Here is a 72,089-nt window from a genome sequence, read left to right on the forward strand (position 1 = left end):
AGAGACAATCTCACCTAGAGAGCTCGATGCATCTTCTTTATTTTGTAGGTTTTTTTTTGCAATGTTTGTACATATGGTTGATTTCATCAAGAGATCTATTGCCTTTTTCAAAAGAAAACTTGTACTATTTATCATGGTATCTTTATTTTTCATAAACTCAAGTTTAATCTGAAACTATAAGGATTAGGCGTGTTTTGTTGTGCCACTAGTGTTGTTGGATTTTCATATTTTTTTACTCCATCTGTTTCAAAATATAATGTGTATTGCACACGTACCCCTTCAACGTTGTGCTCTAGCGGACTCAAGGCGATTAAGGTTACTCGCCTCCTGCCGGCGTCACCTCAAATCTACCCCATCTCATGTGGCCTTATGCCATGGAGACGCGGTGGATCTTGGCCCTTGCCGGCAACAGGCCCTAGCTTCACTTTTAGGTGTCCTTTTGTGTCTGTTTAGGGTATGTGTTCTGTTCAGGAAGGCGAGGCGGCGGCAACTCCCTGAGTATGGATTAATATTCTCCGCGCCTAACCCTCGTCCCGATGCTGCGTGTAGCCTCGTCGGAGGTTGTGTAGAGGTGTGTCTCCGACAGATCTCGTGGGATTTGGTCAGTGTTTGGATGCGGTCTTCGTTCGACTGCGTGTGTGTGTTTACAAGTTGGATCCTTCCCATCTATCATTCTCTTCATCGCATGCGGGTGTTGTTCTGGTGCATTGTCCTATGCGGTTTTACTATGATGACTTCCCGTTTGTATACTAGAAAAAGGTCTGCCCAGCTCCGATAATGGAGGGGCAACGACGGTGGCGTACCTTTAGCTCGCTCTAGTGACTATAGTCATCGATAGGTGATCTATGAACCTGGATGTAATTCTTACTTCGAGTGTTCTTCGTACTATCTTTACATACAGTTGATGAATAGATTGAAAGTTTTATTGCAAAATAAAACAAAACATATAAGGTGTGTTAGTGTTTTGGAAAGTCAAACCTATTTAAGTTTGAACAAATTTGTAGAATATCCATAATATCAAATTGGCATCGTTAGATTCATCAAGAAATGAATTTTCATGTTTTATTTATTTAGTATTGTGGATGTCGATAGTTTTGACTCTGAACTTGATCAAAGTTAAAGAAATTTGACTTTTTTAAAAATGTTGGACTGTGTTTTTCTTTTTATTTATAACACGGTGTTTTGGCGGGTCTTTCGCGGTGTGATTCTGTGTTATCTGCTGATCAACCCATACTTATGTGAAAAATATGATGGGCCGGTGTCTGCATGTACTATTTTTTGTGCTAAAATATCACATGTTGACACTTCTTTTTTCTAGGTGGTAACAGGGTGCACGGTGTTGATATGTTTTATAGGCCAGTTGATGCCACTTGATTTGAAAAAATGTTTTCCCAGTAAAGATCATGAACCTAATCCAAAATTGAATACCTCAATCGAATGGACAAGCTTCAAAATTTATAAGCATTGTGAATTAGAAGAGTCAAATGAGAGAGCCCCTTGATAAATTATTGACCCGGTCAAAATCTGATGGCCCAATTCTAAATTGGAGATCTCAGTTGATTGCGACTAGTTCTCAAAAAAAAGTTAATTGCGACTTTACGAGGACTTAAAATCATAATCCCTTCGTTGGTGCACCAACCAAGGAGGAGGAATCCTCCTCCAACTAGTTTCGCCCCCTAGCTTGTTAGGGTTGCCACATCTTTATTGGTCCCAACATGCCCATTAACCTTTCCCTATGAGGACTTTAGCAATTTCCATCAGCCCATACCCACTAAATAAATTCTAGGGGATCCTGGTAATTACTGGCGCCCTCTCATATTTATATTAGCTTTCCGTAAACTATTTCCGCCTATGCAGTACTACCCGGTATTCTCCGGAACCCTTCCCATAACCCCGAAACGCTTCCAATTTCTCTCGAAACTATTTTTTTTTCAAAACTTTTCTGACAGTAATTTCTCATATTCCTAACTCCTATAGAATTCAACAGATCATAGTCCCTTAAGCATATGTGTCGGGGTTGAGAACGACACCTATGGGATCACAAGAATCCCTACTACGGTTGCCGGGGCGCAGGGTTGCGAGGAGAGCAGGGCTAGTAGACAGCACAAGGATCGTTTACCTAGGTTCGGGCCGCAAGGATGCGTAAAACCCTAGTCCTGCTTTGGTGGGTGTATTTCCGAGAGTTCTTGAGCTCTCGAACTAGCTGTAGTCAGCGTGTGGTTCCAAAGAGCCGAATCCCTCCCCTGGTCGCCTTGGGCCTCCTTTTATAGGAAAAAGGGTTGCCACAGTGGCACACAGGAGGTGGAAAGGTCTACAGTGGAACGAGGTTATCCCTCGTATTACAGGACAAGGTGCATTTAATGCATCACTTAGGTGTCCTCTTGCTTTATCGGGGACGGAGGTGAGGCCCGTCCCGTCCGTCGCCGCTCCTCCTCGCTTCGACACGCGCCTCGACCAGGGATGCATGCGGTGCCATGTAGGCAGGCAGGCAGTTGTGTTGGCGCGGTGGTGGAGCCTCCATGAAGATCTGCATGCTGCCACTCATGCGCTTGATGAGTTGACCTGGGAGCTGCATGTTGCCACGCAGGTGCCCGCCCAGCTGGTTGGACTGGCAGCTACATGTGAACGGTGGTGGAAGCTTGGTTGACGTGGGCTTGGCGGTGGCCTTGCCGACGTCTTTGGCGAGGGCCTTGCCGGGTGGCCCGGCAAGGGCCTCTCCGTGGCTTGTTGTCGTCCCCGACAAGGATCTTGCCGGGGGTCTAGTGGCCTTCCTTGGCAAGGATCTTGCAGAGGACCATCGTCTTCTAATCTGATCTTGAATATGTCCTCACAAAGATCCGCATGCCACCACAGGGGTGCCTTCCCGAGCCCTGGCCCCATGCTGAAGATGGTACTGGGGGCCGTGGGCTCAAGGGTGGCTCGCTCTGTTAGTGCGGGGCAAGCTGCCCCGACAAGAGTCTTGTCGGGGCTGCCGAGGCCACCCGGCAAGGGTCTTGCCGGGGGAATCTGCTTCGTCCCTCTGCTCTTTGTGGTCTTGGCCTTGGCGTCGCTTTGACTGTCTTGGACTTCAATCTTACCTTGGCTCACCCCCCTCGTTCTGCTTGGTGTGGCCGCGGGCGCGGCTCTGACTGCCCGTGCACAGGAAAAGGGGTACAAAGATGCACCCCTATTTTTTTACACCTACAGGAGCCCTCGGACCTGGGCCACACATAAGCGCAATACGTTGTTGGGCCAGGCCCAAAATGGTGCGCGGGTAGGTGGGGCGGTTTTTACTGTGGTAAGATTCTTCGCGCGCTTCGCCTCCCACGACCCGCACGTGTGGCGCGGCATGGGGGGTGCGCGTGACGTGGGTGGCATGCATGGGACGGTTTCCACATGCATGCGTCACGTTGCAGTAAAGAGGCGACTCACGCCTTCCCCGTAAAAAGAGGGAGGCGTGGAGGCGCGGCTCATTTACTGAGCGGGGTCGGGGTGTGGTCTTCAAGGCGTCCACTCCCCACGATCATGGGGAGTGGAGAGGTCACTCACCCATCCCTTCAGTTCTGCACGTCTGCCACGCGTCCCTGTGGTGGCAAACGGTGGAGGCGAGAAATCGGGCCGCCGCTGGTTGGGCGACGGGTCGGTCCTAATCCCCCGCGCCTCCGGTGTCTGGATTGGCCGAGTAGGGCGGCCGAGCCTCAACCCCGTCCCTTTATAAAGAGGAGGGACGGTAAACGGCACCCCGCATTCTTCCATCTTCCCTCTCTTCTCTGCTTCTGCTCCTCCCTCTCACCTGCCATGGAGAAAGGGAATCCTGGCCCTTCGACGGTGGCGGCGAGGGTCACCGCTCGACAGCGCGTCCCTCCTCCTCCTGAACCCGTGGTGGCGGAACCGACCGCGAGGGGAAGGGGGAGGGGGCGAGGCAGAGGCCGTAGCGCTCGGGGAAGAGGAGGACGGGGCGGCGCGCCGGCCCTGCCCCTGCCAATGATGCCCTTCCTGATGGAGGTCCACGTTGAAGACCAACTTTACGAGTTCTTCATCAGGCTCCGTCGGCCCCCGCGTCGTCTTCTTCGTCTCCCCACTCCGTTCGCTCTGGTGATGGAGCGTGCCCCGCCCCATACCCTCAGGTTGCACATGAGGGCTGCGGGAACGGGGGCACGCGGGTCGACGTCGACTTCCCGGCTCCTCGGGTCATGTATCTCCGCCGTGGATGGAAGATGTTTGCCCACATCCACAGCCTGACGGCGGGGCTCGTCCTCTACTTCAAGTTAATGGAGGACGGCCTACTCTCCGTCAAGGTCTTCAGAGATCTTGGAACTCGTATGAAATGTTGCGTGGAGAGCTCCTCTGATGAAGATTCTGACGATGGGAGCTCGTCCTCGAGTGAGAGCGACGAGGAGGACAGCGGGGCAGACAGCGGGGATGAGTCCGACTAGGCGTCGGACGCCCCGCGCCTGGGCGGGTGCAGCAGCAGCAGCATCTGCACCTAGCCGCTCCTCTAGCAGAAGCCGGCCGGGGGCAGGGCCAGCTCCTTGAACCTTGCGGGGCTGTCTCCTTGGGCGGCTGGCATTGGGAGGCCGCGAAAGAGGAAGAGGGTGGGCGGCAAGGCCGTCAACTCGAAGTACGCCGACACCAACGCCTTCATTGCGTATTGCCGGTCCTGCCGCCTCGTCTTCTAGCTCCTTTCCCGGCACCGTTATCACCGGCCCGCCCGTGGGTGGTCACCGAGAGGTCCTCTTGGTGCTTTCTGCTGCTCGTAGCTCGCCTAAGCGCCCCTTTTGCCCTTTCGCCTCCTTGACCTGCCTCCTGAGGAGAGGGACAAGAAAGGGATTATGGGCATCTTATCTCTTTTTTAGTTTGTAAGCATGCAAGCCTTTATTAAATTCGAAACTTGTAATCCTCTTGTTCATGTTTTTCATCTCGCACGAACTGTACCTGTATGGGATGTTTTTAATGAAAAAGGGATGCTTGTCGGGTTTTTCGTTCGCGGGTAAATCCTGCGACAAGGAGCGAATCCTTGTTATTGTTTTAAGATAAACGTTTTTCGTCCGGCAACAGGCCTTGTTGTCCCCCCACTCCACTCGACCCTTCTCGCGCTCTTGGAGGAGGCAGGGATGAAGTGGGCTTTAGTCTCCTCGTCCCACCTCCTTGCCGCCGCGGCTACGACCAAATCCGAACCTAGGAAATAATCCCTAGGTATAGGAAAAAGGGGAGCACAACAACCTAGAGATAAAAACGAGGTTTCACATGCCCCAGTTCGGTTCCGAAATACATGACAGAGGATAAAAGATTTATCTGGATCCGCAGCCATTGGCAATCTCATCTTGCCGCGGTTGGATCCTTGTGCTTGCAGCCCCCGGCAACCCTGGCTTGCCGGGGTCGGGGCGCCGGTCCGTTTCCTTCTTTCCGAGTAGCTCAGCAGAAGTGCTCATGTGCCCTGCGAACCAAAGGAGGACAGAAAAGGAACAGACAAACACGCACTCGACCTCTAGGCTAGGGGTTAGTCGCCGCTAAGCACTATCAACCCTAACCAAGGAAGAGACTGGACCTAGCATGCATGCTATAACTTAGGCGCCAGCGCTTCATTTATTTATGCTCAGGGTCTGCGCCTGGCTTTGTACGAAGGGTCACATGCCTTGTCGGCAAAGCTTGTACAAAAAGTGGCTTGCCGGGAGGCCCGGCAAGCCGCGCCTTACGGGTAAAACTTGCGAAGATGCTCGATGTTCCAGGAGTTGCTCACTGGGACGGCATCTTCGGTTTCCAGGTGGACTGCGCCAGGCCTGGTGACTCGTATTACCCGATAAGGGCCTTCCCACTTCGGCGTCAACTTGTTGGAATTCTTGGCCGACTGAACGCGCCGAAGAACAAGGTCGCCTTCCTCAAGGCTTCGGGCATGAATCTTGCGGCTATGATAGCGGCGCAAGGCTTGCTGGTAGCGTGCCGCTCTCACAGCCGCCCGAAGACGATCTTCCTCAAGGAGCGTCGCGTCATCTTGGCGCAACGGCTGTTGCTCAAGCTCATCATAAGCGAGCACTCGAGGTGACCCGTATATGAGTTCTGTGGGGAGAACTGTTTCTGCCCCGTATACCAGGGCAAAAGGTGTCTGGCCGGTGGCTCGATTTGGCGTCGTTCTGATCGACCAAAGAACCGCCGGCAACTCATCAATCCAGCGCCTTCCACTCTTGTGCAGCTTGTCAAAGGTCTTCGTTCTCAAGCCTCAAAACACTTCAGCATTCGCCCTCTTCGCTTGGTCATTGCTCCATGGATGTGCCACGGAAGCAAAACAGACCATGCTGCCGAGGTCTTGGATGTACTGCATGAAGGTGTGGCTTGTGAACTGCGTGCCGTTATCGGTGATGACTCTGTTTGGCACACCAAAACGGCAGACCAGTCCTTTGAAGAACTTGGCGGCTGACTGAGCAGTCACCTTCCTCACTGCTTCCACTTCCGGCCACTTTGTGAACTTGTCGATTGCAACGTACAAGTACTCAAAGCCCCCGACGACGTGGGGGAAAGGGCCCAGTATATCGAGCCCCCAGACCGAGAATGGCCAGGAGAGAGGGATTGTTTGAAGGGCTTGAGCCGGCTGATGAAGCTTCTTTGAATGGAACTAGCACGCTTCACACTTGGTTACTAGTGCCGTCGCATCCTGGAGGGCGGTGAGCCAGAAGAAACCTTGCCGGAACGCCTTCCCGGCAAGGGCCCTTGACCCTATGTGGGAGCCACATATGCCTCCATGTATCTTCGCCAACAGCTCTAGTCCTTCCTCCTGGGGAATGCACTTGAGTTTCACACCGTTTGGCCTCCTCCGGTACAGGACGTCATCGACGAACTAGTACAGGGTGGACCGGCGGGCTACTTTCTCTGCTTCTTCCTGCTCCTCAGGAAGCTCCCTTGTTTGGAGGAAGTGGACGGTAGGCTGCGCCCATGCCAGAGCCTGGGGCTCGACGGCAAGGACCAAAGGCATTTCTTCCGCCATGAGAGCGGCTGTCGGAGCCAGTCGCTCTTGGGCAGGCTCAGCGTCCGCGGCAGCACCCTTGCCGGCGGCCCCAGGGGGCTCGGTAGGAAAGTACTTAACGGGACCTGATTTCCTCCGCTTGTTCTACCCCGCTGATGGTTTGACATATGGTTGAGTTAACCGGAGCAAAAAGGGACCTGGTTCCACAGGTAGCTTGAATGCGGCACACTATGACAGGTAATCAGCGATGTCGTTCTTCGCTCGGGGGACGTGCTCCGCCTGGATACCGTCAAAGCGTTTCTCCAGCTTCCTCACCTCATCTACGTAGGCTTTCATCAATGGGCTTTGATAATCCTTGTTGATCTACCTGACAACGAGCTGCGAGTCGCCCCTGACGATGAGCTTCTTAACCCCGATGTCTGCCGCGATCCTGAGACCGGCAAGCAATCCCTCGTACTCAGCAGTGTTGTTGGTGGACATCTCCCTGGGGAAGTGCATCTGGATCACGTACTTGAGGTGTTCTCCGGTGGGTGCGACGAGTAGCACACCAGCACCGGTGCCTTGCAGCAAGAAAGCTCCATCAAAGTACATGATCTAGTCGCGATCTGCTTCCTTGCCGGGGAGAGTGGTCTCCTGGATTTCTTCGTCAGGCATCGAGGTCCATTCTGCGATGAATTCCGCCAAGACTCTGCTCTGAATTGTTGAGGTACTTTCAAACTTTAAACCAAAAATCGACAGCTCCAAGTCCCATTCCACAATCCTTCCGGTTGCGTCCGGGTTGTGCAGTATCCATTGCAACAAGAGGCGGGTGACGACGGTGATCTCGTGGGCCTGGAAGTAGTGACGCAGCTTCCTCGAGGCCATAAGGAGGCCGAAGAGCAATTTTTGCACGTCGGAATACCTCGACCTAGTCCCCTGCAAGAGGGAGCTGACAAAGTAAACTGGGTGCTGCATCATCTTCTTCTTTGGCACCACTTCACTTGACTGCGCGGGCATTGCCTTGGCGGAACCAGACTCCATCGGAGGCCGCGCCTTGCCGGCACCAGGCCCTGTAGGGGGAATCTTTGGATTGCCATCCGCTGGTTCTGCCGCCACTGCCGCCCCCTCGTCGACCTCCCTCTGTGCCACCAGTGCGGCGCTGACCACTTGATTCATCGCTGCCAGATACAGCAGCAACGGCTCTTGTGGTTTAGGCGCAACCAGTATCGACGTGGAGGAAAGGTATTTCTGTTGGGGAACGTAGTAATTTCAAAAAAATTCCTACGCACACGCAAGATCATGGTGATGCATAGCAACGAGAGGAGGAGAGTGTGATCTACGTACCCTTGTAGATCGACAACGGAAGCGTTGACTTTGGTTGATGTAGTCGTACGTCTCCATGGCCCGACCGATCAAGCACCGAAACTACGACACCTCCGAGTTTTAGCACACGTTCAGCTCGATGACGATCCCCGGACTCCGATCCAGCAAAGTGTCGGGAAAGAGTTCCGTCAGCACGACGGCGTGGTGACGATCTTGATGTACTATCGTCGCAGGGCTTCGCCTAAGCGCCGCTACAATGTTATCGAGGATTATGGTGGAAGGGGGCACCGCACACGGCTAAGAATATGATCACGTGGATCAACTTGTGTGTCTAGGGGTGCCCCTTGCCTCCGTATATAAAGGATCCAAGGGGGGGGGTGCAGCCGGCCCTAGTAGGAGGCGCGCAGGAGGAGTCCTACTCCTACCGGGAGTAGGACTCCCCTCCCTTTCCTTGTCCAAGTAGGAGAGGGGGAAGGAGAGAAGGAAAAGGGGGGGCGCCGCCCCTCCCTCCTTGTCCAATTCGGAATAGGGGGAGAGGGGGCGCGCGGCCTGCCCTGGCAGCCCCTCCTCTTCTCCACTTTAGGCCCATGAGGCCCATTAACCCCCCGGGGGGTTCCGGTAACCCCCCGGTGCTCCGGTTTTATCCGAAACTTCCCCGGAACACTTCCGGTGTCCGAATATAGCCGTCCAATATATCAATATTTATGTCTCGACCATTTCGAGACTCCTCGTCATGTCCGTGATCACATCCGGGACTCCGAACTAACTTCGGTACATCAAAACTCATAAACTCATAATATAACTGTCATCGAAACCTTAAGCGTGCGGACCCTACGGGTTCGAGAACAATGTTGACATGACCGAGACACGTCTCCGGTCAATAACCAATAGCGGAACCTGGATGCTCATATTGGCTCCTACATATTCTATGAAGATCTTTATCGGTCAGACCGCATAACAACATACGTTGTTCCCTTTGTCATCGGTATGTTACTTGCCCAAGATTCGATCGTCGGTATCTCAATACCTAGTTCAATCTTGTTACCGGCAAGTCTCTTTACTCGTTTCATAATACATCATCTTGCAACTAACTCATTAGTTGTAATTCTTGCAAGGCTTATGTGATGTGCATTACCGAGAGGGCCCAGAGATACCTCTCCGACATTCGAAGTGACAAATCCTAATCTCGAAATACGCCAACCCAACATGTACTTTTGGAGACACCTGTAGGGCACCTTTATAATCACCCATTTACGTTGTGACGTTTGGTAGCACACAAAGTGTTCCTCCGGCAAACGGGAGTTGCATAATCTCATAGTCATAGGAACATGTATAAGTCATGAAGAAAGCAATAGCAACATACTAAACGATCGGGTGCTAAGCTAATGGAATGGGTCATGTCAATCAGATCATTCACCTAATGATGTGATCCCATTAATCAAATAACAACTCTTTGTCCATGGTTAGGAAACATAACCATCTTTGATTAACGATCTAGTCAAGTAGAGGCATACTAGTGACACTCTGTTTGTCTATGTATTCACACATGTATTATGTTTCCGGTTAATACAATTCTAGCATGAATAATAAACATTTATCATGATATAAGGAAATAAATAATAACTTTATTATTGCCTCTAGGGCATATTTCCTTCAGTCTCCCACTTGCACTAGAGTCAATAATCTAGATTACACAGTAATGATTCTAACACCCATGGAGCCTTGGTGCTGATCATGTTTTGCTCGTGGAAGAGGCTTAGTCAATGGGTCTGCAACATTCAGATCCGTATGTATCTTGCAAATCTCTATGTCTCCCACCTGGACTAGATCCCGGATGGAATTGAAGCGTCTCTTGATGTGCTTGGTTCTCTTGTGAAATCTGGATTCCTTTGCCAAGGCAATTGCACCAGTATTGTCACAAAAGATTTTCATTGGACCCGATGCACTAGGTATGACACCTAGATCGGATATAAACTCCTTCATCCAGACTCCTTCATTTGCTGCTTCCGAAGCAGCTATGTACTCCGCTTCACATGTAGATCCCGCTACAATGCTTTGTTTAGAACTGCACCAACTGACAGCTCCACCGTTTAATGTAAACACGTATCCGGTTTGCGATTTAGAATCGTCCGGATCAGTGTCAAAGCTTGCATCAACGTAACCTTTTACGATGAGCTCTTTGTCACCTCCATATATGAGAAACATATCCTTAGTCCTTTTCAGGTATTTCAGGATGTTCTTGACCGCTGTCCAATGATCCACTCCTGGATCACTTTGGTACCTCCCTGCTAGAATTATAGCAAGGCACACATCAGGTCTGGTACACAGCATTGCATACATGATAGAGCCTATGGCTGAAGCATAGGGAACATCTTTCATTTTTTTCTCTATCTTCTGCAGTGGTCGGGCATTGAGTCTTACTCAACTTCACACCTTGTAACACAGGCAAGAACCCTTTCTTTGCTTGATCCATTTTGAACTTCTTCAAAACTTTGTCAAGGTATGTGCTTTGTGAAAGTCCAATTAAGCGTCTTGCTCTATCTCTATAGATCTTAATGCCTAATATGTAAGCAGCTTCACCGATGTCTTTCATTGAAAAACTCTTATTCAAGTATCCCTTTATGCTATCCAGAAATTCTATATCATTTCCAATTAGTAATATGTCATCCACATATAATATCAGAAATGCTACAGAGCTCCCACTCACTTTCTTGTAAATACAGGCTTCTCCAAAAGTCTGTATAAAACCACATGCTTTGATCACACTATCAAAGCGTTTATTCCAACTCCGAGAGGCTTGCACCAGTCCATAAATGGATCGCTGGAGCTTGCACACTTTGTTAGCTCCCTTTGGATCGACAAAACCTTCTGGTTGCATCATATACAATTCTTCTTCCAGAAATCCATTCAGGAATGCAGTTTTGACATCCATCTGCCAAATTTCATAATCATAAAATGCGGCAATTGCTAACATGATTCGGACAGACTTAAGCATCGCTACGGGTGAGAAGGTCTCATCGTAGTCAATCCCTTGAACTTGCCGAAAACCTTTTGCGACAAGTCGAGCTTTGTAAACAATAATATTACCGTCAGCGTCAGTATTCTTCTTGAAGATCCATTTATTCTCAATTGCTTGCCGATCATCGGGCAAGTCAACCAAAGTCCATACTTTGTTCTCATACATGGATCCCATCTCAGATTTCATGGCTTCAAGCCATTTTGCGGAATCTGGGCTCACCATCGCTTCTTCATATTTCGTAGTTTCATCATGATCTAGTAGCATGACTTCCAGAACAGGATTACCGTACCACTCTGGCGTGGATCTCACTCTGGTTGATCTACGAGGTTCAGTAGTATCTTGTTCTGAAGTTTCATGATCATCATCTTTAGCTTCCTCACTAACTGGTGTAGGTGTCACAGAAACAGGTTTCTGTGATGTACTACTTTCCAATAAGGGAGTAGGTACAGTTACCTCGTCAAGTTCTACTTTCCTCCCACTCACTTCTTTCGAGAGAAACTCCTTCTCCAGAATGTTTCCGAATTTAGCAACAAAAGTATTGCCTTCGGATCTGTGATAGAAGGTGTATCCAATAGTCTCATTTGGATATCCTATGAAGACACATTTCTCCGATTTGGGTTCGAGCTTATCAGGTTGAAGCTTTTTCACGTAAGCATCGCAGCCCCAAACTTTCAGAAATGACAACTTTGGTTTCTTGCCAAACCATAGTTCATAAGGCGTCGTCTCAACGGATTTTAATGGTGCCCTATTTAACGTGAATGCGGCCGTCTCCAAAGCATAACCCCAAAACGATAGCGGTAAATCAGTAAGAGACATCATAGATCGCACCATATCTAGTAAAGTACGATTACAACGTTTGGACACACCATTACGCTGTGGTGTTCCGGGTGGCGTGAGTTGCGAAACTATTCCGCATTGTTTCAAATGTACACCAAACTCGTAACTCAAATATTCTCCTCCACGATTAGATCGTAGAAACTTTATTTTCTTGTTACGATGATTTTCAACTTCACTCTGAAATTCTTTGAACTTTTCAAATGTTTCAGACTTATGTTTCATTAAGTAGATATACCCATATCTGCTTAAGTCATCTGTGAAGGTGAGAAAATAACGATATCCGCCACGAGCCTCAATATTCATCGGACCACATACATCTGTATGTATGATTTCCAACAAATCTGTTGCTCTCTCCATAGTACCGGAGAACGGTGTTTTAGTCATATTGCCCATGAGGCATGGTTCGCAAGTACCAAGTGATTCATAATCAAGTGGTTCCAAAAGTCCATTAGTATGGAGTTTCTTCATGTGCTTTACACCGATATGACCTAAACGGCAGTGCCACAAATAAGTTGCACTATCATTATCAACTCTGTATCTTTTGGCTTCAACACTATGAATATGTGTGTCACTACTATCGAGATTCAATAAAAATAGACCGCTCTTTAAGGGTGCATGACCATAAAAGATATTACTCATATAAATAGAACAACCATTATTCTCAGATTTAAATGAATAACCGTCTCGCATCAAACAAGATCCAGATATAATGTTCATGCTTAACGCTGGCACCAAATAACAATTATTTAGGTCTAATATTAATCCCGAAGGTAGATGTAGAGGTAGCGTGCCGACTGCGATCACATCGACTTTGGAACCGTTTCCCACGCGCATCGTCACCTCGTCCTTAGCCAATCTTCGCTTAATCCGTAGTCCCTGTTTCGAGTTGCAAATATTAGCAACAGAACCAGTATCAAATACCCAGGTGCTACTGCGAGCATTAGTAAGGTACACATCAATAACATGTATATCACATATACCTTTGTTCACCTTGCCATCCTTCTTATCCGCCAAATACTTGGGGCAGTTCCGCTTCCAGTGACCAGTCTGCTTGCAGTAGAAGCACTCAGTTTCAGGCTTAGGTCCGGGTTTGGGTTTCTTCTCTTGAGTAGCAACTTGCTTGCTGTTCTTTTTGAAGTTCCCCTTCTTCTTCCCTTTGCCCTTTTTCTTGAAACTAGTGGTCTTGTTGACCATCAACACTTGATGCTCTTTCTTGATTTCTACCTCCGCAGCTTTCAGCATTGCGAAGAGCTCGGGAATAGTCTTATTCATCCCTTGCATATTATAGTTCATCACGAAGCTCTTGTAGCTTGGTGGCAGTGATTGGAGAATTCTGTCAATGACGCAATCATCTGGAAGATTAACTCCCAATTGAATCAAGTGATTATTATACCCAGACATTTTGAGTATATGCTCACTGACAGAACTGTTCTCCTCCATCTTGCAGCTATAGAACTTATTGGAGACTTCATATCTCTCAATCCGGGCATTTGCTTGAAATATTAACTTCAACTCCTGGAACATCTCATATGCTCCATGACATTCAAAACGTCGTTGAAGTCCCGATTCTAAGCCGTAAAGCATGGCACACTGAACTATCGAGTAGTCATCAGCTTTGCTCTGCCAGACGTTCATAACATCTGGTGTTGCTCCAGCAGCAGGCCTGGCACCCAGCGGTGCTTCCAAGACGTAATTCTTCTGTGTAGCAATGAGGATAATCCTCAAGTTACGGACCCAGTCCGTGTAATTGCTACCATCATCTTTCAACTTTGCTTTCTCAAGGAATGCATTAAAATTCAACAGAACAACAACACGAGCCATCTATCTACAAGCATAAACAAGCAAGATACTATCAGGTACTAAGTTTCATGATAAATTTAGGTTCAATTAGTTTACTTAAAGAACTCCCACTTAGATAGACATCCCTCTAATCCTCTAAGTGATTACGTGATCCAAATCAACTAAACCATGTCCGATCATCACGTGAGATGGAGTAGTTTCATTGGTGAACATCACTATGTTGATCATATCTACTATATGATTCACGCTCGACCTTTCGGTCTCCGTGTTCCGAGGCCATATCTGTATATGCTTGGCTCGTCAAGTATAACCTGAGTATTACGCGTGTGCAACTGTTTTGCACCCGTTGTATTTGAACATAGAGCCTATCACACCCGATCATCATGTGGTGTCTCAGCACGAAGAACTTTCGCAACGGTGCATACTCAGGGAGAACACTTCTTGATAATTAGTGAGAGATCATCTTATAATGCTACCGTCAATCAAAGCAAGATAAGATGCATAAAAGATAAACATCACATGCAATCAGTATAAGTGATATGATATGGCCATCATCATCTTGTGCTTGTGATCTCCATCTTCGAAGCACCGTCGTGATCACCATCGTCACCGGCGCGACACCTTGATCTCCATCGTAGCATCGTTGTCGTCTCGCCAATCTTATGCTTCCACGACTATCGCTGCCGCTTAGTGATAAAGTAAAGCATTACAGCGCGATTGCATTGCATACAATAAAGCGACAACCATATGGCTCCTGCCAGTTGCCGATAACTCGGTTACAAAACATGATCATCTCATACAATAAAATTTAGCATCATGTCTTGACCATATCACATCACAACATGCCCTGCAAAAACAAGTTAGACGTCCTCTACTTTGTTTGTTGCAAGTTTTACGTGGCTGCTACGGGCTTAAGCAAGAACCAATCTTACCTACGCATCAAAACCACAACGATAGTTTGTCAAGTTGGTGCTGTTTTAACCTTCGCAAGGACCGGGCGTAGCCACACTCGGTTCAACTAAAGTTGGAGAAACTGTCACCCGCAAGCCACCTATGTGCAAAGCACGTCAGGAGAACCGGTCTCGCGTAAGCGTACGCGTAATGTCAGTCCGGGCCGCTTCGTCCAACAATACTGCCGAACCAAAGTATGACATGCTGGTAAGCAGTATGACTTATATCGCCCACAACTCACTTGTGTTCTACTCGTGCATATAACATCAACATATAAAACCTAGGCTCGGATGCCACTGTTGGGGAACGTAGTAATTTCAAAAAAATTCCTACGCACACGCAAGATCATGGTGATGCATAGCAATGAGAGGAGGAGAGTGTGATCTACGTACCCTTGTAGATCGACAACGGAAGCGTTGACTTCGGTTGATGTAGTCATACGTCTCCACGGCCCGACCGATCAAGCACCGAGACTACGGCACCTCCGAGTTTTAGCACACGTTCAGCTCGATGACGATCCCCGGACTCCGATCCAGCAAAGTGTCGGGGAAGAGTTCCGTCAGCACGACAGCGTGGTGACGATCTTGATGTACTATCGTCGCAGGGCTTCGCCTAAGCACCGCTACAATGTTATCGAGGATTATGGTGGAAGGGGGCACCGCACACGGCTAAGAATATGATCACGTGGATCAACTTGTGTGTCTAGGGGTGCCCCTTGCCTCTGTATATAAAGGATCCAAGGGGGGTGCGGCCGGCCCTAGTAGGAGGCGCGCAGGAGGAGTCCTACTCCTACCGGGAGTAGGACTCCCCTCCCTTTCCTTGTCCAAGTAGGAGAGGGGGAAGGAGAGAAGGAAAAGGGGGGGGCGCCGCCCCTCCCTCCTTGTCCAATTCGGACTAGGGGGAGAGGGGGCGCGCGGCCTGCCCTGGCAGCCCCTCCTCTTCTCCACTTTAGGCCCATGAGGCCCATTAACCCCCCAGGGGGTTCCGGTAACCCCCCGGTGCTCCGGTTTTATCCGAAACTTCCCCGGAACACTTTTGGTGTCCGAATATAGCCGTCCAATATATCAATCTTTATGTCTCGACCATTTTGAGACTCCTCGTCATGTCCGTGATCACATCCGGAACTCCGAACTAACTTCGGTACATCAAAACTCATAAACTCATAATATAACTGTCATCGAAACCTTAAGCGTGCGGACCCTACGGGTTCGAGAACAATGTAGACATGACCGAGACACGTCTCCGGTCAATAACCAATAGCGGAACCTGGATGCTCATATTGGCTCCTACATATTCTACGAAGATCTTTATCGGTCAGACCGCATAACAACATACGTTGTTCCCTTTGTCATCGGTATGTTACTTGCCCGAGATTCGATCGTCGGTATCTCAATACCTAGTTCAATCTCGTTACCGGCAAGTCTCTTTACTCGTTTCGTAATACATCATCTTGCAACTAACTCATTAGTTGTAATGCTTGCAAGGCTTATGTGATGTGCATTACCGAGAGGGCCCAGAGATACCTCTCCGACATTCGGAGTGACAAACCCTAATCTCGAAGTACGCCAACCCAACATGTACTTTTGGAGACACCTGTAGAGCACCTTTATAATCACCCATTTACGTTGTGACGTTTGGTAGCACACAAAGTGTTCCTCCGGCAAACGGGAGTTGCATAATCTCATAGTCATAGGAACATGTATAAGTCATGAAGAAAGCAATAGCAACATACTAAACGGTCGGGTGCTAAGCTAATGGAATGGGTCATGTCAATCAGATCATTCACCTAATGATGTGATCCCGTTAATCAAATAACAACTCTTTGTCCATGGTTAGGAAACATAACCATCTTTGATTAACGAGCTAGTCAAGTAGAGGCATACTAGTGACACTCTGTTTGTCTATGTATTCACACATGTATTATGTTTCCGGTTAATACAATTCTAGCATGAATAATAAATATTTATCATGATATAAGGAAATAAATAATAACTTTATTATTGCCTCTAGGGCATATTTCCTTCAAGTTCTTCAGATCCTGAAGTGTTGCCTCGGCTTCTGGTGTCCACTCTATTGGGCCTGCATTCTTCAAGATTTTGAAGAAGGGAAGGGCGCGCTCGGCGAACTTGGAGACGAACCGGCTCATGGCGGCAACGCAGCCGGTGAGCCGACGCACATCCTTGATTCGCTTGGGCGCCTCGATCTGCTCAATAGCCTTGATCTTGTCTGGGTTTGCCTCGATCCCACGCTGCGACACAAAGAATCCGAGAAGCTTGCCAGATGGAATGCCAAAGACGCACTTCTCAGGGTTCAGCTTGAGGTTGATCTTGCGCAGGTTAGCAAATGTCTCTTCCAGATCTTGCACAAGAGTGGGCCCGTCTTTGGTTTTGACCACTATGTCATCCATATAGGCCTCCATATTTCTATAGAGCTGAGGTTCAATACCAATTTGGACTACTCTTGCAAACGTTGAGCCGGCACTCTTCAACCCAAAAGGCATCTATAAAAAGCAATACGTACCACATGGGGTGATGAATGACGTCTTCTCTTCGTCCTCTCTTGTCATGAAGATTTGGTGGTAGCCTGAGTAGGCGTCGAGGAATGATAACAGACCACACCCGGCCGTGGAGTCAACAATCTGGTCGATGCGCGACAAGGGGAAGGGGTCCTTAGGGCAAGCCTTATTAATATCTGTGTAATCAATACACATCCTCCACTTCCCATTCGCCTTGCGCACCACTACTGGATTAGCCAACCACGTCGGGTGGAGCACCCCTCTCACCAAACCTGCCGCTTCCAACTTCCTGATCTCCTCTGTGATGAACTCCTGCCTTTCCAGAGCCTACTTCCTGAGCTTCTGCTTGACGGGCCGCGCGTGGGGACAGACATCTAGGTGGTGCTCAATCACCTCCCTGGGAACACCGGGGATGTCAGACGCTTGTCATGCAAACACGTCGACATTTGCCTGCAAGAAGGTGACGAGCGCGCCTTCCTATTTGCTGTCGAGGGTGGAGCCTATGATGAAGGCCCCTCCTGTGCCATCCTCCCCGAAGGGCACCTTCTTGGTCTGCGGCGGCTCGGCTCTGGATCTCTTGCTCTTGTTAGTAGAGCTCTCTGGCACGTCCTCAACAGTAGCATAACACTCTGAGGAGGTGCGCTTGCCGGAGTGGGTGCGAGAGGTCTTGCCGGGCTCCTTTTTCCCTCTCGGGCCGTCAGCGGCAGGAGCAGGTGCCTTGACGGCAGCTGCTGCAACTGCTGCAACTGCTTCCCGGTAGAGTTGGTTGGCGCATATCAGCGCGTCCTTCTTGTCAGAGAGGACGGAGATGATGGTCAACGGCCCGGGCATCTTCAGCATGTTGTAGGCGTAGTGTGCCGCTGCCATGAACTTGGCCAATGCCGGGCGGCCGAGGATCCCGTTGTAGGGCAAGGGGATATCGGCCACGTCGAAGACGATCCTCTCCGTCCTGTAGTTCAACTCTCCTCCAAATGTCACGTGAAGTGTGACCTTTCCCTTCGGCTGGCTCCTCCCCGGATTGACCCCTTGAAACGTGCCCGTTTCCTCGAGGTCACCATCAGGGATTTGCAACCTTTTGATCATGGCAGTCGAGATCAGGTTCAGGCCGGCCCCGCTGTCAACCAACATCTTGTTCACCCTGAGGTTGCGTATTGTTGGCGAGACCAACAATGTCAAACACCCGACCGCGGTGGTGCGGTCAGGGTGGTCCTCGACGTCAAAGATGAGGAGCGTGCTGGGCCACTTCAGCGGCTTCTGAGCGTCGAACGACGGCTCTGCTGTTGTAACCTCACGCGCCCACTGCTTGAGCCGGCGGTGAGAGGTATGCAGCGAGGCGCCGCCATCGACGCACATGGACTCCGTAGCCTTCTGGAACCCTTGCTCACCAGACTCGTCGTCCTCGTCGTGGTCGTCGTCTTCTTGTTTCTTGTTGTGGCCCCGAGCGGGCTTCTCTTGCTGGTTGTCCTTGCCGGGGCGGCCTCCTTGGCCGCCACGCTTCTTGCCGGATCTCTCAGCACCGTCCTGGCCCTTCTCCTTGTCCCGCCTTTCATACTCAGCCTTTTGCTTCTCAGCAAGCAACTCTACTTGTCGGTAGTTCTGGAGGTCATGGCCCTTGGTGCGGTGGATCTTGCAGTATTGCTTGCCGGAGCTTCCTGGCTTGTCGGTAGCCGCCAGGGCCTGGCAGGCGGCGCACCCGTCAATCTCCTTGCCAGGGGCATCTGCCTTGACCTTTTTGCCGGCACCGATGTTGTCAGATCCCTCAACGGCAAGCATGGCCTTGCCTTTGCGTTTCCTGTTGCGATGCCGGCTCTTCTTCGTTGGAGTGGCGGCGTCTTCATCAGTAGAGTCGGTTTCCACGCCGACGTCTTCGCCGGGGTACTTCCTTCCCTCTTCAGCCCGAGCGCACCTATCGTCTAGAACGTAGAGCTCGGCCACATCCTTAACCTTGGTCATCGCCAGCTCCTCGCTCATCTTGCGATTGCGTACGTTCTGGTGGAACGCGCTAATCACAGCGGCGGGATGAACGTCGGGGATGTTATACTGCACCTGGCTGAATCTTTGGATATACTTGTGCAGGGTCTCCCCTTCCTTCTGTGAAATGATATGCAAATCACTGGCCTGGCCATGAGTTTGGTGGCCTCCTGTGAAGGCGCCAACGAACTCATGGCACAGATCTGACCAGGAAGAAATGGAGTCCGCTGGCAAGTGCATCAACCAAGACATCACATTGGGCTTGAGCGCCAGCGGGAAATAGTTGGGAAGCACCTTGTCGTCACGAGCCCCAGCGGCCTGCATCGCAATGGTGTAGATGCCGAGGAACTCGGACGGATGGGTCTTGCCGGTGTACTTCTCGCCAATGCCGGGCTTGAGTGTGCGGTGGGATGGCCACTGGAACTGCCTCAGCTCACTGGTAAAAGCCGGGCAGCCCACCTCGTAAGGTAGGCCGCCGGGGCCCCCGGTGCCGAGTGGTCCATAGCGGGTCCCGCCCACTTGTCCGACTGGCGGCGCGTTTCGCGCCGACGCTCGACGGTGGTTCGAGCGTCTTCGTGAGCTCGCTCCCGAAGGACCTGGCGCTGGTCGCGGAGGGTCCGCGGGTCAGACGACGCTATGGAGATGTTATCACAAGCGTCGTCGCGACGGGCCGACATTCGCGGCAGCTGGCGAGGAGGAGGAGAGTGCACGGTGGCCGCAGCTCCCCCGGCCCTCCTAGCGCCAGCATGTGGTGGCTCGGTGGAGCGCCGGCCCGAGGGCCCCGTCGGCCGCGGATCGTCTTTGTTTGCGACGGCGACGAGGCTCCGGATGGTGGCCCTCCACTCGTCGAGCTTCTCTGCATCAGGAGGGAAGTCGAGGAGCAGCTATGCGCGTGCCAAAGCTTCCGTTGGCGTGGGCGGCGGCGACAGCTGCGTGGATCGCGGCGCGCTTCGACTTCTAACTACGTTAGAAGGAGCTCCGTCACGACCCGGCGGCTGCGTACCATCTTCGCCAGCGATTTGGCGAGCGTGCTGACCCCCCTCATTTTGTTGATGACGCACATGGCTCTTCCCATGGCGGTGCCCAGGGTCACCATTGTGGTGACGCTGCTCGGCGCGCACACCATGGGAAGAACGAGCGGTGGTCGCTGGTGTAGGTGTCCTGGAGGTCGCCGCGCCACCCGGAGTCGGCACAGCAACGCCCCTAGAGGGCCCCGCGCCGCTTGCGGGGGCCCCAGCTCCGTCCTTGGATCCGGCGATGTGTCGCCGGTCATCTGGCGGGCGAACGACGCCGCTCACCAGGCTCCGACTACCTGGGCGATGCTGGTGCTCGCGGGCCGCGGTCCGGGTCCTGTCTGCGACCGGTCCGCTGCTCGTCCGCACCGGCATGGGTCGCTCGGCTCCCAACGAATCGACCGTCGTGTCCGTCTACTTCCTAGGGGCCATGGCGACGAAGAACTGCTAGGCTAACTACTAGACCAGATTCTCACAATTGCGCCCCCTACGTGGCGCGCCAAGGATGTCGGGGTTGAGAACGACACCTATGGGATCACAAGAATCCCTACTACGGTTGCCGGGGCGCAGGGTTGCGAGGAGAGCAGGGCTAGTAGACAGCACAAGGATTGTTTACCCAGGTCGGGCCGCAAGGATGCGTAAAACCCTAGTCCTGCTTTGGTGGGTGTATTTCTGAGAGTTCTTGAACTCCCGAACTAGTTGTAGTCAGTGTGTGGTTCCAAAGAGCCGAATCCCTCTCCTGGTCGCCTTGGGCCTCCTTTTATAGGAAAAAGGGGTTGCCACAGTGGCACACAGGAGGTGGAAAGGTCTACAGTGGCACAAGGTTATCCCTCGTATTATAGGACAAGGTGCATTTAATGCATCGCTTAGGTGTCCTCTTGCTTTATCGGGGACGGGGGTGAGGCCCGTCCCGTCCGTCGCCGCTCCTCCTCGCTTCGACACGCGCTTCGACCAGGGATGCATGCGGTGCCATGTAGGCAGGCAAGCATCTGTGTTGGCACGGTGGTGGAGCCTTTACGAAGATCTGCATGCCGCCACGCAGGCGCTTGATGAGTTGGCCTGGGAGCTGCATGTTGCCATGCAGGTGCCCGCCCAGCTGGTTGGGCTGGCAGCTGCATGTGAACGGCGGTGGAAGCTTGGTTGACGTGGGCTTGGCGGTGGCCTTGCCGATGCCTTTGGCGAGGGCCTTGCCGGGTGGCCCGGCAAGGGCCTCGCCGTGGCTTGTTGTCGTCCCCGGCAAGGATCTTGCCGGGGGTCTGGTGGCCTTCCTTGGCAAGGATCTTGCCGAGGACCGTCGTCTTCTAATCTGATCTTGAATATGTCCTCACAAAAATCTGCATGCCACCACAGGGGTGCCTTCCCGAGCCCTGGCCCCATGCTGAAGATGGTACTAGGGGCCGTGGGCTCAAGGGTGGCTCGCTCTGTTGGTTCGGGGCGAGCTGCCCCGGCAAGAGTCTTGCCGGGGCTGCCGAGGCCACCCGGCAAGGGTCTTGCCGGGGGAACCTGCTTCGTCCCTCTGCACTTTGTGGTCTTGGCATCGGCGTCGCTTTGACTGTCTTGGACTTCGATCTTACCTTGGCTCACCCCCCTCGTTCTGCTTGATGTGGCCGCAGGCGCGGCTCTGACTGCCCGTGCACAAAAAAGGGGTACAAAGATGCACCCCTATTTTTGTACACCGACAATATTACCCTGCAAGTTTGGTAAAATATAGACATGAACAAGAACACTTTTCGTTCAATGATCAACAATGGAAATGTGGACATCCATGTTGATCCCTATATTTTAATGAATGATATTCGAATGAATCATTGGTTATAACATGTTATTCCTTTTGCTTCATGATATGTTACAAAACCTGAGATGAGTTACATATGTATCCCCGTGAGATCAACACAAGCTCACTATATTGTTCTTCCTCATTACCGATTTTGTTCTCTTTTCTCATTCTTGTATTTCGGCATCTCCATGATCAATTCACGCTGTGTCTAGCCAGACGATGATGGATACCGTCACACCGAGAGGCCCCTAAGAATATCCCTTCATCGCTGGAGGAGTAAATCCCAGTCTCGAGCTATCCAGTCGCTTGTCATACGTTTTCGATGAGACCGTAAGTTCCCGTTATGATCACTCAGTTACGGATGGCGTTGAAACAACCCCAAAGTTGACCATTCGGTATGGAGTGACTTGATACTCTCATGGTCTAATGAATCATATATATGTTAACACCTGTGTTATGGATTATAGACTTCATATGATATAATATTTAACTATAATATACTAATTGGGTCAATTCAAGACGAGTGTTCTTCCAACATCGTGCTCTCAATATTATCGGCATTATTATTGCACTTAACTAAGCCGGTGATTAGGAAAACAACACCATCATGCAATACTTGTCACAAAGGCAAGACCATGAATCATATTTTACCGTTTATAACTCTATACATGCTCATGAGTTTCATCTAAGAATAAATATTAATATCTCTAAGAATAAATAACAGTTAAATATTAATTATCTCTAGGGCATATCTCCAACACACAGTGTATTTATAGATTCATATTATGTCAAGTGCAGTGCTAACAATGATGTTCTAGGTAAACCCAATAACAAATGAACGTGATGCAATGAGCGTGTGATCTGCCTCCCCTTTGCCTACCGCTTTGGTGGTCGGTGGCAGAGAGAAGGAATCCCGGTCCCTTGGCTCCGGCTAGTATTTTAGGTTAGATTTTTTAATCCTCGTGAAAGGTGGCGCTCGGACACGTGGTCATGCTTTTTCTTGGAGTTAGTCTTTTAGCCTTCAATCCTTTTCGTGTTTGTTCATCTAGACGGAATTGAAGAAGCTCCGAAAGATTTATGTGTCTCCTTGTTTGCAACAATGTTGGAGTTTTTCGTCGTGCCTGCCAGATGCCGAGATCTGATGCCCGGCACTTTGAATCAATTTAGGAGCTTAATGGCAACAAGTGTGACTAAAGTGCGCTGGTCCTTACTTAGATGCACGTACACGAAAACTTTCTCGCTATCGTCGACAAGGTCATGTCGGCTTCGCGAAGTGGCAACAATGGCGCCTTTTTATTTACGTTTATTTGTGATGCTTGGTACTTTTATATAAACTTGTATAATGGTAGAAAATGTTCTGCTATACATAGGATGTTTATTTTTGTTGGGGGGTGGAGAGAATGTTGGTAGAATGTACAGCACGTAGACATCGTTGTTGTTGGGCTCGAGACGTCGTGGGTGGCGAGCAGCCGAGCACATGTCTTGTATTGGCAAAGCCTAGCTTGAAGCTTAGTCAACTGGTCCGTACTAGTACTCCAGATTTTCAGCGATAGGGCGTTCCTCCCTTGAAGTCGATGCATTTAGAGCATCTCCAATAAACGCCCAACGCGCCGCGCGCAAAAAACAGATTTAGCGCGCGTCCATTGTCTGGTTTGGCGTGGCGCGCTGCGTTCGCTCCAGCAGCCGCGCTAAAATGCAGCGCGCGCGTCGCTCCAGCAGCACGCAAAAAATACAGCGCGCACATAATATTTTTTTTAATTTTCGAACGCATAGATAAAATAAAAACTAAATAGATTGCATAAATAAAAAACGATACAAAGGTATTTTACATCGGTGCAACTAGATAGATAGTTCGAAAGCATAGATAAACTACGGCGCAACTAGATAGAAACTACTCTAAGTCGCTATCATCATCACCATTATCATCCTCGGCGGTGTCGTCCGAGGTGTCTAGCCAGATGTCCAGCCACCGATCATCGTTCGACGCGAAGAACGACTGCCCACCTGCTGCAACGATGTCGGACTGCGCATTCGCCAACGCCTTCCGCTGACGCCTTTCCAACCGCGTCTCGCGGCGCCTTCGCGTGTCCTCCTCGCGGCGCCTTGCCCAGTAGGCCTGCTCGTAGGCGACGTCCTCCGGGTGGCGCTGGCGCCACTCCGCCATGACCCGCTCGTCCTCCTGGGCGACGAGGAGGCGGCATTGCCGCTTGGCATGCTCCGCACGGTCTTCCGCCGTGTTCAGACAAGGCAGAGGGGCGAGGTTGAGCGCTTGCTGGAGCGTGTACACATCTTGAAAGTTCATCTGGCCGCGCGGCCGGCCTAGGCGCCACGCCGCCGCGTCGTACGCGCGGGCGGCCTCGCGCGCCGTCCCGTACGTGCCGAGGCCGAGCCGGAGTTCGCCGGAGCGTATCTCCGCGGTGTAGCAGCCGTTGGGGCGCAGACAGACGCCGCGGTAGCCGGACGCTCCTCGACGGCGCGGCGGCATGGCGGCGCGTCGGTGGCGGGGCGCTGGAGCGGCGCGTGGCAGAGAGGGAGAGGAAGAGGGGAAGAGGAAGTGTGGAGAAGCGCGTGGCGAAGCGGCGCGCAGCTTTATAGACGCGCGCGAAGCGGCGCGTCAAATCTTGCGCGCGAGCTGGTGCCTTTTCGCGCGCGCGCGCAAACGGTTCGGGCGCGCGCTTGTTTCCCGCGGTCGCTGGAGCGCGGCAAACCGCCCCGCGCACACTAAAAGTTGGGTTTACCGCGCGCGCGTCGTTTGGGGCGTCTGTTAAAAATGCTCTTAGATGCGAATTTCAGGGTTTAACTGGTCGTGGATACACCACAGCAGGAGGTGGACAAGTTGACGGTCTCGCCTGGCGGGTTTAGTCAGAGCAGAGTAGAGTAGATAGTTTACCGCACCTCGCTTTGATTACGAGATGGAAACGGAAAACGCCATCATGTGGATTCACTCGTACCACGTCGTGGAGTAATAAGTCTCTTATAGATAGGACTATAATATAAAGAACCTGTGAGAAGCACGCGTGGATAACGGTGGACGTGTCACGTACGTTGTGAACCGCAGATTCACACGCATAGGTAAGCGTCGGACAAGGCAGCTCGCAGTTGGGAGACAGACAAGACTTTATAACTTGTTGGGAATAATGATACTGATAATTAAAACCCAGAAAAATACCCAAAAAGGGAGCTAAAGTCGGCATGTAGCTGAGGAGAGGAGAGGAGAGGAGGGGTCGGAGTCGGCATGCGCAGCCTGTATGCAATGCAATTGCAATTGCAAAGCAAGCACATTCTGTGAGAAAGCAACGTGTAGCGCGACGCATGCAGCACCTAACGAGGGAAGACCAACACCGGCGCGGGCGGAGCAGGGACGACGACCCGGGCGCACGTCACATGGCACATGGCAGGGCAACCACCGTGGCCCGAAACGGGAAAGGGTGCGAGGTGGAATGGCGCGGAAACCACGCCCGCCCGCGCTAACGCCGTAACGGCACCTTCTTCCCTCCCCCGCCTCCTCCGCCTAAATTTAGGAGCAAACTCTCTCTCTCTCTCTCTCTTCTCCCCCGCCATTCTGCTCTGCTCCGTGGCTCTGTGCTCCCGTGCGCAACGGCTCTTGCCGGAGCGGAAAATAGCATAGCAAAACGGAACCGCGATCGCAGGATCGCAGGAACCGTGGAGCTTCTCTTCCTCTTGTCTCCTTATATTCACCACCGCACACGCGTCCTCCCGCCACCACTGCCCATTCTTAGCCTGCCCCGACCCTTCTCCCCATGGCCTCTTCCCTGGCCGCCATGCCCCACGACTCCGCGCCATGGAGGGACCCCTCCACCTCCACCTCCACCTCCAGGCACAGGCGCTTCTTCAACGTCAACGTCCTCATACCGCCGCCGCGCCACTCCTTCTCCGACGCCGCCGCCACCGCGCCCGCCGAGCCCACGCCCAGGCGCAAGCGGATTATATTGGAGCGCTGGGCGGCCGCCGCTGCCGCCGCCACGGCCTCCGAGCCGCCGCCTCCCGCCGATGCGCGCCGCCGCGACAGGGAGGCCGAGCTGTCCGCGCTCGCCTCGGCCACCCGCCCCGTCGCCGCCCGCGCCGCCGTCTTCCGTGAGCCCTCGCCTGCGCCGTCCGACGCCTCCTCCACGACCACTGCCGGCCCGGACCTGCCGCCGTCGGGCCCGCGGGCGTCCTCGCTCATCCAGCGCTGGCGCGAGATCGAGGCCGTGGGGCCCGTCACGCCCCGCGCCTCGGGCGACGTCACCTCTGAATCCGATGGCTCGCCACGCGGCCGCGTCGGATGCATCGTCAAGAAGCTCAGCGGGGCTGCCTCGCTGCCGGAGGAGGACCTGGAGGCCGCCAATAACGAGCTCGCGCTCTCGCAGTCCGCGCCCCCGTCGCCGACCCAGCTGCGCAACGCAGTCGAGTCGCTCGCCGTTCATATCAAGGGCACTCGGCCGCCCAAGCTGGTGGTCAGGACGGTACGCGGGCGCCGCGCAGTGGAGGAGCTTGTCGCTCGGATGGCACATCGTCGCAGGCGAGAGCTCGCCGCGCTCGCGGAGCGACACGCCGTCTCTCGCTTCGGGCACAAAGGCAGGATCCAGGTAAATTCGTATTCCATCAAAAAAGTTCACGCTGCATAATGCATTATACAGTATATATACTAGCATTAGAGTACAAAATTACCTCCATCAACCATAAATTGATGATCAGTGACGCAATTTTCTTAGTATCGTTTTGGAAACATTATTTAAGACGAGCCAAGAAGTGTGAGTTGTTGGTTTTAGACCCGCAAGGATGGGGCCGGAGAACTGTTTGGTAGATCGGTTTCCCAACTGGCATTGCTGATCAATGGCATGTGCAAACTCCATAATCATGCTTTATTTCGGCTCAACCAAAAATAGACGGGAATGGTCTAAAAACTTGACAGCCCCTTAGTCCTTACATGTTATTATGTGACCATCAAACTAGTTAGTGATCTTATTTGTGACTCTGGTGAATAGTCGCAAAAGCTTGACCAAAAGATCCAATAATCTTGATCGTGGAAACTCTAGTACCCTATAGCCGCTCATGACCTTTGCAGATCTGTTTGTATGTCATTATGAATGAGAAAAGTTAACATACGTAGTAGTACTTTCAATGTCAGTAATATGCAACTAATTTGCTGGTGACAGTGGAGCAACGTTCAGTACAGTTTTTAGAACGGAGGCGCTTGCCGGCCTTAGAATGAGGCCCTTACGTTCAGTACAGTAGGATGGGCGTTTCAATGCCAGACTGATTGAGGTTATGGCTTGGATCCCTGAAAAAGGGGGCTATAGCTTGCACCCCTCAAAAGAAAAAGAAAAAAAGTTGTGGCTTCTCATAGCTGATGGATGAGATGTCACGAGTGAATATCATCTCTGGTTTGTATCATGTGGAGATTGTGATTGCTGCACAGTTGTGGCCAACAAGCCAAACAAACCATACCACATGACTTCACAGGTTACTTGCTATAGCATGTACCAGGGACATAAATATGAGTAATGGCTGGGCAGTTTAGTTGTGCAAAGTACAACGCAAATTTCAATTCTTCTTAATGGCATCGCCTTTTAGGTTGTGTTATTTTTTTTTCTGCCATACCTTCAGTTACTTTTTTTTTGAAAGATCCGGGGTCACCGGCTTCATTGATTTAGAAGAAAGCAGCGAGAAATACATGAGTGATCAAGTGATCGTAGTTTTGGGAGAGCTAAGAGTGGCCAGAGCTAGGCCAGTTACATGACCAGGGTGTTTCATCTCACTACATCCTCCCCGAACGGGGCCTCAATGCATCGCGCTCCTGCGAGCCGCCAGAGCTCCATCGTGTTCTTGATGGCTCGCAGAACGTCCTCCGTCCGAGGCGTTTTTCCTCTGAACACAGACGCATTCCTCTCTTTCCAGAGCTCCCACGTGATCAGCAGCATCATCGTCCTTAGCCCCTTTCTGCAACTTTGAGGCGTTGAAGCAATCAGCCTTTCCCAATGCCTGAGAGAGCTGTGACCTGCTTCCCGCGCTTCATTGAGCAGTGCGCAACCATATCTACGCGACGCTGCCTGCCAGACCGTTCGGGCGAAAGGGCAGTCCCAGAAAAGGTGAATTGAGCTTTCCAGATTTCTGTTGCAGCAAGCGTAGAAATACCCGTTGGGCCACCCTCGCCGTTGTAGGCGATCGTTGCACCAAAGCTTGTCTTGGTGGAGCAGCCAAGCGAAGATCTTCACCGTACCTGGCGCCCAAGCTCTCCAAATCGCAGTTGTTTCACCTGAGGGAGGGATGTCACTGATCTGTAGATCGTAAGCAGCCTTTGCCGAGTAGTTTCCTCCTCCTGTGGTTGCCGCCCAGCTGATCGTGTCCTCGTCGGAGGAAAGAAAGATGCCTGCGCCCTGAATTTTCCTCCACATTTGCAAAAACTGGTGGGCAATCTCTGCTGTGTTGCCATGCCGGAGGTCACGCACCCATGTGTCATTTGCCAGCGCGTCTTGAACTGTCCTGTTTTTCCTTCTGGAATGCTGAAACAAGGCGGGGAACTCGTGTTGCAGCGCCACCGGCCCAATCCATTTGCAAGTCCAGAAAAGCGCTGTTTTTCCGTTGCCCAAGTGCACGTTGGTGGCCGATGCAAACAGCTCCAGGTCCTCCTTGACACATGGGGCCGGGAAGTTCATCCAAGTCCGGCGTGGCTGTTGCCATGAGAGCCACAACCAGCGCAGCCGGAGAGCTGTGCTGAAGCGATGTAGATCTAGCAAACCAAGCCCCCCCTTGTCCACCGGAAGACAAACTTTGCCCCAGGCCACCTTGCATTTGGCGCCGGTGACATTCTCATCATGAGCCCATAAAAACTGCCTCCTTGCTTTGTCCACGTCTTTTAGGATCTTTTTCGGCACTTTGAGGACAGTCATTGCAAACACCGGCAGCACCGTCAGAACGGCACGCACCAGTACTCTTCTTCCTGCCATGTTCATCAGCTTGCCCTTCCACCCAGCCAACCTTGAGCGTATCCGGTCGATGATAAATTGGAAATGCACCAGCCTTAGCTTCCTTGGAGAGATTGGCAGTCCCAGGTATGTGGTTGGGAACGTGGAGTGCAGCCCCCCAAAGTTTTGCAGAACCACATCTAACTGAACATCAGCACAGTTGATTGGGATGACTGCAGATTTAGCCTGGTTTAACCTCAGTCCCGTGGCTTCCCCGAATCTGCTGAGCAAGTGCAGCAGTGCATCCACTTCCTCCTTCACCGGGTTTGCGAAAATGACGGCGTCATCAGCGTATAAGCTGACTCGCATGCTGATGCCCCGGCCTGGCAGCCGAGCGATCATCTCTTCCTCCGCAGCAGCTTGAAGGAGGTGGTGAAGGGGGTCAATCGCCAGGATGAAAAGCAGCGGGGATAGTGGATCACCCTGCCTAAAACCACAGCCATGAGAAATTGATTGGCCCTGCGTTCCGTTGAGCAAGCAGGCGGAGGTGGCAGAGGAGAGTAGCAGAGCTATCCAGTTTCTCCATCTCGGAGGGAAACCCATTTTTTGCTTGAGCTCGAGCAGGTACTCCCATGACACCGAATCAAAAGCCTTTGTTATGTCCAGTTTGAAGAAAAGCGCCTTTTTCTTCGTTCTATGCAACATCCGAACACAACTCTGTACGTACTGATAGCTCTCGTGGATGCATTTGCCTTTCTGAAAAGCAGTCTGTGCCGGTGAGATGATTGTATCTAGAGCCCTTGCCAGCCTTGCAGAGAGCACTTTGGAGATTAGTTTGGCAACTGAGTGGATCAAGCTGATTGGCCGATAATGGTTGACCTCTGAAGCTCCATTTTTCTTTGGCAGCAGTGTAATCAGAGCCGTGTTGATCTCTTGGAAATTTTGCCCAGCCACCTGATGGAATTTGTTAAACACTGCCATGATGTCATCCTGAATGATGTGCCAGCAGGAGCGGAAGAATTGTCCCGTGAACCCGTCAAGGCCAGGAGCTTTTTCCGTTGGGGAGGAGACGATGGCTGGCCAAACCTCGGCCATGGAGAATGGCGAGTCCAAACCTTGCGGATCAATGGTGGGAATGGCCAGTCGTTCCCAGTTTATGGTGGCTTTTCTATCCTCCTGCTTGCCTAGAAATCTGGCGAAGTGATCGTGAATAATCCTCTCCTTTCCGTTGTGATCGAACACCTCCAAGCCATCCTCCCTGAGGGAGTGAATGAAGTTTTTTCTCCTTCTAGCTCTCACTCTTGCATGGAAAAACTTCGTGTTTGCATCTCCTGCCTTTAGCCAGGTAATCCTAGAGGCTTGCCTCCTTCTTGCCCGCTCAATGGCTGCTAAACCAAGCACTTTCATACTTTGTTTTCTTGCGCCACGTCGAACAGACGTATGACCTCATTTGCGATGTGCAGCTGCATTTTTCCTTTACCAAAAGAGGCCTTGCTCCAAATTCTCAGGTCAGCCGCTGTTCTGTCAAGCTTCATCTTGATTCTGACGGAAGGGCAGTCGTGCTGCACTGGCCTTTGCCAGGCATGAGTGACTGTTTGGAAGAAATGAGGAAATTTAGGCCAGAAGTTTTCAAATCTGAACCTAGCACTTCTTCGTGGTGCATCCACAGCAGAGAGAACCAGGGGGCAGTGATCTGAGAAAGAAGTTGACGCAGCAAACAGCATGTGGTCTGGGTGCGATTCTTCCCAGCGCGTGTTGCAGAAAATCTTGTCAATGCTGCACATGGTAGGGCTTTCTCTCTCATTGCTCCAAGTGAAACGCCGGTTTTTGCACTTGACTTCCTTGAGCCCTGCTAAATCAGTGGCCCGACGAAACTTCCCGATCATCCTTCTGTTTATGTTGGAGTTGCTCTTGTCTCGCGCTTGATATATCATGTTGAAGTCATCGTTGATCATCCACGGCTCGTCAGCAGGAGGGGCGGCAGCAGCTATCTCCGATAGGAAGCTTTCTTTTTGTGCATCATCAGTTGGGTCGTAAACCGTGGTCATCCAAAAAACCTTCCCTGAACTCCTTTCGTGCACCCTAGCCATAATGGAGAAACTACCCAGGTAGTGCGAAGCTACGTCGACTACATCCTTGTCCCAGAAAATCGCTGCGCCCCCTCTAGTCCCCGTTGCCGGCAGCACCACACACCCCTGCAATCTGCTACCTCCTATCTCTCTAGCTACCGCAGTCGTCCAGGTGTCGATCTTAGTTTCCTGTAAACAGAGCACTGCTACTCTATGGGAGGAGGCTACGTCGCTGACGACCGTGCGTTTTGCCGGGCAGTTCAGACCTCTAACATTCCAGGTCATGAAGGTTAGATTGCCGTCATCCATCTAAGAAACTGAAATTGCACCGCCAACTGAACCATCTACTTGAAACAGAGACACCATACAGCGAAACCAAGGGCGACGACGGCCACCAATAGCCCCAAAACCCCGTCGTCGTCGAGCCGTCCACAATGCCAGAGAACTAAACATAGAAACTAATCCTAACTCGAACTGGTTTAAGACCAGCCGCTGGCAGAGACTGGCTAACACTAAAACTACCAACATAATCAGCCTTGCATGATCTCCTCCGCGTCGGCGATTCCTGCCATGCCCGCAGCGATCGTCAGAGCACCCTGGTTGAGCCCCGTGAGCTTGGCTATCGCAGCAATGCCGTCGGAGAGTGGTTCCTGGAAGCGCTTCATGATCCGCGCTGCAGCTCTTTCAGTCATCTTGTCCTTCGGGCCAAGCTCTCCCAGCTCCTGAACGAGGCGCAGCACCGCCCTTCGCGCCACGGGGATGGAGGTGCCCGCGGCCGCCTGTCGAGCGCTGCGGCGAGATGGGGCGGAGGTGGCCCTGGACTTGGGCGGGGCGGAGAGGCGAGGACGTGGAGGCTGGCTAGAGAGGATCGGGGGCGGCACCGGGGCGAACAACTCCTCAACCTGCGCCTTCCCGTTGTCGATGCACATGGCGCCCACCTGGTGGGTGATCGCCTCCATCTGGAAACCCACCGTCGCCCATAGCAGGGGAGGCGATGCAGGGCAGCAGGCACGGAAGCATCTCCGGGCTCTCCAGCTCGGGTGGGTTTGCGGCTTGAGGGGGAGGGGAGCGGCCACCGTCTTCGAAGGCAAGCGGGGTGACCAGGGCTTCCTGCATGGCGCTCTCAAGCTCCAATTGCATGCAGTCTGTGCGCGGGGGTGGAGGCAGGGCGCGCCCATTGTCGGAGAAGGAGAAGAACTGGGCCACCGGGTCCGCCTCCGCCGCGGGGGGAGGAGGCGCAGAGCGCAGGGGGAGCGGTGGTGTTGCGCGCAGGACATGAGCACCAGCAGCCTTGCCGCCTGCCTGACGGCCGTGCCGGTCCGTCCCGTGGCGACGCCTGGCAGGGGATCTGCTGCGGCGCCGATGCGCCTCCCTGACGACGTCCTCGTTGCAGCTCCTGTCGTGGCAGCCGCCGCCAAGCAGGCGATCTCTCCAGGAGCGGCTTGCCCCAGCGCCTCCACTTCCGCCGTCCTCCTCGCGGTCACAGGCACCACCTCCGAGCACAGGGCCGCAGGCCGCAGCCCCGACACGCGGCGCCCGGCTGCGGGCCTTGCCCTGCCCATCCTTGACGTGCGCCACCCATGTGCCAGGCTCGTAGCGCGGGAAGGGGCGGTCGTCATCTTCATCCGAGGATGGCAGCCCGCTCTGGCCGGAGTGCGAAGAGCGCGGCGAGAGGGGGGTCCAATCCTCCAACAGGTCGACGTGGATCAGGAGATCATAGCGCCGAACGCCTAGCGGCGGGGGGATGCGGCGATCAGCGGGGGAGATCATAGCGCCGAACGCCTAGCGGCGGGGGGATGCGGCGATCAGCGGGGGCGAGGCCGACGATCTCGTCCGCCCGGCCCGCGCCCCGCTTGAGCACCCAGAGCGCGCGCTTGGTGGGGATGTGGGCAACATCCCACACCCAGAGCCAGAACGCGAACGTCTTGGTGTGCCCTCTCTTCAGGGTGCGCGAGTCGAGCCGGTCGACGCGGCCGACGTCGCCGAGGGCCTCCTCTGCACCCAGCAGCGACCAGAACTTCATGGGCAGGTCTTCAACGACGACGCGAACGTGGTGGTGGAACTTGAGAAGCGCGGCGTGGTCGTCCTCATTCCAAGCCCTGATGAAGTACTTGCAACCCTCCACCTTGATGACGCCCCGGCGCACGGCGTTGTCCCGGTGCGCAGGGAGGTCGAAGTGGACTAGGAAAGCTTCTGGCTGGTGGGCAGTGACGCGAAGCAGGTGCGGAGGGGTGGAGAGCTGCTCGAGGATGACCCTGCCCACCGCGGCGGGGGTGGTGGAGTGCGAGCGGTCCGCAGCGGTGAGGGTGACCGCGTGCTGGCGTAGCACGTGCTCCTCGATCTCCAACGCCGGGGAGGCCACGATGATCTTGCTGCTCTCCCGCGGCCTCCTGGCCGGGTCGCAGAGAGCGAGGCTTGCCATGGGGCAGGGGGGCGGGGTGGGGGTGGCGCTGGCGGAAAGACGACGCGGTCGCGGACCGGAGCTCTTGGTGCAGCCGGGAAGATCAAGCGAGCACGGGCAGCCCCTCCCGGGCCACCGTTTCTTGGGTTTTGAGGGCACTCCTTGCCGAAATGACCCGCCCGCTTGCAGATGATGCAGCGGAGGGGATCCCGGCAATCTACGCGGCGGCGGCGCTTACTGAGGCATCGGAAGCATTTACCTTTGAACTTGCTTAAAAAGGCCTCCCTCCCCGCATCCGCCTTGAATGATCTGCGGCGGTCCGAGCGCAGGGTCGGAGCACGCCCGCCTCTATCCGCCGAGCGGTAGCCGGCCTTCCCCTTCTTTCGGGACTTGACCTCCGTCCATCCACCCCCCCCCCCCCCCACCGAGCTGGCCTGGCCCGAAGAGGAAAGAGAGGCCGGTGAGGAGGGGCGAACCACAACGGATTTAAGGCGCGCCTGGCCCCCAGATCCGGCGGTCCGAGCCGCGCCCCGGCCCCGGATGGCTCGCCGCGCCGCAGGATTCGCGGCGTCGAGGCCGGATCTGACGCAGCTGCCGTCGAGGCCGCAGACCGAGGGGAGGAGAGCTGGGATGGTCCACCGGATCGAAACGCGGCCCCAGCGGGCGGAGAGGGGCTCCGACGGGCCTGCGCGGGGAAGCAGGAGGCGCAGCTGGCAGCCATAACGGCCGGGATTTGGTGGCCGCCGCGGCCCGGAGCGGCCAGCGGCGCGGGCAGAGGAGAGAGGAGAGCTAGCTGTCGCCAGCCGTTTTTTCCCAGAGCTAGCGGCGCGGGCCCCTTCAGTTACTTGAAACATTTTTGTTTTTCCTTTACTCCAACTCCAGCCAATATTGATGTGCATGGTACCTAGGAAAAATGAACTTTTAACTGGACAAGGCAATGACAGCGTGGTTCTGAAGAATTGCCATCCTTGAAAGCAACTGTTCTTGTTTGCAGAAATTTCGAGCATGCATTTCATTGATTAACAGCGTTCCCTCCCTCCACATATTCCTGGCATTAGCAACTAACATAAATAAAATATTCCTTTTTCTTTCATTATTCCTTCCTCCAAGGACAAGATTATTCTTCCCTCTACTGCAAAGTCTGTTACTAAATACCAGACTACTTATCTGCTCGCATGAACTCATTTATTTACTCCCTGGAACATTATTGGCATGGTATTGGTATCTGTATTCTCTGTTCTATTTCTCGAGGCGCTGCTTTTTTATCCCGTCCCTTTGAAGCATGTTTATGCAATAATCACTGCTTCTCATCTTAAAATGTTCTTTGATATGCTGCAGTCCATGCTTCGTCTAAAGCTATTGCGTCATGGAGACGCAATTAACGATGAAGTGTGCAATCTACTAAGACCTGTTAGGCCACACCCACCAAAATGCAGACCTGAGGCATTGAGGTATTAGCACGTTTTTTCTCTCTCTTACATAAGATGGCTTGAGACAATTTTGGTGGATAAAAAGGATCTCTGAACAATTTTGGTGTATTAGTACATGTTTGTCTTCTTGGTCTTTTCTTAGAATGTCACAACAACACGTATTTAAGTCTGTAGTATGCTCTTGATGATTGCAATTTCGGATGGGCAGAGATGATAGCAGCAAGACAGATTCACAAGATGCAAATGAATGCAGTCCGCAAAATAATAGGTAAACTACTGTTTCAAATAGCTTAGATGGAGAAGTTGGGTTTGTCCTTGGTCGTATCTATTAAGTACTCGTACTTGATTTCCGTCTACTCTCATGTATGCCTAAAGCAATACTGGTTTTCACGAAGTGCAGGGCTGATGAACAACATAGTGATGATAGAAATCCATCTGCGGGGAAGTCTACCGGGCTAGCGATTGAGAGCCTTGTTAACTCCCACGGTTCAGGAAATCGACAATATGATGAGAAGATAGACACAAAGGGCAATCAATATGATGAGAAGATAGACACAAAGGGAAGACAAGAAAGTTCTAAAGCTTCAAGCTTTGCAAGGTACGGTGATCATCGTGTTGTCTACGATAATCAATATATGGATGATATCTCCCCAAGTACTATAAGCACATCGTGTGAACTTCAAGAAACTCCTTCATCAAGAGGTGAAACTTTACGAGAAGAAGACAACCAAAGTCTGAATGGTTCTTGGGACGAGAGAGCACTATGGATGAGCAGTCTTGGTTGGCCCGCACCAGTAGATTCCATGAGTCCGGACAGCTGGCATCAGGGTGCAATTGGGGATATGGAGAACCATAATCAGATTGAATTTAATGATCGGCCTTGGATAGACTCCCCTAACTCATGGAGATCATTGCATATTGCCACACAAGCAGACAGTCGAGATTTGTCTGGCAATGCTGATATTTGTAATCTTCTTGAGAGGTAATTTCCCTCTAATTCCCAGTATATGTTTTGCACATCTCCACCTGCGCAACTAGATGCACTTAGGGTGTGTTTGGTAGGGTGCATGGAGGGTGCATGAGGGCAAAAGTTCTCAATCCGACCCATTTTTGCTTGTTTGGTAGGGTGCACAGGCTCACCTGAGCTATGTCCATCTCATGCATAAAAGGGCCCTCAACCATGCTCATCTCATGCACCCTAAACAGGGTGCATGAAGGCAGCCATGCTGGTCGTGACCCTCGTCACCACCCACCAGATCACGTTCAGATATGTTTATAGTTCAAAAAATGTTCATAATTTCAAATTTTGTTCAAATTTCCAAAAAATATTCAGAATTACAAAAATTGTTTAAATTTAAAAAAAGTTCAGAATTTCAATTTTTTTGAAAAAGTTTAACATTTCAAATTTTTTTGAATTTTCAAAAAAATGTTCTGAATTTCAAAATTTGTTTGAATTTTCAATAAATGTTTTAAAAATTGAAAAAATCAGAATTTTGAAAAAAACCAGAATTTTAAAAAGTTAAATTTTTATAAAATATTCAAATTTTGTTTAAATTTTCAAAAGTTCAGAATTTCAAATATGTTCAAAATTTTAAAATATGTTCAGAATTTCAAATTTTAATTAATTTTGAAAAAATGTTTAGAATTTTAAATTTTGTTCAAATTTTCAAAATATGTTTAAATTTGTTTTCATGTTATTTCAATTTTGTTCATCATTCAAAAAATTAGAATTTAAAATTGTTCAGCATGTCTAAACACATGCAGGCTGCCAAACAAAGTCTCTGCTCAACATGTCTCAGCGCATACATCGCTGCCAAACAACAGCAACTGCATGGAGTCAGCATGTTTACACTCAGCATGTATGAGAGGAGAACAACTAGGCTAGGTCCATACATACTACCAAACACACCCTTAGGTTCACTCCAGCAGAACTTTTTTTTATGAAGACATACTGAGATGCAAGTGTTCCGTAAAACTTGGCTAGCCTACCAATAAAAAGCCACTAAAGCTTAAACAAGCTTAAAAGGTATTTTTTTTATTAGAAGAGAACACCAAGAAGGCGTAATACGCCACCACAAGCATGGCTGCGACCAAAAACCAAATCAGTAAGCAAAAACTACTCCCTCCGTCCCATAATGTAAGACGTTTTCTGACTCTACACTAGAGTAAAAAACGTCTTACATTATGGCACGGAGGGAGTAGAAGGAAAGAGAAATAAACTGCCAGGCTATCCTAACAAAATGACAAGAGAAAACAATAAAACAAATAGGCTAAACAAGCTTAAACATTAGACATGTTATATATACCGTATTATCACCTTTTTAAACAAGGTTAACACATGCCACCTTGCAGGTGGCAATCAGAGTCAATAATGAGCGTCCCCTATTTTTATTTTGTTAACCGTGACATATTTGTTTCTTCCATGCAGCAAAAAGGTCTCAAATTCCCTTGAGAGTGATTTTAGCAATAAAATGAACCATCTCCTGAGAGCAATTCTGCAGAAGCAAAGACAAGAACACATGATTGATGAATTTGGGGGTTACTATCCAGAACACTTATACTGGCAACAGAATGATGAACCCCGGAATGAAGATCAGGTGGCATCTGCACCGTGTTCATTAGCACCTGTCTCCCATGTCACAGCCCACCACCAAGAGAATTGGCAGCACTCATCATTAGAACAACAACAACATGAAAATCAAAATTTGCTTGTGAGTCAGCTGCTGTTCAATGTCAATTGTGGAAAGACATGTTCTTACCATGCTGTCTGTTACAGGAAATGGAGGTCAGGGTAAGAAGTGAAATGGCCCAGATTCATCATGAAATATATGAACTACGTAAGTTGGCAGAAACTTGTATTGCATCCCAAGTAAAGATGCAGCATTCCATTAAAGAAGAGGTGTGCAGCGCACTTCGCGAAGCTGGTGAGTTGCGACAAAAGATTTTTTATGTCTGTGTCTCTTCTATATCTGGTCCTGTTCGGCATAAAATAGGATGAAGTTGAAGTTTCTTTTTTATTTGGAAAATAATTTTGCATTGAAGGCAATATGTCTGGTGACATGTGAGCTAGTTTTGCTTAAAAGGCTAGGCAGATGAAATCTTGAAAAAAAGGACCACAGCTACTTTCGAGTGGCACTGTTTGGAAAAGAGTCACTCTGGTCTTCTAAGCTAAACAATATATTCTGTTCTTCTTGGGCTGGACCACTCGCTGCTTAAATCTTGGCGTGTCAGGTTTTGTAATTCAGTCTGTTGAGTACCATCTGAACTTGGATTTGTTTTCCGTTTACCACTACCCCACAGTAGCTCACTGACATTTTAGTTCTACTCATAATCATCAATTTTTTTTCTTAAGCCTGATGCAATCTTTTGAACAGGGTTGATGCCAAGCCAGCCTGACATAACAGCAAAAAAGGGCACGTGCTGCATCTGCCATGAGATGCAAGTTGACTCTTTACTTTACAGGTTATAATGATTTGCAGGAACACACACATTATGTACTTTTGACTCATTTTAACCTTGAATTGTTGTGTGGAGTCTTGCTAACCGAGTTGATGTTCATTCAGGTGTGGCCATATGTGCACCTGCTTCAACTGTGCTGATCAGCTGAAATCGAGCAGCGAGAGTTGCCCAATCTGTCAATCTCCTATCGACGATGTTGTTCGGGCTCACCTGAATTTTTGAGACTTAGGATTTAGGAAGAAGAAAGAAAAAAAGCCGACACTCCCAGCTTTAGAAGTGGAGTTCGTGAAGCCCTGGTTTTGAGGAGGCTTCTTGCCTTTTGTTAACCACTGAAAACTATAGGAGCTAGGTTTTCTCGAGAAAATGTAAATATGTTTTGTGTAACTGCGACACGTATTGACTGGGAAGCAAACATAGATCTAATCAAAATGCTGGTCTTGCTTCTTTTGACTCCTGTTTCGGTTTATGTACCATTTTTGGTTTTGTTCTGTAGAAGAAGAGGCTCAGTGAGAGAGTGGCATCGATCTGTACAAGCATAGATCACAACGCACTCGATTTGGAGAAATATAAGCCTAACTTTTTCATCCTTTGCCGCGGCATGTTTCTTGGCCGCAGCATTGTGCATCACGGGCTCATCACCGCGCATCTCTGGTCGTGGCACGGGCCGTCATCCTTGCATCATCGGGATCGGTGCAAGCGTCCTTTGCCGCAGCGGTGGTCACCCCATGCAGTAGTGTGTGGCAGCACTCCCAGCAATGCTGGGCCGCCGGTCACCGTCCACTGCTCGCAGCATCACTGGCGGCTGATGCAGCATCGCTGCCTCGCGCTTGCACCGCCATTGGCTTGGGCCGCAGCATTGGTAGTCGAGATTGAAGCTCCCGTACTCCAGCTTGCAGCAGGTGCCCATACCGCTTGCAACACCTAGTGTATCTGTTAGAATTAATCTGAGATACGCGGTCAACCTACGGAGGACCAAACAATCCCACAAGCATGACACCGACATTTGCTAACGAGGTTCACCGATATGGCTGCATCCCCGGGGCCTGACTACGGGCACTCCTCCCTATGACACCGCTACAATATCACACCCCGGCCGTTCGGGCGCCGGCTCCCCCTATGTACTTGTGTTATTATGTCGGCATAGGTTACATCGTGTGTCTATTCTCTCATTATATAAGAGACCTAGATACAAGTGTCCTAATTGGACACGACTCCATATCCTGTCTACACACCATACGACTCTAAATCCAACTGTAACCTACCTTGTGCAATAATATTCGACATAACTCTAACAGTATGCGGTAGCCATCATCGTCGCTTGCAACATAGCAGGAGCTAGCGTTTGTTGTAGTAGCGCAGTAGCAAAGCAGGCAACCCCTCAGAGTCCGATGATTAGTGACGGTCGTGGTCCGACAACATATAGATGGAAGCATAGTTTAAAAAACCGGACCGGAAAATATCGAAACCAGGGATCCCAGCAGTTCTCTAAGCCAGCAGACCATTCAAGCAATTGAATCGAAAAAACCAGCCGAACCGGGCGGTTTTTGTAAAAACAGATGAACCGTGCGGTTTCAAGAAAACCATAGTGTTTCCGAAGAAGCCCCTCGATCCACTCGATTTCGTGTGCAGAAGCTGGGGGTAGAATTGGAAAAGAGAAAAAAGCCCTCTTTTGTAGGGTTCCCATCCGCCACCACCTCTCTAGCCTGGCGCAGCCGCCACCCTTGCCTGGCGCCTTGGTGCAGCGATGCCGCCTCCGTCTCACCCTCAGTCCCTCTTCGTTCCAGCCCCTTATTGTGAGCAACACCAGGCCACCAGCCCCCACGGCCACTCCCGCCGTCCGCGCCGCCACTGTCTCTGTTGATTGTCAACGCCCGGGGAGAGGTGGACGGCGCCGCCTGGTCTCCCATCCTACGCAGCTCCGACACTCCATTCAAATCGATGACCAGGCTAAGCCTCCCTCCGGTTGTCTCCCCTCATGGAGGCCTCACTTACATACCTCCCCCCGGCCTTCGCTCGGCTACTCTGTGATGTTGAGTGCTGCTACTTACTAATTGCTATGTGGAAATTGAAACTGTGAATTGTTGGGAACGTAGTAATTTCAAAAAATTTCCTACGCACACGCAAGATCATGGTGATGCATAGCAACGAGAGGGGAGAGTGTCGTCCACGTACCCTCGTAGACCGTAAGCGTAAGCGTTATGAGAACGCGGTTGATGTAGTCGTACGTCTTCACGATCCGACCGATCCAAGTACCGAACGTACGGCACCTCTGAGTTCAGCACACGTTCAGCTCGGTGACGTCCCACGAACTCCGATCCAGCAGAGCTTTGAGGGAGTTTCGTCAGCACGACGGCGTGATGAAGGTGATGATGATGCTACCGACGCAGGGCTTCGCCTAAGCACCGCTACGATATGACCGAGGTGGATTATGGTGGAGGGGGGCACCACACACGGCTAAAAGATCAACTGATCAACTTGTGTGTCTTGGGGTGCCCCCTGCCCCCGTATAAAAAGGAGCAAGGGGGGAGGCCGGCTGGCCCTAGTAGGGCGCACCAGGAAGAGGAGTCCTCCTCCTAGTGGGAGTAGGACTCCCCTTTCCTAGTCCCACTAGGAGGGGGAAGGAAGGAGTGGGAAAGGGGAAAGGCAAGGGGGCGCCACCCCCCCTTCCTTGTCCTATTCGAACTCAAGGGGAGGGGCGCGCGGCCCTGCCCTGGCCGGCCCCTCACTCTCTCCACTAGGGCCCAACAAGGCCCATTAACCCCCGGGGGGTTCCGGTCATCCCCCCGGCACTCCGGTAAAATCTTGATTTCACCCGGAACCATTCTGATGTCCAAATATAGGCTTCCAATATATCAATCTTTATGTCTCGACCATTTCGAGACTCCTTGTCATGTCCGTGATCATATCCGGGACTCCGAACTACCTTCGGTACATCAAAACACATAAACTCATATTACCGATCGTCACCGAATTTTAAGCGTGCGGACCCTACGGGTTCGAGAACTATGTAGACATGACCGAGACTCGTCTCCGGTCAATAACCAATAGCGGAACCTGGATGCTCATATTGGTTCCTACATATTCTCCGAAGATCTTTATCGGTCAAACCGCATAACAACATACGCTGTTCCCTTTGTCATCGGTATGTTACTTGCCCGAGATTCGATCGTCGGTGTCTCAATAACTAGTTCAATCTTGTTACCGGAAAGTCTCTTTACTCGTTCGTCATCCCGCAACTAACTCATTAGTTGCATTGCTTGCAAGGCTTATAGAGATGTGCATTACCGAGAGGGCCCAGAGATACCTCTCCGACAATCGGAGTGACAAATCCTAATCTCGATCTATGCCAACTCAACAAGTACCATCGGAGACACCTGTAGAGCACCTTTATAATCACCCAGTTACGTTGTGATGTTTGGTAGCACACAAAGTGTTCCTCCGGTACTCGGGAATTGCATAATCTCATAGTCATAGGAACATGTATAAGTCATGAAGAAAGCAATAGCAACAAACTAAACGATCATCGTGCTAAGCTAACAGATGGGTCAAGTCAATCACATCATTCTGTAATGATGTGATCTCGTTAATCAAATGACAAATCAGTCTATGGTTAGGAAACATAACCATCATTGATTCAACAAGCTAGTCAAGTAGAGGCAAACTAGTGACACTCTATTTGTCTATGTAGTCACACATGTACTAAGTTTCTGGTTAATACAATTCTAGCATGAATAATAAACATTTATCATGATATAAGGAAATATAAATAACAACTTTATTATTGCCTCTAGGGCATATTTCCTCCAGTCTCCCACTTGCACTAGAGTCAATAATCTAGATTACACAGTAATGATTCTAACACCCATGGAGTCTTGGTGCTGATCATGTTTTGCTCGTGAGAGAGGCTTAGTCAATGGGTCTGCAACATTCAGATCCGTATGTATCTTGCAAATCTCTGTGTCTCCCTCCTTGACTTGATCGCGGATGGAATTGAAGCGTCTCTTGATGTGCTTGGTTCTTTTGTGAAATCTGGATTCCTTTGCCAAGGCAATTGCACCAGTATTGTCACAAAAGATTTTCATTGGACCCGATGCACTAGGTATGACACCTAGATCGGATATGAACTCCTTCATCCAGACTCCTTCATTTGCTGCTTCCGAAGCAGCTATGTACTCCGCTTCACAAGTAGATCCCGCCACGACGCTTTGCTTAGAACTGCACCAACTGACAGCTCCACCGTTCAATAAAAACACATATCCGATTTGTGACTTAGAGTCATCCGGATCAGTGTCAATGCTTGCATCGACGTAACCATTTACGATGAGCTCTTTGTCACCTCCATATATGAGAAACATATCCTTAGTCCTTTTCAGGTATTTCAGGTTGTTCTTGACCGCTGTCCAGTGATCCACTCCTGGATTACTTTGGTACCTTCCTGCTAAACTAACAACAAGGCACACATCAGGTCTGGTACACAGCATTGCATACATGATAGAGCCTATGGCTGAAGCATAGGGAACATCTTTCATTTTCTCTCTATCTTCTGCATTGGTCGGGCATTGAGTCTGACTCAACTTAACACCTTGTAACACAGGCAAGAACCCTTTCTTTGCTTGATCCATTTTGAACTTCTTCAAAACTTTATCAAGGTATGTGCTTTGTGAAAGTCCAATTAAGCGTCTTGATCTATATCTATAGATCTTGATGCCCAATATATAAACAGCTTCACCGAGGTCTTTCATTGAAAAACTCTTATTCAAGTATCCTTTTATGCTATCCAGAAATTCTATATCATTTCCAATCAACAATATGTCATCCACATATAATATTAGAAATGCTACAGAGCTCCCACTCACTTTCTTGTAAATACAGGCTTCTCCAAAAGTCTGTATAAAACCATATGCTTTGATCACACTATCAAAATGTTTATTCCAACTCCGAGATGCTTGCACCAGTCCATAGATGGATCGCTGGAGCTTGCACACTTTGTTAGCTCTCTTTAGATCGATAAAACCTTTGGGTTGCATCATATACAACTCTTCTTCCAGAAATCCATTCAGAAATGCAGTCTTTACATCCATTTGCAAAATTTCATAATCATAAAATTCGGCAATTGCTAACATGATTCGGACGGACTTAAGCATCGCTACGGGTGAGGAAGTCTCATCGTAGTCAACTCCTTAAACTTGTCAAAAACCTTTCACAACAAGTCGAGCTTTGTAGATAGTAACATTACCTCCAGCGTCAGTCTTCTTCTCAAAGATCCATTTATTCTCGATGGCTTGCCGATCATCGGGCAAGTCAACCAAAGTCCATACTTTGTTCTCATACATGGATCCCATCTCAGATTTCATGGCCTCAAGCCATTTTGCGAAATCTGGGCTCATCATCGCTTCCTCATAGTTCGTAGGTTCGTCATGGTCAAGTAACATGACTTCTAGAACAGGATTACCGTACCACTCTGGTGCGGATCTTACTCTGGTTGACCTACAAGGTCCGGTAGTAACTTGATCTGAAGTTACATGATCTTCATCATTAGCTTCCTCACTAATTGGTGTAGGAGTCACATGAATATATTTCTGTGATGAACTAGTTTCCAATAAGGGATCAGGTACAGTTACCTCATCAAGTTCTACTTTCCTCCCACTCACCTTTTTCGAGAGAAACTCCTTCTCTAGCAAGGATCTATTCTTAGCAACGAATGTCTTGCCTTCATATCTGTGATAGAAGGCGTACCCAACAGTCTCCTTTGGGTATCCTATGAAGACACATTTCTTCAATTTGGGTTCGAGCTTATCAGGTTGAAGCTTTTTCACATAAGCATCGCAACCCCAAACTTTAATAAGCGACAACTTTGGTTTCTTGCCAAACCACAGTTCATAAGGTGTCGTCTCAACGGATTTAGATGGTGCCCTATTTAACGTGATGCAACCGTCTCTAAAGCATAACCCCAAAATGATAGCGGTAAATCGGTAAGAGACATCATAGATCGTACCATATCTAGTAAAGTACGATTACGACGTTCGGACACACCATTACGATGTGATGTTCCGGGTGGCATGAGTTGGGAAACTATTCTGCATTGTTTCAAATGAAGACCAAACTCGTAACTCAAATATTCTCCTCCACGATCAGATCGAAGAAACTTTATTTTCTTGTTACGATGATTTTCTACTTCACTCTGAAATTCTTTGAACTTTTCAAATGTTTCAGACTTATGTTTCATCAAGTAGATATACCCATATCTTCTCAAATCATTTGTGAAGGTGAGAAAATAACGATACTCGCCACGAGCCTCAACATTCATCAGACCACACACATCAGTATGTATGATTTCCAACAAATCTGTTGCTCGCTCCATAGTTCCGGAGAACGACGTTTTAGTCATCTTGCCCATGAGGCATGGTTCGCAAGTACCAAGTGATTCATAATCAAGTGATTCCAAAAGTCCATCAAAATGGAGTTTCTTCATGCGCTTTACACCAATATGACCTAAACGGCAGTGCCACAAATAAGTTTCACTATCATTATCAACTCTGCATCTTTTAGCTTCAATATTTTGAATATGTGTATCACTACTATCGAGATTCATCAAAAATAGACCACTCTTCAAGGGTGCATGACCATAAAATATTTTACTCATATAAATAGAACAACCATTATTCTCATATTTAAATGAATAACCGTCTCGCATCAAACAAGATCCAGATATAGTGTTCATGCTCAACGCTGGCACCAAATAACAATTATTCAGGCCTAAAATTAATTCTGAAGGTAGATGTAGAGGCAGCGTGCCGACCGCGATCACATCGACTTTGGAACCATTTCCCACACGCATCGTCACCTCGTCCTTAGACAATCTTCGCTTAATCCGTAGCCCGTGTTTCGAGTTGCAAATATTAGCAACAGAACCAGTATCAAATACCCAGGTGCTACTGCAAGAATTAGTAAGGTACACATCAATAACATGTATATCACATATACCTTTGTTCACCTTTCCATCCTTCTTATCCGCCAAATACTTGGGGCAGTTCCGTTTCCAGTGACCAGTCCCTTTGCAGTAGAAGCACTCAGTCTTAGGCTTAGGTCCAAACTTGGTTTCTTCACTTGAGCAGCAACTGGCTTGCTATTCTTCTTGAAGTTCCCCTTCTTCCCTTTACCCTTTTTCTTGAAACTGGTGGTCTTGTTGACCATCAACACTTGATGCTCCTTCTTGATTTCTACCTCCGCAGCCTTTAGCATCGTGAAGAGCTCGGGAATAGTCTTATCCATCCCTTGCATATTATAGTTCATCACGAAGCTCTTGTAGCTTGGTGGCCGTGATTGAAGAATTCTGTCAATGACACTATCATCCGGAAGATTAACTCATAGTTGAATCAAGTGATTGTTATACCCAGACATTTTGAGTATATGCTCAGTGACAGAACTATTCTCTTCCATCTTGCAGCTGTAGAACTTATTGGAGACTTCATATCTCTCAATCCGGGCATTTGCTTGAAATATTAACTTCAACTCCTGGAACATCTCATATGCTCCATGACGTTCAAAACGTCGTGAAGTCCTGGTTCTAAGCCGTAAAGCATGGCACACTAAACTATCGAGTAGTCATCAGCTTTGCTCTGCCAGACGTTCATAACATCTGGCGTTGCTCCTGCAGCGGGTTTGGCACCTAGCGGTGCTTCCAGGACGTAATTCTTCTGTGCAGCAATGAGGATAATCCTCAAGTTATGGGCCCAGTCCGTGTAATTGCTACCATCATCTTTCAACTTTGCGTTCTCAAGGAACACATTAAAATTCAACGGAACAACAACACAGGCCATCTATCTACAACAACATAGATATGCAAAGAACTATCAGGTACTAAGTTCATGATAAATTAAAGTTCAATTAATCATATTACTTAAGAACTCCCACTTAGACAGACATCCCTCTAATCATCTAAGTGATAACGTGATCCATATCAACTAAACCATGTCCGATCATTACGTGAGATGGAGTAGTTTTCAATGGTGAACATCACTATGTTGATCATATCAACTATATGATTCACGCTCGACCTTTTGGTCTCCAGTGTTCCGAGGCCATATCTTCATATGCTAGGCTCGTCAAGTTTAACCCAAGTATTCCGCGTGTGCAAAACTGGCTTGCACCCGTTGTATGTGAACGTAGATCTTATCACACCCGATCATCACGTGGTGTCTCGGCATGACGAACTTTCGCCATGGTGCATACTCAGGGAGAACACTTATACCTTGAAATTTAGTGAGAGATCATCTTATAATGCTACCATCGATCTAAGCAAAATAAGATGCGTAAAGGATAAACATCACATGCAATCAATATAAGTGATATGATATGGCCATCATCATCTTGTGCCTGTGATCTTCATCTTCAAAGCACCGTCATGATCACCATCGTCATCGGCTTGACACCTTGATCTCCATCGAAGCATCGTTGTCGTCACGCCAACTATTGCTTCCATGACTATCGCTACCGCTTAGTGATAAAGTAAAACAATTACATGGCGATTGCATTTCATACAATAAAGCGACAACCATATGGCTCCTGCCAGTTGTCGATAACTGTGTTACAAAACATGATCATCTCATACAATAAAATTTAGCATCATGTCTTTACCATATCACATCACAACATGCCCTGCAAAAACAAGTTAGACGTCCTCTACTTTGTTGTTGCAAGTTTTACGTGGCTGCTACGGGCTGAGCAAGAACCATTCTTACCTACGCATCAAAAACCACAACGCGGTATAGTGATTGCTTTTTGATCTTCAGAAAGAACCATGTTCATTGAATCCGATCCAACTAAAGCTGGAGAAACAGACACCCACTAGCCACCTGTGTGCGAAGCACGTCGGTAGAACCAGTCTCGCGTAAGCGTACACGTAATGTCCGTCTGGGCCGCTTCATCCAACAATGCTGCTGAATCAAGAATCAACTAGTGACGGCAAGCAATATGTATATACCCATGCCCAAAACTCCTTTGTGTTCTACTCATGCATATAACATCTACGCATAAACCTAGCTCGGATGCCACTGTTGGGGAACGTAGTAATTTCAAAAAATTTCCTACGCACACACAAGATCATGGTGATGCATAGCAACGAGAGGGGAGAGTGTCGTCCACGTACCCTCGTAGACTGTAAGTGGAAGCGTTATGAGAACGCGGTTGATGTAGTCGTACGTCTTCATGATCCGACCGATCAAAGTACTGAACGTACGACACGTCCGAGTTCATCACACGTTCTGCTCGGTGACGTCCCACGAACTCCGATCCAGCAGAGCTTCGAGGGAGAGTTCCGTCAGCACGACGGCGTGATGAAGGTGACGATGATGCTACCAATGCAGGGCTTCGCCTAAGCACCGCTACGATATGACTGAGGTGGATTATGGTGGAGGGGGGCACCACACACGGCTAAAAGATCAACTGATCAACTTGTGTGTCTTGGGGTGCCCCTGCCCCCGTATATAAAGGAGCAAGGGGGAGGCCGGCCGGCCCTGGTAGGGCGCGCTAGGAGGAGTCCTCCTCCTCCTACTGGGAGTAGGACTCCCCTTTTCTAGTCCCACTAGGAGGGGGAAGGAAGGAGTGGGAGAGGGGAAAGGCAAGGAGGGCGCCGCCCCCCTTCCTTGTCCTATTCGGACTCAAGGGGAGGGGCGCGCGGCCCTGCCCTGGACAACTCTTCTCTCTCTCCACTAGGGCCCAACAAGGCCCATTAACCCCCAGGGGGTTCCGGTAATCCCCCCGGCACTCTGGTATAATCCCGATTTCACCCGGAATCATTCCGATGTCCAAATACAGGCTTCCAATATGTCAATCTTTATGTCTCGACCATTTCTAGACTCCTCGTCATGTCCGTGATCATATCCGGGACTCCGAACTAACTTCGGCACATCAAAACACAAAAACTCATATTACCGATCGTCACCTAACTTTAAGCGTGCGGACCCTACGGGTTCGAGAACTATGTAGACATGACCGAGACACGTCTCCGGTCAATAACCAATAGCGGGACCTCTATGCTCATATTGGTTCCTACATATTCTACGAAGATCTTTATCGGTCAAACCGCATAACAACATACGTTCTTCCCTTTGTCATCAGTATGTTACTTGCCCGAGATTCGATCGTCGGTATCTCAATACCTAGTTCAATCTCGTTATCGGCAAGTCTCTTTACTCATTCCTTAATACATCATCCTGCAACTAACTCATTATTAGTATTGCTTGCAAGGCTTATAGTGATGTGCATTACCGAGAGGGCCCAGAGATACCTCTCCGACAATAGGAGTGACAAATCCTAATCTCGATCTATGCCAACTCAACAAGTACCATCAGAGACACCTGTGGAGCACCTTTATAATCACCCAGTTACGTTGTGATGTTTGGTATGACACAAAGTGTTCCTACAGTACTCGGGAGTTGCATAGTCTCATAGTCATAGGAACATGTATAAGTCATGAAGAAAGCAATAGCAAAAAACTAAACGATCATCGTGCTAAGCTAACGGATGGGTCAAGTCAATCACATCATTCTCTAATACAATCCTAGCATGAATAAAAAACATTTATCATGATATAAGGAAATATAAATAACAAGTTTATTATTGCCTCTAGGGCATATTTCCTTCATGAATTAGTGATGTTGGCATGTTGATGTTGCTTGCCGCTATGCACTCTACAAGCTAATTGCTACAACACTACTTATGTTGATGTTGCTCTATTGCTTGACTTGCTAATTGCTACTCCCTTGGTGTCAGAAACGCTCTTATATTATGGGACGGAGGGAGTACTAAATTACTACGTTAGATCTAGATATTATCTCTACTCCTATAAAAGATTCAGTTGGTGACGGTGTGTATGCCATCCGTTATTTCCAACCATCAGATCTGCATCCAACGACTGTGAGGTAAGCTGTGGCATTTTTGCAACAAGACCCCACTTCTCTTCTCCAATTTACAGAAAACCCCTTAGTATCTTGAAACCAATCATCCTCGCCTCACCTAAAAAAAGCCACGAGGAATATATTTTGAGTGAAACCTAGTACGAGTATACTTTTAGTGATATATATATATACACCAAAACTAGAGTGTTTTCATTGTTCTACTTTGGATCCGTTGCAACGTCGAGGCACATTGCTAGTCATGTATATGAATTAGATATTAACATGTAGTTCTAGTTACTCTATCAAGTGAGTACACATTTTGTTTCTATTGATTGGTGTATTTATTAATAGAATAGATATTATTTAATTTCTTAGAAAAACGACAATTGAACCGGTGAACCGGCGGTCTGACCGGTAAAAATCTGAACCGACAGCCTTACCGGTTCGATCACCGGTTCAGGTTTTTAAAGTATATGGAAGAGGTGAGAGACGTGAGCGAGGCTTGAGAGGTGGTGAAGGCTAACTGGGTGAGAGGTATTTGAGGAAGGGGATGATGAATGTGTGGACGAAAGCATCGGTTGGCTAGATAAGGAGCAGTGGAGTGTCCAATAGGGCCCAGGGGGCATGTGTCGAATGCACAAGTTGTTCGAAATATGCCCTAAAGGTAATAATACATGTTATTTGTTTCCATGTTTGTAATTAATGTTTACTTTGTGTGATATAATTGCAATGGTTCTTGAATATGAGATTTAGAGAAAAACTCATTTGCATGTGTGGAAACATAAACACATAATACGTTCCTAGTCACATCTCTAAGAATAGCTAGTTGTTGCATGATGATCCCATTTTACTGGTCATTGGGCATTGTTAAAGTAACAAGGATGCTGGCAATAAAGATAGTACATTGTTATCGGAACAATGGTGTTGAACAGACTCAACCGAGGTGTCAACGTATACTCACTTTGTTGGACTATGAGAGCATCGAGTACCTTCATGCCAGATGGTCTGCTTGGGGTTCATCAAACGTTACCCATAACAGGGTGATTATAATGACAACTTTTGGCACATCGAATGTGCCAAGGGACTTGTTAGCTCAAGATGGGATTTGCTCCTATGACAATGGGGGGATATTCTTCGGGCCCTCTCGGTATTTAGGTATCCATCATCGTTTGGCTAGACACAAAGTGATATGATCACGGGGATGCTGGAATACAGAAACAAGAAAAAGAATAAAACTGGCAACAAGGATAACTTCAGTAGTGTGATCAAGTTATTTCTTCTCAGAAACGGGTAGACGTGATTTCTCGGTAAGTCTACTTAATCGTATTTCTAGCGGCATAGACTTCACTTGGATTTCATGTCCGCCTAGGGGCCGTTCTGGGGGCATCTTACTTGGCGTGAATACAAGGAATATGGATGTGTTGGCTAGTTCGGATGGTGAGTATAATATTAAACTCCATATCCGTAACAAGGCCGACAACTTCAGATGGACCCTCGTCGCTGTGTATGGTGCTACCCAGGATGAATTCAAGGCCTACTTTCTTTGTGAACTGGTTAATCTAGTGAAAGATAATCCCCATCCTATTTTGATAGGTGGTGATTTTAATTTTCTAAGATTCCCAAACAAGAAAAGTCGTGGTAGGTTTGATAATCATTGGCCTTTCCCGTTCAATGTTGTTATTGACGGTCTTGATCTGCGAGAGATTTCCATGATTGGAAGACATTTCACTTGGGCGAACAGTCTCCATGAACCGGCATACGAGAAATTAGATCGTGTGTTGATTGATACTCAAATGTGAATCTAAATTCCCGTTCCGTGCGTGCATTACCTCGTGTCGAGGCTCTATCAGACCATGCCCCATCCTCCTAACCACAGGTTTGCCACGACCACAGAGTAGACGCAAGTTCAAGTTCGAACTTTGTTGGCCGCTCCATGATGATTTTCATGATATGGCCATGGAGGTGTGGGAGAAACATGTCGACAGGATTACTCCAATACACAAATGGAATAACAAAATACGTGCACTACATAAATTCCTTGGTGGTTGGGCTAGGCACACTGCGGGTATTCTCAAAAAAGGAAAGATTTGTCTCACGTCTATTATTAACAATTTAGAAGCCTTAGCAGAGGTTTGACCGATATCTGAGCATGAAATTGAAATCAAGAGTCAATCAAATGCACATATAGCTCGACTTATGAGAGAAGAGGAGCTCAAATGGTACCAGCATTCAAAATCTCAATTTATTCTCAAAGGGGATTCAAATACTGGATACTTCCATGGTGTAGCGAATGGCAGACATCGGAAGAAACTTATTTATTCTCTTAGTCAGGAGGAGGGTACGATTGAAGGTCATGAGCAACTTAAATGTTACATTACTAATTATTATAAAAATATGTTTGGGACTCCAGAATAGGGTAAATTCTTGATGGATGAGTCCCTAACAAACGATATTTCCTAGGTTTCTGTTGAGGAAAATAACCTTCTAACAACTCCCTACTCTGAGGAGGAGGTAAAGAAGGCGGTTTTCCTAATGGACCACAACAAGGCCCCGGGTCCGGATAGTTTTCCAGCTGATTTCTATCAGAACTTCTAGGAGGTTATAAAACCGGACCTTCTAGACTTCTTTGGCCACCTCCATGCTAGGAAACTAGAATTGTTTCGCCTAAACTTCGTTGAGATAATTTTATTACCTAAGGTTAATGAGGTTGTAAGGATACAACAATATAGACCTATCTGTCTCCTTAATGTTAGTTTTAAGATTTTCACAAAAGTTGGAATGATTAGGCTAAACTCAGTGGCTGACCATGCGGTTCGCCCCTCCCAGACAACATTCATGCAGGGTAGAAACATCCTAGATGGTGTTGTAATCCTCCATGAAACCGTTCATGAACTGCATCAAAAAAAGTTGAGTGGGGTAATACTCGAAATTGACTTTGAAAAGGCGTATGATAAAGTCAAGTGGTCTTTTCTCCAGCAGACTCTCAGAATGAAATGCTTCTCTGCAAAGTGGTGCGCTCTGATCCATAGCTTCATTTCTGGAGGGAGTGTGGCCATTAAAGTCAACGATGACGTCAGCCACTACTTACAAACGAATAAAGGATTGAGACAAGGTGACTTATTATGGCCCATGTTATTTAATATAGTGGCTAATGTTAGCTATCATGATTGAGTGTGCAAAGGTTGATGGCCAAATTGATGGTGGTGGTTAATCACCTCATAGATGGTGGTCTTTCTACCCTTTAGTATGCCGACGATACGATTCTCTTTATGGATCATGACCTTGATAAAGCGAGAAATTTGAAATTAATTTTGTTAGCTTTCGAGCATCTATCGTGTCTTAAGATAAACTTCCATAAGAGTGAGTTGTATTGTTTCAGTGAGGCCCAAGACGAGGCTCACCTGTACGCTGATTTGTTTGGTTGTGGGCTAGGCCATTTCCTATCAGCTACTTGGGGATATCGATACATTATCAGCGTCTCACAAATGTTGAATGCAAACACGTTGAGGAGAGACTACAGAAAAGGTTAAGCAGTTGGAAAGGTAAACTATTTTCTCTGTGGAAGATTGGTCCTCATAAACTCAGTGCTAAGTAATACGGGTAATGTATACGATTTCTTTCTTCCAATTGCAAGGGGTTTTATAACGATTGGATTATTTTCAACCAAGCTTCTTTTGGCAAGGAGATAGCGAAAGGAAGAAATATCGTTTGGCAAAATGGAATGTAGTTTGCCATCCCAAAGACCAAGGATGGTTGGTGATACGTCTCCAACGTATCTATATTTTTGATTGCTCCATGCAATTACATTATTTATTTTGGATGTTAATGGGCTTTATTTTACACTTTTATATCTTTTTGGGACTAACCTACTAACTGGAGGCCCAGCCCAAATTGCTGTTTTTTTTGCCTATTTTAGGGTATCGAAGAAAAGGAATATCAAACGGAGTCCAAACGGAATGAAACCTTCGGGAACGTGATTTTCTCAACAAACGTGATCCACGAGACTTGGAGTGGGCGTCAAGAAACGAACAAGGAGGGCACAAGGCAGGGAGGCGCGCCTACCCCCTGGGCGTGCCCTCCACCCTCGTGGGCCCCTCGTTGCTCCACCGACGTACTTCTTGCTCCTATATATATCCACGTACCCCCCAAACATCTAGGAGCACCACTAAAACCTAATTCCACCGCCGCAACCTTCTGTACCCGAGAGATCCCATCTTGGGGCCTTTTCCGGAGCTCCGCCGGAGGGAGCATTGATCATGGAGGGCCTCTACATCAACTCCATGGCCTCTCCGGTGATGTGTGAGTAGTTTACTTCAGACCTATGGGTCCATAGTTATTAGCTAGATGGCTTCTTCTCTCTCTTTGGATCTCAGTACAAAGTTCTCCTCGATTCTCTTGGAGATCTATTCGATGTAATCTTCTTTTGCGGTGTGTTTGTCGAGATCCGATGAATTGTGGGTTTATGATCCAGTTTATCTATGAACAATATTTGAATCTTCTCTGAATTCTTTTATGTATGATTGATTTATCTTTGCAAGTCTCTTCGAATTATCAGTTTGGTTTGGCCAACTAGATTGATCTTTCTTGCAATGGGAGAAGTGCTTAGCTTTGGGTTCAATCTTGCGGTGCTTGATCCCAGTGACAGAAAGGTAACCGACACGTATTGTATTGTTGCCATCGAGGATAAAAAGATGGGGTTTATATCATATTGCATGAGTTTGTCCCTCTATATCATGTCATCTTAGTTAAAGCATCACTTTGTTCTTATGAACTTAATACTCCAGATGCATGCTGGATAGCGGTTGATGTGTGGAGTAATAGTAGTAGATGTAGAATTGTTTCGGTCTACTTGTCGCGGACATGATGCCTATATACATGATCATACATAGATATTCTCATAACTATGCTCAATTCTATCAATTGCTCGACAGTAATTTGTTTACCCACCGTAATACTTATGCTCTTGAGAGAAGCCACTAGTGAAACCTATGGCCCCCGGGTCTATCTTCCATCATATTAATCTTCCAACACTTAGTTATTTCTATTGTCGTTTATTTTACTTTGCATCTTTATTTCTCTTTATCATAAAAATACCAAAAATATTATCTTATCATATCTATCAGATCTCACTCTCGTAAGTGACCGTGAAGGGATTGACAACCCCTTTATCGCGTTGGTTGCGAGGTTCTTATTTGTTGTGTAGGTGCGTGGGACTCGAGCGTGATCTCCTACTGGATTGATACCTTGGTTCTAAAAAACTGAGGGAAATACTTACGCTACTTTGCTACATCACCCTTTCCTCTTCAAGGGAAAACCAATGCAGTGCTCAAGAGGTAGCAAGAAGGATTTCTGGCGCCGTTGCCGGGGAGATTCACGCCAAGTCAAGTCAAGATTTGACTCCTAACAACGAGCCATTTCTGGCACCGTTGTCAGAGTCTACGCACAAGTCAAGACATACCAAGTACCCATCACAAACCCTTATCCCTCGCATTACATTATTTGCCATTTGCCTCTCGTTTTCCTCTCCCCCACTTCACCCTTGCCGTTTTATTCGCCCTCTTTTCCTCTCGCCCTCTCTTTCCGTTTGCCTCTTTTTCACTTGCTTTTTGTTTGCTCGTGTGTTGGATTGCTTGCTTGTAACGATGGCTCAAGATAATACTAAATTGTGTGACTTTACCAATAGCAACAACAATGATTTTCTTAGCACTCCAATTGCTCCTCTTACCGATGCTGAATCTTGTGAAATTAATGCTTCTTTGTTGAATCTTGTCATGAAAGATCAATTTGCCGGCCTTCCTAGTGAAGATGCCGCTACCCATCTAAATAGCTTTGTTGATTTGTGTGATATGCAAAAGAAGAAAGATGTGGATAATGATATTGTTAAACTTAAGCTATTTCCGTTTTTGCTTAGAGATCGTGCTAAAACTTGGTTTTCGTCTTTGCCTAAAAATAGTATTGATTCATGGAATAAGTGCAAAGATGCTTTTATCTATAAGTATTTTCCTCCCGCTAAAATCATCTCCCTTAGAAACAATATTATGAATTTTAAGCAACTTGATCATGAACATCTTGCACAATCTTGGGAGAGGATGAAATTAATGATACGTAATTGCCCTACACATGGTTTGAATCTTTGGATGATTATACAAATATTTTATGCCGGATTGAATTTTGCTTCTATAAATTTTTTAGATTCGGCCGCGGGGGGGGGGGGGACTTTTATGGAAATCACTTTAGGAGAAGCTACTAAACTCCTAGATAATATTATGGTTAATTATTCTCAATGGCACACTGAAAGATCTACTAGTAAAAAGTGCATGCAATTGAAGAGATTAATGTTTTGAGTGGAAAGATGGATGAACTTATGATTTTTTTTGCTAATAATAGTGTTTCCTATGATCCTAATGATGTGCCTTTGTCAACCTTGATTGAGAATAATAATGAATCTATGGATGTGAATTTTGTAGGTAGGAACAATTTTGGTAATAATGCGTATAGAGGTAATTTTAATTCTAGGCCGTTTCCTAGTAATTACTCTAATAATTATGGTAATTCCTACAACAATTCTTATGGAAATTTTAATAATATGCCCTCTGAATTTGAGACTACTGTTAAGGAGTTTATGAATTCGCAAAAGAATTTCAATGCTTTGCTTGAAGAAAAATTGCTTAAGGTTGATGAATTGGCTAGGAACGTTGATAGAATTTCTCTTGATGTTGATTCTTTGAAACTTAGATCTATCCCACCTAAGAATGATATCAATGAGTCTCTCAAAGCCATGAGAATTTCCATTGATGAGTGCAAAGAAAGAACCGCTAGGATGCGTGCTAAGAAAGATTGCTTTGTGAAAGCGTGTTCTTCTAGTTTTCATGAAAATAAAGATGAAGATCTAAAAGTTACTGATGTGTCTCCTATTAAATCTTTGTTTTGCAATATGAATCTTGATAATTATGGGACTGAAGATGAGCCACCTTTACCTAGAAGGCGTTCCAAAAATTCAGAGTTTTTAGATCTTGATGCAAAAATTGGTAAAAGTGAGATTGAAGAGGTCAAAACTTTAAATAGCAATGAACCCCCTATTTTGGATTTCAAGGAATTTAATTATGATAATTGCTCTTTGATAGATTGTATTTCCTTGTTGCAATCCGTGCTAAATTCTCCTCATGCTTAGAGTCAAAATAAAGCTTTTACTAAACATATCGTTGATGCTTTGATGCAATCTTATGAAGAAAAACTTGAGTTGGAAGTTTCCATCCCTAGAAAACTTTATTATGAGTGGGAACCTACAATAAAAATCAAAATTAAAGATCACGAGTGCTATGCTTTGTGTGATTTGGGTGCTAGTGTTTCCATGATTCCAAAAACTTTGTGTGATTTGCTAGGTTTCCGTGATTTTGATGATTATTCTTTAAACTTGCACCTTGCGGATTCCACTATTAAGAAACCTATGGGAAGAATTAATGATGTTCTTTTTGTTTCAAATAGGAACTAAGTGCCCATAGATTTCATTGTTCTTGATATAGATTGCAATCCTTCATGTCCTATTATTCTTGGTAGACCTTTCCTTAGAACGATTGGTGCAATTATTGATATGAAGGAAGGGAATATTAAATTCCAATTTACATTAAAGAAAGGCATGGAAAACTTCCCTAGAAAGAAAGTTAAATTACCATATGAATCTATTATGAGAGCCACTTATGGATTGCCTACCAAAGATCGCAATACCTAGATCTATCTTCGCTTTTATGCCTAGCTTGGGGCGTTAAACGATAGCGTTTGTTGGGACGAAACCCAATTTTATTTTTATTCCTTGACTTTTGCTCCTGTTTAGTAATAAATAATTTATCTAGCCTCTGTTTTGGTTGTGTTTTTTGTGTTTAATTAGTGTTTGTGCCAAGTAGAACCGTTGGGAAGACTTGGGGAAAGTCTTTTTGATCTTGCTGTAAAAAACAGAAACTTTATCGCTCACGAGAATTGCTGACATTGTTATTTGGAAAGTGATATTTAGTTAATTATTTTTTCATATGATTAATAGATAAATTCCTCACGTCCAGAAATTTATTTTAGAATTTTTGGGATTCCAGAAGTTGCGTTAGCTACAGATTACTACAGACTGTTCTGTTTTTGATAGATTCTGTTTTTCGTGTGTTGTTTGCTTATTTTGATGAATCTATGGCTAGTAAAAGAGTTTATAAACCATAGAGAAGTTGGAATACAGTAGGTTTAACACCAATATAAACAAAGAATGGGTTCATTACAGTACCTTTAAGTGGTGTTTTCTTTTCTTTCGCTAACGGAGCTCACGAGATTTTCTATTTTGAGTTTTGTGCTGTGAAGTTTTCAAGTTTTGGGTAAAGATTTGATGGATTATGGAACAAGGAGTGGAAAGAGCCTAATCTTGGGGATGCCCATGGCACCCCAAGGTGAAATTCAAGGACACCAAAAAGCCTAAGCTTGGGGATGCCCCGGAAGGCATCCCCTCTTTTGTCTTTGTTTGTCGGTAACTTTACTTGGAGCTATATTTTTTATTCATCACATGATATGTGTTTTGCTTGGATCATCTTGTATGATTTGAGTCTTTGATTTTTAGTTTACCAAAATCATCCTTTCTGTACACACCTTTTGAGAGAGACTCAAATGATTTGAAATTTATTAGAATACTCTATGTGCTTCACTTATATCTTTTGAGCTATATAGTTTTTGCTCTAGTGCTTCACTTATATATTTTAGAGCATGGTGGTGGATTTATTTCATAGAAATAATTGTTCTCTCATGCTTAACTTATATTATTTTGAGAGTCCTTTAGAACAACATGGAAATTTGCTTTAATATAAAAACTTCCATAGAAGTGCATTGAATACTATGAGAAGTTTGATACTTGATAATTGTTTTGAGATATGGAGATGGTGATATTAGAGTCATCCTAGTTGAGTAGTTGTGAATTTGAGAAATACTTGTGTTGAAGTTTGTGATTCCCATAGCATGCACATATGGTGAACCGTTATGTGATGAAGTCGGAGCATGATTTATTTATTGATTGTCTTCCTTATGAGTGGCGGTCGGGGACGAGCGATGGTCTTTTCCTACCAATCTATCCCCCTAGGAGCATGCGCGTAATACTTTGTTTCGATAACTAATAGATTTTTGCAATAAGTATGTGAGTTCTTTATGACTAATGTTGAGTCCATGGATTATACGCACTCTCACCCTTCCACCATTGCTAGCCTCTCTAGTATCGCGCAACTTTCGCCGGTACCATAAACCCACCATATACCTTCCTCAAAACAGCCACCATACCTACCTATTATGGCATTTCCATAGCCATTCCGAGATATATTGCGATGCAACTTTCCATCGTTCCGTTGTTATGACACGCTTCATCATTGTCATATTGCTTGCATCATCATGTAGTTGACATCGTATTTGTGGCAAAGCCACCGCTCATAATTCTTCGTACATGTCACTCATGCATCATTGCACATCCCGGTACACCGCCAGAGGCATTCACATAGAGTCATATTTTGTTCTAAGTATTGAGTTGTAATTCTTGAGTTGTAAGGAAATAAAGTGTGATGATCATTATTAGAGCACTGTCCCAAGTGAGGAAAGGATGATGGAGACTATGATTCCCCCACAAGTCGGGATGAGACTCCGAACGAAAAATAAAAAAAAGAAGAAAATAGGCCAAAAAGAAAAAAAAGGAAAGAATGCCTAAATAAAAAAATGAGAGAAAAAGAGAGAAGGGACAATGCTACTATCATTTTCCACACTTGTGCTTCAAAGTAGCACCATGATCTTCATGATAGAGAGTCTCCTATGTTGTCACTTTCATATACTAGTGGGAATTTTTCATTATAGAACTTGGCTTGTATATTCCAATGATGGGCTTCCTCAAGATGCCCTAGGTCTTCATGAGGAAGCGAGTTGGATGCACACCCACTTAGTTTCTTTTGTCGATCTTTCATATACTTATAGCTCTAGTGCATCCGTTGCATGGCAATCCCTACTCATTCACATTGATATCTACTAGCAAAAGAGCCCGTGCTTTGCAACGGGAGAGAAAACATAACACACGCTCTTAACTCAACAACCATCACTCAAGACTACAATAGGTCCATCTCCTTTATTTTTGTGAGGCATCATATTTGTGTTGCCGCTTATCCTCCTTCTCACCCTCGTTGGCAATGGCCTTGGTGTTCACACAAAACAACAAAAAACGTGTGTTGAATATGGTTAATCCTAAGGCGTCTCTCTCTCCCTCTCTCCTCCTTCTCCCCCCTCTCTCTCGCTCGCTTTCTCTCACTCTCGCGATGAGAAATCTGTTGTTTTCCCCTGCGACATTTTTCAGAGATATGCATGTGTATTCATCGATGTTTTCTTTCCGTATATGGTTATAGTGGGGTGTTTATTTGCAATCTGGATCGTCGCCGGTATGAAAAAAAGAATCTTGCGCTATAAATTATAAGTTTGCTTTCATAACAATATTTTAAAAATATTTAGCAGGTAAAATTAACATCATATTTAGATTCCACACATTTTTCTAATAAAATTTCATATCTAATATGTTAAAATCGAAGTTACGGTTTAAAAGATACAGATAATTTAGAAAATCATTTGGTTTGACTCAAATATATTCCAAAATAAAATTTAAAAATACTTAACAGGTACAAATAATCTCATATTCATATTCTACATATTTTTATAATCAAATTTCATATATAACATGTTTAAATCGGAGTTACGGTTTAAAAGATATGGATGATTTTAAACAACATTTGCTTGACTTAAATATGATCCACGGATGAATTACCTAAAACATCAGGTTTTTTTTTTCGAAAAATGTAAAATAACGGTTCGGGTGTGACTTAAATCCGGACGGCGGGTTGATTTCAAGAAAAGACAGGGACTTTTGTGTAAAATACAAAAAGAACGATTCGTTTTAACTTAAAACAGGACTGCAGGTTGAATTCCCTGAAATAGAGGGACTTTTCTGAAAAATGCCATGACAGACGAAAGAAACCCAATTTTCTTTATTATTAGGTAAAGATTGATGGGCATCTCCATAGCCCGTTGATACGCCTAGTTGATGTGAGACCATCTTCTCCTTTTTTGTCTTCTCCACAACCACCATTTTATTCCACATATAGTGATATATCCATGGCTCACGCTCATATATTGCATGAAGATTGAAAAAGTTTGAGAACATCAAAAGTATGAAACAATTGCTTGGCTTGTCATCGGGGTTGTGCATGATTTAAATATTTTGTGTGGTGAAGATAGAGCATAGCCAGACTATATGATTCTGTAGGGATAACTTTCTTTGGCCATGCTATTTTGAGAAGACATGATTGCTGAGCTAGTATGCTTGAAGTATTATTATTTTTATGCCAATATTAAACTTTTATCTTGAATCTTTCAGATCTGAACATTCATGCCACAATAAAGAAAAATTACATTGAGAAATATGTTAGAAAGCATTCCACATCAAAAATTCTGTTTTTATCATTTACCTACTCAAGGACGAGCATGAATTAAGCTTGGGGATGCTTGATGCGTCTCCAACGTATCTATAATTTTTGATTGCTCCATGCTATTATATTATCTATTTTGGATGTTAATGGGCTTTATTTTACACTTTGATATCATTTTTGGGACTAACCTACTAACCGGAGGCCCAGCCCAAATTGCTGTTTTTTTGCCTATTTTAGGGTTTCGAAGAAAAGGAATATCAAACTGAGTCCAAACAGAATGAAACCTTCGGGAACGCGATTTTCTCAACAAACGTGATCCAGGAGACTTGTAGTGGGCGTCAAGAAACGATCGAGGAGGGCACGAGACAGGGGGGCGCGCCTACCCCCCTGGGCGCGCCCTCCACCTTCGTGGGCCCCTCGTTGCTCCACTGACGTACTTATTCCTCCTATATATATCCACGTACCCCCAAACATCCAGGAGCACCACGAAAACCTAATTCCACCGCCACAACCTTCTGTACCTGAGAGATCCCATCTTGGGGCCTTTTCTGGAACTCCGCCGGAGGGGGCATTGATCACGGAGGGCCTCTACATCAACTCCATGGCCTCTCCGGTGATGTGTGAGTAGTTTGCTTCAGACCTACGGGTCCATAGTTATTAGCTAGATGGCTTCTTCTCTCTCTTTGGATCTTAATACAAAGTTCTCCTTGATTCTCTTGGAGATCTATTCGATCTAATCTTCTTTTGCGGTGTGTTTGTCGAGATCGGATGAATTATGGGTTTATGATCCAGTTTATCTATGAACAATATTTGAATCTTCTCTGAATTCTTTTATGTATGATTGGATAAAAAGATGGGGTTTATATCATATTGCATGAGTTTATCCCTTTACATCATGTCATCTTACTTAAAGCATTACTCAGCTCTTATGAACTTAATACTGTAGATGTATGCTGGATAGCGGTCGATGTGTGGAGTAATAGTAGTTGATGCAAAATCGTTTCGGTCTACTTGTCGCGGACGTGATGCCTATATACATGATCATACCTAGATATTCTCATAACTATGCTCAATTCTATCAATTGCTCGACAGTAATTCGTTTACCCACCGTAATACTTATGCTCTTGAGAGAAGCCACTAGTGAAACCTATGGCCCCGGGGTCTATCTTCCATCATATTAATCTTCCAACACTTAGTTATTTCTATTGCCGTTTATTTTACTTTGCATCTTTATTTCTCTTTATCATAAAAATACCAAAAATATTATCTTATCATATCTATCAGATCTCACTCTCGTAAGTGATAGTGAAGGGATTGACAACCCCTTTATCGCGTTGGTTGCGAGGTTCTTATTTGTTTGTGTAGGTGCGTGGGACTCGAGCGTGATCTCCTACTGGAATGATACCTTGGTTCTAAAAAACTGAGGGAAATACTTACGCTACTTTGCTGCATCACCCTTTCCTCTTCAAGGGAAAACCAACGCAGTGCTCAAGAGGTAGCAATTGGGTATTCATGACCATGAGGTTAAAAATACAACCCTACTTGGAAAATGGTTGTTTAAGCTACTTACGGAAGATGGTGTATGTCAAACCCTCCTAAGAAGGAAATATGTGGGCTCAAAGGCAGTGTCCCAAGTATATTGGAAGCCTAGGGACTCATACTTTTGGGCTGGTCTCATGGCAACGAAGAAACATTTCTTCTGCTATGGATCCTTCGCCATTAAAGATGGATTGGAGATTAGGTTCTGGGAGGATAAGTGGCTAGGAAATGCCACTCTCCGGGAACAATATCCTACCCTATACAATATTGTGCGTCACAACGGTGATACTATCACCATAATAATGGAATCCTTTCTGCCAAATGTGACGTTCATGAGAGATTTAATTGGTCCTAGACTTGAATCATGGAACTGAAGGAAATATGCCCTAGAGGCAATAATAAAGTTGTTATTTTATATTTCATTATATCATGATAAATGTTTATTATTCATGCTAGAATTGTATTAACCGGAAACTTGATACATGTGTGGATACATAGACAAAACATCGTGTCCCTAGTAAGCTGCTAGTAGACTAGCTCGTTAATCAAAGATGGTTAAGTTTCCTAGCCATGGACATGTGTTGTCATTTGATGACTGGGATCACATCATTAGGAGAATGATGTGATGGACATGACCCATATGTTAGCTTAGCATAATGATAAGTTTTATTGCTATTGCTTTCTTCATGTCATATACATATTCCTTTGACTATGAGATTATGCAACTCCTGGATACCGGAGGAATACCTTGTGTGTTATCAAATGTCACAACGTAATTGGGTGATTATAAAGATTCTCTACAGGCATCTTCGAAGGTGTTTGTTGGGTTGGCATAGGTCGAGATTAGGATTTGTCACTCCGAGTATTGGAGAGATATCTTTGGGCCCTCTCGGTAATGCACATCATAATAAGCCTTGCAAGCAATGTGACTAATGAGTTAGTTGCGGGATGATGTATTACGAAACGAGTAAAGAGACTTGCCGGTAATGAGATTGAACTAGGTATGAAGATACCGACGATCGAATCTCGGGCAACACTACAAAAAAATACACTTTCGTGATGATACGTGTTTGTCATAGTAGGTCACGTTTTCTGTCATGCATGTACATCCATGACAATTTTATGACAGAATCAAGATAGTCATACCTGTGCTGTCGTAGAAGTGTTCCATGACATTACCAAAATTATCATCACGGAAGTGTCCACTTCCATGATGATAAATCGTGCGTCATAGAAGTGCTTTCATCAAGGGTGACCGACACGTGGCATCCACCGTAACGGGTCGCCATTAAGCTATCGGGTTCCGGTTTGGATTCGATAACCCGTTAACAGCCCAGACCAATGGCGGTTTTCCACATGTAAAATTCTCATTCACCGATGAACCACGTGTCGGCTCAGTGTTGGGACAGATGTCAACCTTCCACTACAAGAGATCGGGCCTACCATGACGAGCTCAAAAATGTCATGTAATAGCTGAAAACATCACAAATACTCGTGTGTGACGTTTTTTGAGCATCGCCAACATCGTCATAGAATCCCCATCACAGATTATTCATAGTGACGCAACGCGCAAGAAAACGTCACACGATATGGGACCTTCGGTGACGAAGCTGTCATCACTAGATATTTGGTGGGCTAATGTGCACTGGATTTCCAAATGGGCCAAACCCAATAGTTCATTTCATTTTCTATTTTTGGATCTAATTTGTGGTGGTCCATTGCCAATTTGCAACCCAATAGTTGCTGATCGAGCCCATTCCTTTTTTATGGAGCATTTCCTGCTAGCCTTTTCAAGTATTATTTTATTTGTAATTTTTCCTCAAAGTTTCGTTTACATGGTCAGAAAACGCATTGTGGGCTTGTCGTCTTTTTAAGACCATCTTTCCATTGACCAATTTTCACATACTATTACAAGCCAACTAGTTTCTATACGGTGTGCATATTACACATCACACTTACATGCTCAATCCAAAATAACCCAAGCTACATAATCATTGAATACAACATCTTTTTTTAATTTTGGAGGTCATCTATAGAAACTTTGTTGGTGTGACTCTTAGCTCCCACCTTCATCAAAAATAGAAACCTTTGTTGGACACCTCTTCTCGCGACTTCTTGAAGTCAACTAAAGTTGGTCAAATCCTCCTTTCTCCATATCAACTTCTGGAAAGATGACTTACGAATCAACCTATTAGAAACAAAGGCGTAAAGATAGCAGTATGAATGAGTTACAGAAAATGATCTACCATTGCAACAAAGAACAAAAAATGTTATTACTCGAAGCTCTAGGTTGGAATCTTAACAAAAAAAGACATGTTAGTACTTGTCCAATAAGTGATATGAAAAAATATGTATGTGTGAGCATAAAAGGTCATCTGAAATATTATATTGGAATAAACACCTATTAATAATCAGAACGTAAGCGGACTATTAGAATTAAGAAGACACACGTAAATAAGATCTCAACTCAAAGTTTCAAATCCCGAGAGGAACAAATTTGCATTTGTAGTAGTTACTCCTTCACAAATTAAAATGGCGCAAAACAAATATCAACAAAGCCTCGGAGGATGAAACATTCAATCAGCCTAGAACATTAAAGAAAGCATGAACATCTTCCACATAGCTTAGTTGTTGTCCTTGGCACACATTTGACTCGAAGTGTGATCAATAAGACACTTCCATCCGAAAATAAATTACTGACAATTACGCTATGGTCATAGGCCGAATAAAAAGCTTGTTTAGGATTTGATCTTTAGTTGTAGTATCTGCTTGCTTGGACAATAATGTTGACGGGACCCCGATTCCAAGTCACATCGATCTAGCCGGTAATACCTCATATCACTTTGCGGCCTCACGCACGGTATCCCCATGGGTGTCGCCTTACCCTGGCCCGGGACCGTTTGCGCCTTTTGGCTCACGTATATGATTGTGTCGCTAGCATCCATATGACAGAGAACCCGGGCCGACATGGCTAGTCGTGAACCCAAAGCGGCACTAACCTATGGGGACAGGCATACATGACTCACATCGAGCATGCCGGTCAGCAGCGTGTGAATCCGGGCTGTAGCACTGGGCTAACAGGACTCCGGGGAACCCGGGCTGTAGCAGGCTAGGCAGGACTCCGGATGTCACCGCATGACATTTCCCCGAAGGGACAGACACAGGAACGAAGTGAAACACATGCCGGCCAGTCAAGTGTCTTGAGCAGTAGTGCTGGGCTAGCAGGACTCCGGTGAACCGGGCTGTAGCGGACTACTATGGCTCAAGGAAGCACTAGGCTACATTTCCCCATAAGAGAGGCTGCCAAGGATAAACAACTAGATTGTCGGATCCCACACATAGCAATACACGTCACACGTACGCATAACATGCAAGTATGTGCTGTAAAACATGGCATCACAACATAACGCAACTCATATAGATAAAGGCCCAGAAGAGCCACATAGCATTAAATACAAACAGGGGTCACATGACCCATCATTCAGAGCATACAAGCAACAAGCGGAAGCATTACATGTCTGAGTACAGGCAACTACAAAAGAAAAAGGCTGAGAAGCCTGACTATCTACAAGACCCTCCCAAGGGCACAAGATCGTAGCTGAGGTGCAAGCTACTCGTTGAAGTCCAAGTAAACTAGTAAGACCGAAGTCTCCGCTGCAAAACATAAATAAAGCAACGTGAGTACAAAGGTACTCAACAAGACTTACATCAGATCCTATCATACATGCATTAGTATCAAGGAGGCAATGTGGGGTTCAGTTGCAGCAAGCCAGCTTTGACTCAGTGGCTAACCTGTACTACTACTGCTTGTAACTCTTTTGAGGTGGCGCACACGAGTCCACTAATCACCACATCAATACTCTACTATGGATTCATTCCCGTCTCCCTACGGGAGGCCATCCATAACACTCACACTTGTCTTGAGCATTTTAAAGTATCCACTTTAAGTTGTCTATGTACCACGTAAGCATCCAAGAAGTCCATAACCGAGGGCACGGCTATTCAAATAGATCATGATAACCCTGCAGGGGTGTACTTCCTCACACACGCTTTCGCCACTTACCGCCATGTACACGTCATGTATCTCGGCAACCTTCAAGCGGAAGCCTGGCGAGGGAGTCGGCCACGACCTGACTAACCACACAAGACTCTAGTCCAGGTTTATCGCCTATTCGGGTTCCATCCGCAAGGAGATCCGGCCGGGGTGTCGCTCACGGCCCCAAACGATGTGTGCAGGGTTCCCAAGCCCACCTCGCTGAATGGATCTACGCTTGGTACACCGTGCCACTTGTGCCTAGTCTGTCCCAAGCCCACCTGGCCGGGTGCCACTTGGTAGACTACTAACACTACCTACAAACACCAGAAACTATTTGCGACTCCTGGACAGAGATCAAGTTGGTTAATAAGTCGAGAGAGCTTGGAGCGCTCGGAACCCAATGTGTGGTAGTAGCTAGTCATTGGATAACATACACGGAACTCAGTGCTTAAGGACGGTTCTAGTGAGATAACCCACCATGTACTCCTACATGGCCTCTCACCGCTACCTTTACCAAATCGTGTTCACACGCTTAACTCTCAACATCAGAACATAGCGCTGTACTCCAATTCATTCCCAATGAATCAGACCTGACACACTCTAAGCAATAGCAAGCATGGCATGGTAGGAACACAACAATGGCTTCAATCAACTCCTACACATGCTAGAGGGTTTCAACTAGTTACTGTGGCAATGACAGGTCATGCAGAGGAATTGGTTCAACTACCGCAGCACAAAGTAGCAGTTGAATCGTTGTTGTCCTAATGCAATAAATGAGAGCAGGAGCGAGAGAGTAGGATTGTATAGGAATGAACAAGGGGGTTTTCTTGCCTGGTAGATCAAAAGGGGGGCACTGCTCCACTGACAGGTACTCTGGATCGGTCTCCGGAGCAGGACCTATCGAGAAGGAACGGTGTCGACAATCAAACACAAGCATATGCAACAATATGATGCATGATCATGGCATGAGTATGTGATGTTTGTTTGAGTTAATGCATCTAGCATTCATTTGTATGAAATCCATTTGAACCAAAGTTTCAAATGCAACTCCAAAATAAGCCTTTATAAATGACATTCATGTGTTTCCTCATATACAACATGTATAAGTTGGTTTGTCATGCATGAAAATGGTACAGATGGATAGATTGAATTTTTCTGATAATTTTTCATATATAAATTATTTCAATCTGAGCTACGGTTGAATTTCTATGAATTTTTGAAGTTTATAACATTTTCTGGAATTTCCTGATTTAATTTAAAACCAGAAAAGAAATAACCGCGTCAGCACCGTGTCATGCTTGCGTCAGCAAGTCAACAACGCTGACCAAGTCAAACCTGACGTGTAGGGTCCACACGTCAGTGACTCAGTTAGTTAATAGGGGGTTTAATTAGTCTAATTAGGATTAGTGGGCGCCGGGCCCATTGGTCAGCGACTAACTAGCTAACTAACCTAGGTTAATTAGTGTTAAACTAATACTAACTAAAATGTCAGGGGGTGGCCCACGCGTCAGTGACACCAGGGGGGAGGTCAAGCCCCGGTCAGCGGGTCAAAACCCACCGGCGACTCGACGCCGGCGAGGCCAGACGCGGCGGAGGGCGTCGGAAATCGCCTACAGGCGATGGTTTTGGGCGTGGGGAGGCTCTACGAAGAGCTGCTGCTCACGCCCAGCTGATGGAGCGGACGGCGAAAGCTGGGGTGGCCGGAGACGACCACGGCGAGGTCATCCGCGGCGGCCGGAGTTCGGACACGCGCGGGTTCAGTGCTATGGGGCTCGGGAAGGGGAGCCGTTGGTGGCTACGGGTTCGTGGAGGGACGCTGAGCGCGTTGACGTGCTCGCCCGCGAGCTGCAGCGCCTGAAACGACGGCGGCGACATGGCTGTGCGTCGGCGAGCTTCGGGCACGGCGGCACTAGCGTTTGAGGACGTGCGGGGCGACGAGGCAAGGGGGGATTTGTTCAATGGCTCACCACGGAGCTGCAAGGATGGTAAGCGGGCTCGGGACGCGCTGATGGCGGCGAGCGGCAACAGAGATCCACGGCGGCCAGAGGTGAAGAAGGCGACAGCGACGGCTCCACGGGGCGTCCGGCGATGCACGGCTTGGCGGAGAGGTTGCAGACGAGGTGGCGGAGCTTTTGGGCACGACGGAGGGGCGAGGGGACGGCGGGGGCAGCGAACGGCGGCGACGGCAACGTTCGGGCAGCAGCGGGGAAGAGAGTAGAGGAGGAGAGGGGCGACCAGAGGGGAGGGGAGTGGACGAGGGGGGGTCGGGGGGTGCGTGGCAATGCCTAGGCGCGAGGAGAAGGAGCCAGGCAGGCAGCTGCGTGCCGGCATGCACGGCGTCGGGCACCGCTTCCCCTCTGCCTACTGGCAAGAGGAGGAAGACGGCTCTGCCCCTAGTGGGCTGGGCCAGAGCAGGAACGAGTCGGCCAGAGGCGCCAGGTAAGTATCTCCCTCTCTTTGGTTTTCTATTTATTAATGTTTTCTATTTTCTGCAATTTGTTTGGACTTAGTAATAATACTAATCCATTTTATTTAATTCTGTCAAATTTTGCAGGGACCTAAGGAACTAATCCAAAGCCCCTCACCAAAATTCAGAATTTTTGGACATATATTATATATATAGCAAATATATATCCAAAGCAAATAATTACTGGATTAATTCCAAATGCCCAAAATAAATACTTATGAGCTCCTGAAAATATTTGTTTGAATTTTACCTCTAACCAATATTTTCAGAGAACTACATGAACATTTTCTTGGACCTTTTTGGAGCAATTTTTATCTGGGTTATTTCCAGAAATGATTTTGAGGGTTTCACAAATCCCCATTTCAAATTTAAAGGTAATTTAAACATGGTGCACAATTGACTAGCTAGTCTAGGTCATACCAGAACTAGGGATGTGACAACTCGCCCCCACTCGAAAGAATCTCGTCCCGAGATTCAGGAGTCGGCGGAAAGAATGTGGGGTACTCAAGTCGAAGATGATCTTCACGCTCCCAAGTAGCTACTCTCTCGGAATGATGAGACCACTAAACCTTGAGAAACTTGATGTTATGACGTCGGGTGACACGCTCTGCTTGATCAAGAATGCAAACAGGGTACTCTCGATAAGTGAGGTTATCTTGGAGATCAAGCGTTCCGTGGTCCACTTCACGGATGGGATCCGAGAAGCAACGCCTGAGTTGAGAGACGTGGAAGACATCATGTACCCGAGAAAGATGTGGGGGTAGTTCCAACTGGTAGGCAACCTCTCCTCGTTTAGCGAGAATGCGAAAAGGACCAATGTAACAAGGAGCCAACTTGCCCTTGATACCGAAACGATGGGTACCCTTCAAAGGGGTAACCCGAAGGTAAGCCTTGTCACCAGCTTCATAAGCCACTTCCTTATGACTACGGTCATACTGGCTCTTTTGACGAGATTGGGCTGTTTTCAAATTCTCACGAATGATGCGAACTTGCTCTTCTGCCTCCTGGATCATGTCCGGTCCAAAGAATCGTCTTTCACCGGCTTCTGACCAGTTCAAAGGTGTTCAACATCTTCGTCCATACGGAACCTCAAAAGGAGCTTTCTTGAGGCTGGATTGGTAGCTGTTGTTATAAGCAAACTCGGCAAAGGGAAGACACTTCTCCCAATCCATACCGAATGAGATAACACAAGCTCTAAGCATGTCTTCAAGAATTTGGTTGACCCTTTCCACCTGACCACTTGATTGAGGGTGGAAAGCGGTACTGAAGGAAAGATGGGTGCCCATGGCAGTTTGGAAACTCTCCCAGAAATGAGAAGTGAAAAGACTACCACGGTCTGAATTGATCTCTAGTGGGACACCATGAAGTGACACTATTCGAGAAATATATAAGTCAGCGAGCTGACTAGCGGTGATACTCTCTCGAACAGGTAGGAAGTGAGCCACTTTGGAAAGACGATCAATGACTATGAAGATATCATTATTCCCTTTCTTGGTCCTAGGAAAACCGGTGATGAAGTCCATACCAACTTTATCCCATTTCCACTCAGGAATAGCTAAAGGTTGAAGGGTGCCAGCAGGCCTTTGATGCTCTGCCTTAACGCGACGACAAACGTCGCAGTTAGCAATAAATGAAGCAATTTCTCTCTTCATCCTAGTCCACCAGAACCTCTGGCGTAGGTCCTGATACATCTTAGTACTACCGGGATGAATTGTGAGAGGAGATTCATGGGCCTCCTTAAGAATCAGTTGTCGCAGATGTTGATTCTTGGGAACCACCAAGCGATTCTGAAAGAAAACAACACCTCGATCATCTAAGGAGAAACTGCCACCAACTCCCTTGTCAATGTTTCTCTTGATCCGGGAAATTCCCGTATCCTGCTTCTGAGCAGAGATGATCTGATCCACAAGAGTAGGTTTCGTCACCAAGGTAGAAAGGAATCCGTGAGGAGCAATGTGAAGGTTGATCTTACATAACTCCTCATGGAGAAGTGGTTGGCCCTGTTGCAACATGAGATTGTTGCAATAGGACTTACGACTTAGTGCATCAACCATGACATTGCCCTTACCTGGGGTGTAGGTAATCCCTAAGTCGTAATCTGAGATCAACCCCAACCAACGTCTTTGCCTAAGGTTCAGATCTGGTTGGGTGAAGATATACTTGATACTCTGGTGATCGGTGTAAATCTCGAACGCTTACCAAGAAGGTAACGTTGCTAGGTCTTAAGTGCATAGACTACGGCTGCAAGCTCTAGATCATGTGTAGGATAATTCTCCTCATGTGGATGCAACTGTCGAGATGCATAGGCAATCACATGGCGATCTTGCATAAGAATGCAACCTAGTCCCTGTCCTGAGGCGTCACAGTAGATAACAAAGTCTTTAGTGAAATCTGGTGGCACAAGTATGGGAGCAGAAGTCAAGCGTATTTTCAGTTCCTGAAAACTGTGCTCACACTGTGGGGACCACTCAAACTTTTTATCTTTCTTGAGAAGTTCCGTGAGAGGTTTGGCCACTTTGGAGAAGTTCTCAATGAAGCGACGACAATAACTGGCTAGACCAAGGAAACTCCTAACTTGCTTAACTGTTTCAGGCGGAGTCCAATCAAGAACGGCCTAAACTCTCTCGGGATTGACAGCAATGCCCTTACCAGAGATTACGTGGTCGAGATAGGTCACTTCTGGTAACCAAAATTCACACTTGGGGAACTTGGCATAAAGGCGGTGCTCTCTGAGTTTTTCTAACACAAGTCTAAGATGTTCGGCATGCTCTTCCTCGTTCTTCGAGTATATAAGGATATCATCGAGGTAAACCACGACGAACTTATCTAAGTACTCCATGAAGATCGAGTTCATCAAGCGGGAGAATGTAGCTGGAGCATTGGTTAGACCGAAGGACATGACGGTGTACTCATACCGGCCATAACGAGTGACAAAAGCCGTCTTAGGAATGTACCCATTTATTATCTTGATTTGGTGATAGCCTAACCTCAAATCCATCTTGGAAAAGACTGAGGATCCAGTGAGCTGATCATACAGGTCGTTGATCCTGGGGAGCGGATACTTATTCTTTATCGTGACCAAATTAATGGGACGATAATCTACAACCATTCGGTCCGTACCATCCTTCTTCTTAACGAAGAGGACGTGGCAAGCCCAAGGAGAAGAACTAGGACAGATGAAACCCTTTTGCAAGGACTCATCAAGTTGTTTCTTAAGCTCGGCTAGCTCTAAGGGTGCCATCTTGTAAGGTCTCCTAGAGATTGGAGCGGTTCCTGGGATAAGATCTA

The 72,089-nt window shown here is 47.4% G+C and overlaps 2 protein-coding genes and 1 pseudogene across 2 annotated transcripts; 1 reads left to right on the plus strand and 2 right to left on the minus strand.

The window, feature by feature from the left end:
• Window positions 1–24,013: 24,013 nt before the first annotated feature.
• On the minus strand, window positions 24,014–24,607 carry LOC147984737 (uncharacterized). Its single transcript, XM_087541236.1, has one exon. It carries the CDS (start codon window positions 24,605–24,607, stop codon window positions 24,014–24,016), a length of 594 nt encoding a protein of 197 aa, XP_087397362.1.
• An 825-nt stretch (window positions 24,608–25,432) lies between these two features.
• LOC125536917 (uncharacterized) lies at window positions 25,433–38,833 on the plus strand. The gene is made up of 8 exons (XM_048700217.2): window positions 25,433–26,711; window positions 34,839–34,951; window positions 35,139–35,198; window positions 35,331–35,912; window positions 37,359–37,641; window positions 37,707–37,854; window positions 38,305–38,392; window positions 38,494–38,833. The coding sequence occupies exons 1-8, from the start codon at window positions 25,884–25,886 to the stop codon at window positions 38,609–38,611; spliced, it is 2,220 nt and encodes a 739-aa protein (XP_048556174.1). The 5' UTR covers window positions 25,433–25,883; the 3' UTR covers window positions 38,612–38,833.
• On the minus strand, window positions 31,781–34,832 carry LOC125536918 (uncharacterized; annotated as a pseudogene).
• Window positions 38,834–72,089: the final 33,256 nt, after the last annotated feature.

This window comes from Triticum urartu, chromosome 2A (genome assembly GCF_056163025.1).
Source record: "Triticum urartu cultivar PI428250 chromosome 2A, HENAU_Tu73, whole genome shotgun sequence".
Classification (NCBI taxonomy): Eukaryota; Viridiplantae; Streptophyta; class Magnoliopsida; order Poales; family Poaceae; genus Triticum; species Triticum urartu.

Excerpts from the sequence above, each read along its gene's own strand:
- LOC147984737 (XM_087541236.1), bottom strand. The coding sequence starts at position 24,607 with ATGCCGCCGCGCCGTCGAGGAGCGTCCGGCTACCGCGGCGTCTGTCTG.
- LOC125536917 (XM_048700217.2), top strand. The coding sequence starts at position 25,884 with ATGGCCTCTTCCCTGGCCGCCATGCCCCACGACTCCGCGCCATGGAGG. Across the intron at positions 35,913-37,358 it reads ATTTGTAATCTTCTTGAGAG|CAAAAAGGTCTCAAATTCCC; the intron begins GTAATTTCCCTC and ends TCTTCCATGCAG. Across the intron at positions 37,855-38,304 it reads CAGCGCACTTCGCGAAGCTG|GGTTGATGCCAAGCCAGCCT; the intron begins GTGAGTTGCGAC and ends TCTTTTGAACAG.